At 37.0% G+C, this 72,089-nt stretch overlaps 1 protein-coding gene across 3 annotated transcripts; it reads right to left on the bottom strand.

Annotated features, from left to right (window-relative positions):
- Window positions 1–48,223: 48,223 nt before the first annotated feature.
- On the bottom strand, window positions 48,224–71,408 carry ZDHHC21 (zinc finger DHHC-type palmitoyltransferase 21). Of its 3 annotated transcripts, XM_032214472.1 has the most exons (10): window positions 71,239–71,408; window positions 69,355–69,474; window positions 67,863–67,954; window positions 65,703–65,907; window positions 65,354–65,452; window positions 62,473–62,584; window positions 61,297–61,435; window positions 59,319–59,435; window positions 50,632–50,675; window positions 48,224–50,187 (listed from the first exon to the last, which is right to left on the bottom strand). In XM_032214472.1, the coding sequence occupies exons 4-10, from the start codon at window positions 65,854–65,856 to the stop codon at window positions 50,055–50,057; spliced, it is 798 nt and encodes a 265-aa protein (XP_032070363.1). In that variant the 5' UTR covers window positions 65,857–65,907; window positions 67,863–67,954; window positions 69,355–69,474; window positions 71,239–71,408; the 3' UTR covers window positions 48,224–50,054. The 3 variants fall into 3 exon arrangements, with proteins under 3 accessions (XP_032070363.1, XP_032070362.1, XP_032070364.1); XM_032214471.1 differs by lacking the exon at window positions 69,355–69,474; XM_032214473.1 differs by lacking the exon at window positions 71,239–71,408 and having other exon boundaries at window positions 69,355–70,193.
- Window positions 71,409–72,089: the final 681 nt, after the last annotated feature.

Genomic DNA, 72,089 nt, shown 5'->3' with positions numbered 1-72,089 from the left:
ATTCCCAAGGCAGAATAAATAGAATAAATGTGTAGGACTAGAAACTAGGTCTGTCAGAAAAACATTCTGATCGGATGAACTAGGCTAATTAATCCATTTTGCGTATGTGACCAGAGGTGAACTCTTATCTAGCATCTTGAAAGTGCAGGAGAATATCTTGTTTAAACTCTGATCTAAACTATAATATCATAAGGAGCTGTCCGCTACTAAATTCCTGTTTGGAATTAAAATCCCCGTTTTCCCCTTGCAGCCATTCTGTAGTCTCTGGGAGAATACCCCAAAGAGCAGAAGATTTTTTGGGATGTCATCTTTTTCAATCATGTACGTACTATGGATTTAAAAATGAGACTGGTTAAGACTTTTTATGCTTTTTAAATTAGATTTTAATAAATAATTTGAAAAATTAATATCTTAAAATTTGATAAATGATAAGTAAACTCATCAGCCTAACCTTAGGCAAAAGAAACCAGAAAAAAAATAGGGTACAAGAAATGCCTTTAAAGGTAACTCTAAAGAGGGGTGTCTTTTTTTCTGCATTCTGATTTGGTTCCCACCAATTGCTGTAATCCAGAATTTCATCTAAATGTATCAAAATAAACAGAACAACATTTATTAAAAAATGCCAAGGAAGTTTCTAAAGTGGCATCACGAATGTTGTAACTGCAAGCTAAATCAACCAAAGATGAGAATTCAGTATTTAACTTCATCGCAGAAAATATCTTTTGCTTTATAAATACAGAAAATACTTCAGAGACAAATACTAGTTTCAAATTCTTGTTTGCTATGACTCATATCTTCCTAGTTGTTAGGAAACTAACTATAAATGCTTAGAATTATGAAAGACAGTGTGAGAAGCCCCACCTCCCCTCCTAAAATAATGAAATATTTTGGGGGATAGTAAAAGAGGCAGAATATTATATTTTGCCAAAGGAGAAATAGAGAAAGGGATTAACAAAGGCAGAAAGCAGCCCCAGCAGCCTCCAGCAGATGCCTGAAGTCTTTAGAAATGGATATTTTGTGCCCATTAAGAAATCCAGGCCAGACTATTCACAAACAAAACAAAAACACTTTCAGGTTCAGATGATGGCATTAAGAATTTACATCCCCCCCCCCCCAAAAAAATTCTAAGAATAGGATATGACCTTTAGGACATAATAGGATTAACCCAACCCCCCATTAGACACAAGGCTCACTACATTGCACAATCCCCTGCAGTATCTCAGAATCCTATAAAAATCCATGTATTCATCAAACCAATTTCTCAGCTGTCCCATAACTGCATGCTGTGGTTGGCTCTGCTCATCAGTAAACAGCGTCCTTCTTTCCAATCAGCCTCCATTTTATTTCCAACGCCTTTCTCCCGGCTTGGAACAGGACTGGATTTTTCTTCTAACAACAGATTATATGGAAAGATGATAGATGACAGAAGGTAGATAGGTAGATAGAAAGGTGATAGATTATGATATGAGAGAGATAAATGATAGGATCAAAATTAATGAAAGAAACAATAAAAATCTGTGTGCAAACTTTATGGTGCAAAAGAAATTCTGCCTCATTCAAGATATCATAGCTGCATACGTCTTCCCTTCTGCAGGAATTAGAAAGAGACACTATTGCATCCCCCAAAATGCAGAGGTTAAATGCTCTTTTCCATAAATTCAGGTTTAGCTGGCCAACATTACAAATCCATGGAGGGTAAGCTTATCCACTTCCTGTTATAAGAACAGGTCACAATTTACACTTATATTTTAGTTTAGAAAATGAACATATATTCACACAGTGACTACACATTTGCTCTGTTGTATTTATAAAGAAGGGACAAGATAATTACATGCCGTCTAGTATGTTGATAAGAAAGCATTATGGCAAATAATAAGAACCTCTTTCAATTTTTTATCACAGAACAACTTGCTTAAGAAATCGACCTATATCTGAACTAGCAGGCATGTGACATATCAGCAGTAATGACTAATACCTTTGTTTCTTGCAGTTCCTTTTCTCTTGTTGCATGAATAGATTTTTCTCAAGGGAGATGATAGCGATCTCTGAAAAAAGCCTTAAATTGCTTTCTTGCGATTTAACAATGAATGCTAGTAATTTCAGAAAGGATGAGATGGTTTAAGTTTCCAAAGCAGAGATACTTGTTCTCTGTTTAATGTCTCTGATGAAGATTATTTTTACTCTTATGATGCCCTAAACTTTTCTAAATATGATACTCTTGAGGAAGGAGGGAGGGCACAGAGAACTTTTGCTTCTAGGCAGGATCATGATAGAAGGCAACAGGACAGAATACAACAGTTGTGTAGCTTTATTGTATCACATTTTGACTATAGTTGTCTGTTTAGTACATTTCTCGGTTCCCACACAACTAATTAAAAGTACACCTCACTGATTAATATGATTTTCCCAACTAAAATGAAAGCAGGGTTAACTAAATTAGTAATGAGATAGTTACCAAAAGTTATCTGGTAGCTCCTTGATTCCAGAAAGATTTCCCAGTGTAAAAAGACAACAAATAGAATAGCAAGCTATAGAATAGTTTTTATATTCAACACACATACACATATTCCCACTTGCACAGAGTGCAAAATCCACAAATGCATTCATTATGGTTACAACATTATTATAATATTTTGTATAAAGTTTTTATTTTTCATTTTCATAACTTATAACCACATGTATACTATTACCTAACCAACATCATATTATATTATTAAATGTTTCTATCAATTCATCTTACCATCAACACCCAAAAACAATTATTGGCTCTTCTGCTCTCCATACACCATATTTGTACCTTATCCATCACTTTCTTCTCCCTCTCTCCTCCTCTTCCCTACCTTCTTTCTTCCCTCTGTCGTCCTTCTCTTCTCTACTTCCCCTTCCTCTCTCCTTTCCCTCTCTCCCTTTTCTACTCCTTTCTCTCCTCTTCCTCCCCCTGCCCTCTCTCCTACCCTCTCTTCTTTCCTCTCTTTCCTCTACTTCACACTCTTCATCTCATTTACTTGGTGTATTTCAGCCTCTGAGTGAGTTTCATTTTATGTTGATGGTATTTATAATTCCTTTTCAATATACATATTTAATTTTAACATATATCTTCCTCTTTCTTTTTTAAAAAAAGAAAAAAAGTATACATATATAATAATTATATTTTTGGAGAAAAAGCCCAGCCTATTTTTGGTCGAGATGTGGACCTGGTTATAATTCCCAGTTATTCTCATCATTATATTTATAGAATAATCATCCTTATACATCCCGAATTTGTGCTTCTATCTTTATAATCTCAATAATTTCCCATTGTAAGTATATTTCATGTTCCCTTTCTATTCTTCCATATATTGGCTTAGGTTACCCTTAATTGTCTTTAAATAACAATCCTCACTATTCAATGTTCATTGCAATTCCCTTAATCTACTATATAGAATAACAAGTAGTACACATCTCACTTTGTTCTATATGTGTCCATATTTCATATATTTTAACCCATACTTAATAGTCCTTCCATTGTCATATTCAATCAGTTGGCAACTAAATTTAATTATCATGTATAAAAGTGAATCACATACCTCTGCTTTACATTCTCCCCATATCAGTTTCATATTTGTCCATATTCCATATATTTTAACCTGTATTTAATTGTCTTTCCATTATCATATTCAATCAGTTAGCAACTGTTATTATCACGTATAGGAGTAAATCACATATCTCAGCTTCATATTTCCTCATATAACAGTTTCTAATTGTCTGATTTTTTCCCTAGTAAGTCTTTTATCCTACTTTTCTATTCCTGTCTTCTCCCTTTTCTTTGTTTTGACATGTCCACCCTCTTTAATTTTTCCCAAGCCACTGTCAAACCCAGTGAAATCTTTTGTATTTTCCTTTGTTGGGTCGTAACCCCACTCTTCAGTTTTCCCTATGCCACTGTCAAAGTCAGTGAGATCTTTTATCTCCTTTTTATTTCCTTTTGTTGGGACACACACACCCTTTTCAATTTTTCCTGTACCACTGTTAAACCCAATGAAGTTTTTTATCTGCTTTTTATTTTCCACCATTTCTACCCCTTAATTTTGAATTATTGTTTTATTCTCTGAAGCATTCACCAATCTCCCTAGCTTGGTTTCAGATTTGCAGATCTGATACGATCGTTAACTAGATCATATAAAGATGATGAATCATTCTAGAAGTATAGAATCCTGTGGGAGTTTGCTTGATACTTATTGCTGGATGTTGCAGAAGGATAGATTAAAACTCTCTTCATGCAGCTGTCCTTTCAGCTGCAAATCCAAAGATTATGTTACTGTCCATGTACCTCCATCTTGTTGACAAAGATATAATGAGAACTCTACTGAGTGTTTTACATCAGCTCAAAATATTATGTATTCAAAATCATTTTCTTGATCTATCAAACCAATCACTCAGTCGTAAAAAGAGATGTGATTAGTCTGACACATTATTCTTAAAATGCATCTGAGTCTTAATAATGGCAGAATCTTTAGTAATTGCTTGCAAACATGATGTCCTCTGTTTGAACATTTTTTTGATGGAGACATTAAACTAATTGGTCTGTAGTTTCCCGGACCTATCATCAGTTCCTTTTTTAATATTGGGATATATTTGCTCTCCAGAAGCCTTCTGTCACCTCCTCAGTTCTCTAGGAGTCTTCAAAGATTTATGATGAATAATTCTGAGATTACATCTACCAAATCTTCAACCCCATGGGATGTATTATGTTTGGTCCTAATTCACTTAAGTTGGTAATATTTTAACTCTTAATAAGCATATATTTCCTCCTATTTTTGAATTATGGAAGCGTATATGTATTATGTATATAATTAATTGTTTATATTTCTGTATGCAAATACTATCTGGAATGTTCATTATCAAACTCCCCAATAACTTGCCAATAAAAATCTATTGAACTTCTTTGATGAGTTTTCACAGTGTTGCAGCGGTGGGTTCTGGGACCCATTGCAACTGGTATAGTTGCAACGGGCCCCAGTGTCCTCCACATGAACGCGTCCACTGTGCGCATGCGTCTTTTCATCCAGCGACACCTCCGCGAGCCTCTGCAACACTCCAGCTGCTCAGCGGAGCATCGCACAGGCACTGTACACTCCATGTGCATGTGCGGAAGCGCCGAAGAGCTTAAAGACAGGTAAGGAGTGCAGGCAGGCGGGTGGGCCCTTCAGAGCACCGTACCGGAACGGTACCTGTTTCTCCAGGCAGGCTCCGATACGTCCGTACCGGGGCGTACCGCCTGCAACCCACCACTGAAGTATTTCATAAGAGTGGATCTATATCTGAAGTATTTGACAACAAACGTTTTCAATCATTTTTGATAGATTTGTTTCATCAAGTTGTTCAGTAACTGCATAAAACAATGGTTGAATTCATATTATAAGTGAGAAACTAGATTTAATCTATATCTGCTTTTGCAAATCCAGACCAGCACTCTTTACAGCATAATCCTAAACAGATTTCTCTGAAAGGCAATCCCTCTGTGTCCAATTATTAGTTTCTTCCCTAAATAATCATATTTAGGATTTCTTATTTGACATTTATTTCACTGGCCCCTTGTATATTCTTGTATTTTTCTTCTGCACACATATTTTCTTCTTATTAAAAATGCTGAATACACAGAACTGCAATTCTGTGCTTTATTCCTGAAAAACTATTTTATTTTGCTAACGGTAAAATGATCAGACAGTGGGGAAATCTTAAGATGAAAAAATATAGTTCTTGCCAATTGTCCTCTTGTTAAAACTCACTGTGCAAAATCTTTCTCAAGAACTTCTCAGTTTAAATACGAGGTTTTGGTGTAAAGAGTTATACCAAAACGAGTAGTGTATTTTCAAAATGTATTTATCCTGTCGATGACTTTCTATGTATTTATTTTCAAACTCAATTAATGATCCAACTGTAATTTGTGTGTTTATCAAAAAGAAGATAAATATTTTAAAAATCTGTAGTTCACACATCATGTTTAATATTTAAGGATTATGAACAACATTAAGCATCATCAATTGCATTTTAAAGAGAACAGAAGAGTAGACTATACTGTAGTATATGATTACTGTGACTGACCTCTATATGAATTGGAATCTGAGAAGAATTGTCTGGGCAGGTTATTACTCTGCTTACCTGATGCTAGTTCATGTTTCATATTAATTAGAGGAGTAATTACATTGGGCTTCCACTAAAAGTATTTTAGCAGAAGCTAAAAGGAAAAACCAAGGAGAAAACCATATTGGCAAGGCAAGATACTGAATATAAACAGGAAGCAAACCCCACACTCACTTGCACTGATGATGTTATCTAGTTGGGTAGTAAAAGGTCTGCAAGCAAACAACCAAAGAACAGCAAGGATGCCATAAAAAAAATTCTACTTGGAAAGATGGTTATGCTAACATTTATAGAAAAGTAAAAGGCCAGAGGTGGAACAACATAACATCAATTTAGGTTTTCAAATTATTTTTTAATTTTTTTAAAAGAATTTTAAAATGAGTTTTTTAAATCCTGTTGTCATTTATCACCATCAATAATAATAATTCATTTCTAGTCTTGGAAATTTTGCCTGCTTTAAAGATCCAAGTAAATATTTTGTAATATTTAAATAATATATATATATATATATATATATATATATATATATATATATATATATATATATATATATATATATATATATATATAGATTTTTTTTTCTACAAAAGGCATTGAAAAACTGAAATCAAAATATTTAAAAAAAACCTTTAAATTGAACACTAGAAAAAAAAGTGGGGAAAGGAAGAAAGAGAAGGAGAACAGATGCAAAACTTTTAAGGCTACGCAAACCTTGCTTCTGTCATTCAGATGAAAACAATGGCTCTTGAGGACAACTGAGGCTACAGCAAAAAAAAAGCTACGAAATGAAATTGCTTCTCAGCTTAACTCACTTTTGATGCTTTCCTAGAACTTTCCCTCCCTCGGCAATCTGCCTGGCGGTGGGTTTCTGTCCCGGTGACCTCTGGAGATTAGGCCACCTTGCTTTTGTGGAAATGCTAAACGGATCTCTGCAAGACCTATGACATGTAACCAAGGCTGGCATGCAAAACATTTATTTTAAAAGATATTTATGTTAAAATAATGAAATAGAAAAGTGTTGTGGTTGAGATCACCAAATGTCTTCTACAACATCTGTGCCGTTTGTTTATTTATTTGTTCATCAGATTTCTATATTCAACCATCTCACTAAAAGCGACTCTGGGTGGTACAAAATGAACAGTTAAAAGCAATAGATATAAAATACATATCATAAAAGCCAAAAGTAGGAATATGATGGAGGTATTATCTGTTTCTGTCCCACAGAGTGGGAAGGGACCTTGGAAGTCTTCTAGTCCAACCCACTGCTCAAGCAGGAGACCCTATATCATTCCAGACAAGTGGCTGTCCAGTCTCTCCTTAAAAGCCTCCAGTGATGAAGTACTCACAACTTCTGAAGGCAAGCTGTTCCACTGACTCATTGTTCTCACTGTTAGGAAATTTCTCCTTAGTTCTATGTTGCTTCTCTCCTTGGTTAGTTTCCATCCATTATTTCTTGTTTTGACTTCTGGTGCCTTGGAAAATAGGTGACCCCCTTCTTCTTTGTGACAACTGCTCAAATATTGGAACACAGCTATCATGTCACCCCAGTCCTTCTTTTCACTAGACAAGACATACCCAATTCCTGCAACCGTTCTTCATATGTTTCAGCCTCCAGCCTCTAATCATTTTTGTTGCTCTTTTCTGCACTCATTCAAGAGTCTCAACATCTTTTTTTTTTAAATAATATGGTGAATACTGGATGCAGTATTCTAAGTGTGGTCTTACTAACGCTTTATAAAGCCGTGGTAATACTTCATGTGATCTTGATTCTATTCCTCTATTAATGCAACCTACGATTGCATTGGCTTTTTGGTTGCTGCCTCTCACGGCTGGCTCATATTTAAATGATTGTCCATAGATGCCCAAGATGCCCCTCAAAGTTACTGCCATTGAGCCAGATTTTGCCAGGAGTAAGAGAGAGGTGATCCCCCAGTCGGTTTCAGAAGCAAATTGAAAACAAGGAAAGCTCAGAAAGATGCCAGAGCCCATGGTAGTTCACAATTAAAAAATACAACTGTTGAAATGTATGTTTTTTTCTGCAACTGTCTCAGTCTCTGTTAGCAATGAGTACAATTCCCAATAGCCAGATTTTCCAAGATTCAGCTATGCTTTAATTCCCAGGGAATAAAATTTATAATCACGTACTTTTGCAATCAACAATCTGTCAAGGACAGTAGGATGATGTCAGTATGAGAAAGTGTGAATCAGGCTCACAAACCACCAAGTTTGTGACTATGATAAAAGTTAGCTCTGTTACAATCTCTGCTCCTGCGATGGATATAATCAAACTAAGAATCCTAGGCTGTAGACCCAGGTATCCTGATATCTCCCTTTTACTTACCTAAGGAGGGTTCCTGGCCAGACATGACATCTGCTAAACTGTTTTGTAGCAACAGAGAGTGCTTTTGTGGAAGACAAACAGAGATTGCCCCAATCCCCACCTTGGCCAATCCATCTTCTGTTGGGGAATGCTAGGCAAAGTAAAGCAAGAACCATCTAGTCCCATGATGGCGAACCTATGGCATGCATGCCTCACGTGGCACACAGAGCCCTCTCGGCTGGCACCTATGGCATGCAGTGCCGTCTCCCCAGATCTCCATGGTGTTTCTTTCGTGAGCTTCTGTTTCCCTGCAAATGACGAAAGAGAAGCTCATGTAAGAAAAAGATCTTACCTCTTGCCATGCTACCGGTGTTGGGATGCCCCGCCTCTTGCCGGCTAGTTGGTCTTCGGGTCTCTGCTGAGCATGTCTGCATGTCCGCTCATTCACACGTGCCTGTGCATGCACCTTTCAGTTTGGGTGTGTCTAAAAGGTTCGCCGTCACTGCTCTAGTCTGTACATTTTTGCAATACAGGCACCACTTTTCATATGGTCCACAGTGGTAAAACATTTCTTATTAACCAAGAATGCCCACATTGCAGCTCAGAATACCTCTGAAGTTTCCCACCGAGTCGTTAACAGGACAGAAGAAAAATATTAAATGTGTGAGTTGCAAACCTATTTATTTCCCACTATTTAAATATACTTATTTATTTATAAATTTATTAAACTATTATTTGACTTGGCCTGATTTCTTCTCTGTCTTTCTCCCACTCATCTGATCCTATTATATCAGCAGAAATAAAATTATTTTCATGTGCTGCCCTTTCCTCATCATACAACTTTCATATTCTTTTCCTAGATCGACATCAACAACGGTACATCCATGCCCTGTACTCTTTAAACCCTAAACCTGATTCATCATAAAGGATCCATGACTTATTTGGAGATTAGATCATTTTTGGAGATTCTGATGATGGGAGACATTTTAAGTGGGTGGGGGGTTGCTAGTGAAGTTGGTAACAAAGCAGGTGGGGGGAAGGCTGTATGTGTGCCTAGCAGGAGCATCTCTGCATATAGCAAGTCTTACAGCTGGACAACTGGGAATAAATTAAAATATAAGAGGCTTTTTTCGGGATATGTTGATTTGAAGAATGGAACTAATGGGTACACAAACATTGTGGATCTCCTGATCCTGTTATAGAAGTGGATGGATAAAACCTCCCATACAATGCTGTGTTTGAAGCTTATAAATTAAGCTCACTAATAAGGCAAAAAAAGGGACACAGTGGCTCAGTGGATAAGACACTGAGCTTGTCGATCATAAGGTCGGCAGTTCAGTGGTTCAAATCCCTAGTGCTGCTTAACAGAGTGAGCTCCTATTACTTGTCCCAGCATCTGCCAACCTAGAAGTTTGAAAGCACGTAAAAATGCAAGTAAAAAAATAGGGACCACCTTTGGTGGGAAGGTAACAACATTCCGTGCCCCTTCGGCATTTAGTCATGCCAGCCGCATGACCATGGAGACGTCTTCAGACAGCGCTGGCTCTTTGGCTTTGAAACAGAGATGAGTAACACCTCCTAGAGTCGGGAATGACTAGACATATGTGTGAGGGGAACCTTTACCTTTACCTTAATAAGGCAAAGAATGGTAGCATATATTTACACAGAGATTGGTGAGATGACTGTAAATGAAACAAATACGCACATGCCTTTTCTCATCCCAACATCAGCAGTCTGCTAATTTAATAAATATTAGAGGGGAGAGAATTTTGAAGACTTTTTTTTCACTCTTGAGAGTTAATATCCATCTTAGATTCACAAGATGGTTAAAATGAAAGACAGCTTTGATTCATGGCAAGCAGAATAAAGATTTCCCCCTTCCCATTTGTGTTGTCAAGCTACTATAAGTGAACAGGTGATACATTCTCTCTGCCTCAATAATTAATTCTGCAAAGGAATTTAGGAAAGCAGCCAAGAATTCTCAGAGGGAGTAATGGGAGATGGACATGGAGATCACAGCCATCATTGGGACCAATTCAATTTTTCCTGGTTTTCCTAAGTGTATTTTTGAGCAGTATCAACATGTCTTTTCAATCAGCTATTGTGCAATTTTTCAGACCCACCGAAATTCTTGAAAATGGGTTATTATTAGATATTTTCATTCAGAAAATTAGATTTATGAACTTGTATCCTTAATCTTTCTTTCAATTTTCTTCAATTTGAAAAGCAATTTTGCTTCAATACTCTAATTAATAGCAATATCACATAGAATTATATACCACTTCACAGTCCTCTCTAAGCAGTTTACAGAGGCAGCCTCTTGCCTCTAACAATCTGGGTCCTCATTTTATGGACTTCAGAAGGATGGAAGGCTGAGTCAACCTTGAGCCAGTCAGGATCGAACTCCTTGCAGAAAACAGAGTTAGCCTGTAGTACTCTATTGTAACCACTGCACCAGCACGGCAAATGATAATGCAAATGGTATTCATGATCAGTTAATACTAATCTGACTTATGAATGTACCCAAATCTGCCTGAGATTCAGATCTCTTATTAGGCCACAGCTACACAAAACTCCATGACAGAGTATGGAAACAAATAAGATTACGTTAGTTTTGTTTCTTAATGAATGATGGCTTGCGTTAGGGATTTCAAACACATTATGCATTTTTTCCCCTTACTAAGTCATCAGTCATCTGCTAATAGGCTTCTTGTTCTTCTTATAACTTCCACAAATAGATTGAAGTGGGCTAAGGCAATGCGGAGAGGGTATAATATTTCATGTAGTTGAATTTTGTTCCGTTTACAAAGTAATAATCAATGCTAGTCCACTACTAAATCTTAAATTTCTTCCTACAACTGTTCTGTGGAAGGCAGAAGTTATAGTAGTGAGCATTTTAGGAAAGGAATATTCATTTCCTCTTATTGCATGGAAAGAAATCACACAGCTTAGTCTACAGCATTGACCATTCCACCCATACCCATGAGATTCAGTAATTTGTCAGTAATGGATGCCATCAATATAATTATATAGGAATAGAATACATTCTACTCCCAATAAGCATCTATTCTTATGTATTTTATTTATTTATTTGTATCTGGTCTTTGTTATTTTTATAAATAACTCAAGGTGGAGAACACATCTGGTGGGCAAAACCAGTTTTGCACTGGTTCGGCTTCTTTCTCTAAAGCTACTCCCAATCAGTGTTAATAGGACCCACCCCACAACCGCTATTATGTGGCATGCCACAGGGCTTGGTATTCTCTCCACTCCTGCTTAACATCTGCATGAAACTGCAAGGTGAGATCATCCATCATGATGGGTTGAAGTATCTGTGTTACACAGATACAAAACTCAACTCTATATTTCCACTCCTGGTGACCCAAGTGATGCTGTGGCTGTCCTCTCATGGTTCCTGGAGGCTGTGAGGGCCTGGATGGGACAATACACTTTTGACTAAACTCTGACAAGGCCAAATGGCTTTGGGTAAATGGAGATCCTATGATCTGGGACTTTTGACTTTTTTTGTTCTGGATGGGGTGGCACTACCCCAGACAGATGTGGTCCCAACTTGAGGGTTCTCCTGGACTCACAACTCCTGCTTAAAAAGCAGGTGGCAGTTGTGGCTAAGAGAGCCTTTCCACAACTTCAGGTCGTGTACCAGTTGCAATCTCCTAAAGTCCCTGCACTGAGTCATTCAAGTCCAATCTCATGTTTGGGTGAGGTCATCTCTAACTCTCCTGACCTTCCACAGGATCTCTGCCAGTTAGCTTGGGGCTCCAAAGGGGGGGGGCTTCACATTGGAGGTGATTGATAGATTAATAACGGATTCCATTTCCCTCCCTGTTTACCCTACTCTTTCCCCATTTTTTATCTAGGCTTATGTATTGCATTTTTGTAACATTTTATTTGTATAATTTTATCCTTTTAATATTATAAGCTGCCCAGAATTATCCTACGATAAGATGGACGGCCAATAAATTCAACAAAAACATAAGAATAAATAAAATATTCAACACACCTTTCTCCTCCTCCTCTTTTCCTCACAACAACAGCAACCCTGTGAGGTTGGTTGGGCTGAGAGAGAGTGATGGGCCAAAGTCACTCAGCTGGCTTTCATGGCTAAGGAGAACCAGATCTCACAGCCTCTGGCTTTCTAGCCTGTTGCTTTAACCACTAGACCAAACTGCCTCTTTGAAAAGCTTCTTGTATAAAACCGCATTAGATAAAATATTATTTCTCCTCCGTACTACTTAAACTGTGAGAAGTGTGTGTGTGTATATATATATCCATGTGTGAGTATAATTCTTTAGCTAATCTCAGTGAATAGTCATTTTTAATGTCTGACAATCTATTTAATATAATTTCACATGCTGTTTGCCAGTGCAACAGCTTGGTTGAATCCTGACCTGGTTTCATGTTAAATGCTCATTAACATACTTGTTAATATTTTTCTGCTTGATTTAATTATTTTTCTTCTGGACAGGTTTATTTATTCATCTACACGCTAATCTCATCTCCAGAATGTGCTCTGTGACAACTCATTATTCTGAGGGAAAATGTAGGACACTAATAGCACATGAAATGCTCCCCCTACCCAATAGGCTGGCATTGTGCATCTAGGTACATCTGAATTGTATGTCTAGGTCCATGTGAAAACTGAAATTGCAAATCAGTCTCTACTGATTATCATAAAAGGCTGCTAAATTATCAACTGCATATTAAAACAGTAAGGAAAATGAGAATGGAATATTAGAACATTTTTATGTGCCAACTTCTGTTTTAAAAAAGCAATCCCATTGCTCTTACAAGTGCTCTTACAAAATTCTCCAATGAAACAGGGGTCTTGCCTGCTGTGGATAGAAAGAAATATAAGTCCTGCAAAATTTAATAACAAAGACAGTGTAAAAAAATGCAATAGGTCAAGCGTATTTGGTTATATGCAACTTCCGAGGAGTGGTTACAATTCAATCAACTGGGGGAAAAGTATAATCTCACTCTCACACACACATACATATACCGGTATGTGCACAGGTTTTTACAAGCATTTTTGCAATATTGTTCATGAAGGAAGAAAACAGAAGTTTGCTGCTACTTCACAGTTGGTCAGTCTCAATTAAACAACAGTTTATTTCTGATTTCTTTCCAATTTTTAGTCTGCATTCTGCATGCTGAGAACAAAGGTAGTGCTATTTAAAAGGCAAGCATCTATTTATTTGCTGAACTCATAATGTTATATTAATCTACTTTTTTGTTATTAAGCCAACACAAAGAAGGATTATATCCCTCATGTCTAATCTGGAGTTCAAAAATCAGTGGAATAAATAAATTCCCTTGGGAGTTTACATACAAGAACAATTAACATATGTCCTTGTCATTTATATCATTGATATTCCTAGCAGATATAATTTAATTGACAACACAAAGTTAACCTGTGGTTTTAATTCATGTATGGATATGTATTCAGAATAATTTGTAACTAGTGTGCTAGCATGGCTGTTAGTAGCATGTATAAATGGTCTAGAAGTACATAAATATTCCAGCAGTTATTTTCTATCTGATTATTATGCTAATAATCTAAGCAATCAATTTCAGGTAAAAGGTTTCCTTGGCTATTATATATGTATGGATATATTCAAATCAGAGGTGGGTTGCTAATTTTTAAACTACCGGTTCGGGAACACTCCCACGCATGCTTGTGCATGCCACTTCAGCACATGCGCAGAAGCATCCTGGTGGGTAGCTGGAGCCTTCCGCTGCCGCTATTACTGGTTCAGCCAGGCCAAACCGGCAGCAACCCACTTCTGGTTCAAATATAAGAAATATCTCAAGTTCTAGGCACATTCAAGTTTTCTTGTACAAAGTCTTTTCTGTTGAACCTCTTTGAAAGTTTCAGAAGGAAAAAATGAAGGCTGCAAAATCAAAAATAAAATGCTATTTATATTTTAAAGTTAAAACTGTTGTGGATAAAAATGATACAATTACAAATGCAAGGCATCTGACCAAATTTTTCTATCAAATGACGAAACAACTAAAATATTAGAGAAAAAATGTAGTAGAATTTGTTCTAATGATTCTACTGCAATATATTCTATAATTAGTACATCAAGCCATTAACATGTAATACACTTTGTCAGATTCCATTACACATGTATGTATTGGGGGTACCTCACTATACGGGCAAAATCTGACAGCAAATTCAGAGAACTGGTAGCCTTCCTAATGATTGCAAAATCAAAATGTGAAATAACAAAAAAATGGATGCCAACTTCTTATTGATGTTGCCTCTCTCAATTCCCTTTGGTATCAAAATCACTACTGTAGCAGAAATATATCTTTGGACATTATAAATTATATATTAATTTAAAAATTATTCACCATAGCAATGTGGCTAATGAGTTCCAGTCATTATTCTTTTCTTATAAACAAAATACATTTTTGAAAAAGAATATTCCTTGATGCTCTGCTTGTTCCACAAAACCTTGATTTTTGAAATTACATAGACACATTCTATAAATAGAACATCCTCCACATTCCAAAAATGGTTTTGCATGAAAAAAAAGTAGCAAAATCAGAGACAACAGCAAATCCAATATGCTTATTCTCAACTTTCATTCTTCTGGGTGATAGTTTTAGAATTCACCAATAGAGTTAAAATTAACAATGTCATCTGAATCAGTTCTAAGGTCCATACAGTACAGCAGATATTAGTAAATGAAATTTATAACCCAAATAATAAAAATATTTAGGATATAAAAAGTTTCCTTGCAAATAAGAGGTATCTAAACAGTGCAGTGAAAGGTTAGTGCAGATCAGATTTAAATGGAGGAAAATTGTTGACTTTTGTTGGCACTGTATTAGTAACTGTTACTGTGTATTAGTAACTTCAGGAAGTGCCGGAGATTGTTCTCATCACAAAATTGCAATAAATGCATTTTTAGAAGGACAACTTAATTTAGTCATTAGATTTCATGAATATTTTAATCTAATATTTTTCATTCAGGTGAAATTACTATGAAAAATCTAGATTTTAGAGCACTATTGCACTCTACACTGTATAGAAATCTACATTGCCTAAAATTGGTCATGTTTGCTGATATTTGGGGCATTCTCTCAAATGGTTCATAACACCACAACTTAGAATAAAAATGTTTTCTATTTGAGAAGAGTGAATTCCAATTTTTCCACAGTGCATCCTTCCACCAACTCTGTTACAAGTATCTGTGCAGAAAGAATTCTCAGAAGCAAGCCACTGAGATGACATTTGAAGCCATCATGAGAAAAAGACCACAAAATGCACATGGAAAGCCACATGCAACCTTTTTTGTAGTGACAGGAGTACTTGAGTGAAAATATCTCATTAACAAAGATGGTGAGTGTTGTGTAGTGATGGCACTGGAGCCTTTTGAAAGCAATGCAAAGTTCAAAATATGAAGTCACTCACTGGATTGTGTAAGTTATGTTGTCTCTAATAAGAGTGAATTACTATTATCTTATTAATTACATTTAGAAGGTTCATTATTAAGATATTTTCATTCGGGCCTGGAAAAATATAGTCATTGCTCTGAAAAACTTTGCAAACATTTAATATGCAACTATATAGCGTGTCTGTCAAATTTTTTTCATTGTAAAATGTTCACAAGGAGCATTACCATTACACATTTCACCATGAATAGACTGTAGCTATTTGTTTAAATCATTGGTCTACATGATAATATTTAATCTCTCAGTCATTTTTCTAGAGCATATCCTCTATAAAGAAAAGTTTAGAGTATTTGCACACCAACACAATCTTCTGCTTTTTTTCACAGCCGTTCAATTCAAAGTCATAGTGTCATATTACCCTTACAATGAACATCAAGGGCATTTCATTTCACCCAATGCTAGTATGCTAACATCTTCATCAACACTATTCATTCAACATATACCTGCTGCACAACAAAGCACAAAAGTGCACAGCATTTTAATGAAACCAATCCCAACTATCTCAGTTTAACAGTCCCTAGTGTGAATCTAAATGTACTAGCAAGTACAAAGTTGTGTTTAAAGTCCATGCAATACTTTCTAGCAGTAACAGAGCAGACCTCTCTAAGCCTCCAATAGGCACCCAGATCTGTCCAAAAAGAATTTGTTTAAAATCATTTTCATTTAAAAACAAAATGAACTAGATACTGAGATACTGCAAAAACCAACCAATTGTCAATATGTCCTTTATCAACAAGGATACTTCTGGACCTCACCTAAACCCCACTATTTTTGTTAAAAGATAAAAATGGTCTGTGACCACAATTCACTATGGGTTTACAAGTGTACTTACCTGGGCATTGGAAATATAAGTTGAAGTGAGTGGTGGCCTTCCTGAAGCTGGAGATGGCTGCAGGAAGTAACACCAACATCAACTTGCCTTTGAAAGAATTGGTGTTTTGGACTGACCAGGAATAGAAAAACTATCTTTCGGTGTTCCCCCTTCTCTGCACATTCCATGATCTTGAAAGTCCAACTTAGTTATTATACCCCAAATTTTGATCTATTTTTACTTTGATGATAGAGTTCAAATGTAGTACAGCTATAGTGCAGTGATCTTAAAGGGAGGAATTGTTTCCTTTGTGACACAATATTTTGCTTACAACGTGAGGATGCCTAAGAAAACGTGTTCAAAGAGTTTATAAGCATATTTATACATGTACTCTTCATGCTTTGCATTACCTTTTGAATGGAGAGTTTGTGCTCAACCTCAAGACAACCCAATACAGGAATTCTTCAGTAATTAATGTAAGGAAAAATCATATTCAATTTTATTAGCAGTAAATTATACTGCTAGAGTCGCACGCTATATGTCCTGTAGCTGTATTTGAAGTACCATGGCAACTAATAATGCTGGCCGGAATCTTGAATTTGGGTCTCATGGCAGTAATATTTCCCAAGAAATTCTGGCAACAATTTATAATTTTCTGCAGAAAGGAATGTGTAAATTTTTGTTTTCTTGTCGGCAGCATTATTTTTGCATCCCCCCCGCAATGCTTTGAAACTGAAAGGAAGTAATGCTGCCGAAGAACAGGGAAATAAGTAAAAATCAACTTCTGATTAGAATCACAGAAGTATTTTCTTTTGACATAAAAGCTGAAGGCAAATTTGTGTCCAATGACTTTAAAAATCTACTTCAGTGGGTTTCGGATTACTGCCTTTTTAATTCCTTTTTAGCAGTCCTTGCCAATGCTATAGCCCAAGTTTCTCTAGAAGTATGTCTTTCTATTAACATTGTTATAACACAAGATCAGCGCAATCCTATGCATATCTACGCAGATAAGATTCATTGTAATTAATAAGCTGGGTTGTGGCCTCGAGAATTTCAATTCATTTAAATTTTTAAAATTAAGAATAATATTTTATATCAAATAGCCACATATAACTTGAAGACAAAGTAATGGATATATTTAATAATCAGGGTGATCAACAAACAATTAAAAAAACAAATTTTTGTTATAGTTGCAAAAAATAGCATCATAAATTTATCTTCTCTGTTAAAGAAGAGAAGGTTTACCTACCATTTTTGAAACCATGATTTAGGCATTTGCAATGACCACTTGTATGTGTTATTACTTTCTGCTTCTCTCGACCATACTGCTGACCAACAAGAATGATCTTTGGAAGGATTATACCCATATTTTTAAGATTTGGAATACAATATTAAGGTTAGACAAATGTCACAACATGAATTTTATACTCCGTTACTTGAAGCAAAACAGAAATAAAGGCAAAACAAAAGTTACGCTAGAGCAATTTAGAAAACATGGGCAAAGGCAAGTCTATTGTTTATTTTTTATTGATTAGTCAAACAACTATATTAAATCATAACATAGCATTAGCATATGACTATAAAATTGAAAAGTTGACCAATTTCATCCAAAGGCTATGTATTCAAAGACTATAATTATCAAGCATAAAGACTATAATTATCACATTATTTAAGGGAGCAATGACTTCAAAATATCCTGGTATGACATTTTACAATGTACATCAACCCAATCGCTACCATACAACATGGGATAACAAATCATCTGCCCCAACCTTCATGCTTTAATTTCAATGGTTTGAAAATACAATTGTAATGGCATCAATTCTGTGTATGAAGAAAGCATGACCAAAAAAAATTATTCAGCCTGTCTATTGTTATACACATACACTTGTTTCTTACTTCTGTAATTATCATAAGTAAATTTTGTTTGATTAATAATTATAAAATTATTGTAAACAAAGTTTAGTAAAAATGTTTAGTAGAACTGGAATTATGAAAATAAAATTTGCTCTTTTTAATTTTTAAATAAACTTTTTAAATTAAGACTAATATGAGAAATAAAACTGCTGGGAAAAGACAGAAACAGGAAATCTATATTTCCAAATAACACAGTTCTTATCTAAAAATTCTAGTAATCTTTACAAGTCTTGGAAAATACGTAAATGTTCATAACGTCTTAGAACGAAAACATTAAAAATCTTAAATGCAAATCAAGTGCAATTAGTATACAACAAACCTGACTAAAACATCTATTGATACAATATTCCAAAATATACATAACATATCTTTCAAGATTTAAATTATAATTTTAATTTACAATTTGCCATTACATCTAATTGTAATCTAAATTACAATTAGATTACATCAACTAAACAGCAAATCTCTTCCATCATCTTATTTTAAACATTTAAAATTTCTAAATATCTAACATAAGTTAAAATGGAATGGAACTTAATTAAAATTACATTACAGTTTTACAATCAAATTTTCACTATGCTCAGAAGTAGCAAATGAGGTTTACTTTCAACATAGTATGCTTAATATTTCCATTTTTATAAAAGTGTTAATTACCTGAAAGGTACATTACCAAATTATCAAACATACTAAACAAAATTAGGGTAATTTAGAGTTCATTATGAAAAAATCTACAGCATTAATTTATATTCCCCAAACAGTAAATATTTAGTATCTAAAATATAGTACTTTAATAATAGCTCTTGAAAGAAGAACTCAACATACACATATTGTTTCTGAAATTAACAAATAGCTTTCTGAAATATATTTATTACTTATTTATTATGTATTTTAACCACTATCTTTTACCAAAAAAAGATACAAGCTGTAGCTGTCAGATACACTTTTGTCAAACATCATTTTAATATGGTAGTATGATTACATTAATTGCCTGTAATTTAAAGAATGCTTCTCAATAAAACACTCATGAGTGAAAGTATTGATTTTCTTTTAACAACGGCAGCTTACTGGAAAGCTGTCCTTAAAAACCTTTGTTAAAACTCAGGCATGTTTCTTCAAAAAGAAAAAAAAACACCTATACATATGCAATAATTTAATTAAACCTGTCACAACATACATTTTCTAAACCAGCCTCTGTACAATGTTTCCTTACTTTAACAGCTCATTTAACTAGCAGCCACGCATATCCCAAGTACCAAATTTTGTTGCAAGCGTTAAACAGCAATCTGTTCTCACCAAACACTAATGCCAAATTGAAAACCCAGATTCAACCAAGCCACTTTTTAATCACCGACTCTCTTTGTGTAACTCGACTAATGAGATCACTCAGCCAACAAGTGTTCAACAAGTAGAAATAGTTTCTCTCCCTGCATGAAAGATTCACAACACAAATTCCCGCACGGAGCATCCTTTGTAGGAAAATTCTCCTTTAAGAAATGATCTCCTCAGAGTTACATCCACTTTGGGAAGAAAAGTAAATGAAACAAGAATAAAGTCCTTGAAAAGTGAGGTGGCGTAGGACGAGCACAAAAATTAGGGAGCTCCCTCCCGTACCAGCACTGGGACGAGCTATCCAGTGGTGTTCCTCATACCCACCGGCCACAAATAAAGTCCCTATTGTCTCTGCCCTGTGCTAATTCTGAGGGGGGAAAAACAGCCTGTGCACCAAGCATAATAATTATCCAGACAAACAAGCAAAGGCAATCAAGGAACAAATGAAAGGAGTTAAAAATAAATGAACAGAGAAAGCAAACCAAAAATGAAATTAATATTCGCAATGGGAGAGTTGCAAGCCAAATGTCCTCATTCAAAGGAAAAATTATTTCATACGAGGGGCTATTGTCTAGACAATAAAATGAACGCATGAATAAAATTTAACAAAAACCCTGGAGAAACGGACAAGCTTGTCTTCTTCAGCAGCCGGTTCTTATCAAAATCATAGGATTTTGTTATAAACTTGCACTCTCTTCTCAACAACACTATAAATGTCCTGCCTATCTGGGTTCAACCTTGTCACTGTTTTTGTTTTCAGTTTTCAGCTGTAGATACACATATACACACACACATATTAAAAATTCATGCTTGCCTAAACAAAGAGGAATTGGACTTAACAGGCACAGCTTCATTAACTAAATTTAATTATGCCAAGCAGCATATTAATCAGTAGTTGCTCCAGTTACTGTATTCATTGAAAAGAAGAATGGGTCCAAATTAAAAGAGAATGAAAAAGTGATTAAGAGGCTGTTGGCAATGTGATGCAATAGATATATAGATGTATAGATATATTTAGAGAAAATTGAAATAAATAGATTGTTTTAAGATGAATTCAAGAACAATCAGTCAAAATTATTATGACAATGCCGTTACTTTCCATGATTGCTTCTAGGTCTAACTTCTCAAAACCTATGGTCTGCGCATCGGGTAAAACCGACAATTGATGCTAATTTGTTTAAATAAAACAAAAAGGGTCTAAATCAAGTCATTGCAGTAGGTCTAAAATGGCTGTCTGTGACCCCTCTACCCTACAAGAGAAACCTTATCTAACATGCTGCGATGCTTAATGAGCCACAGAGTCACTGAACTGCTACTTCAAAGTTTTTGCCCGACTCTGAACTTCATAGCACGTGCACTTCAGCAGCGAAGGAGGAGTTAAAAAAAATCTTTGGAGAAAGAAAGAGGGGAAAAAAACCCTGTTATTGCGCCAACTTACCATCCACCACGTCCTGGCTGACATGTCATAACATAGCTGCCATTTTATGGAGCTGTCCGACGCTTTCCCTGCCATTACGCTGTCAGCGACCTTCATCTGATGCAGCTCAATGCAAGATAAGACACCTAATCAAGAAAACATCCTGGTAGCTTGCTGGCCTACCAATCCTTATTACACAGCATCATGGGAAAAGCTCCTTTATTAGTAAGAACTCCATCCTCACAGCTACAGAGACAAGGCTCAGGTTGTGTGTGTTGACGGTGGAGGATGCATACGAAGCCGAAGGGACTGGTACAATTCCCTAGCATTCTTTCAGTATCATGTGTACAAGAGTTAAGCATTTTTCAAGTGGGTGGCTAAATGCTTTGCAGCCCTTCTTTTCCTTTGTATATTGTTTGACGTGCTCTGCAATCGAAGTTCGGAGAGCAGAAGAAACAGGGAGAGGGCATTATAAAATGATCCGAATTAAGTTCTACTCCAGAATCAGTGCAAATGTTTAATTTACACGATTTTAGACCGCCACAGTTCAAATGACACTCGGTGTGCATCTCTCACACATACACCCACAGGCAGACATAAAAATATATGGACAGACAGGAACATATAGGTAGCAGCTGTAGATAAAGATGCCAAGGATTACAAGCCTTACTAACACACCGGACATATGGGAATAATTTAACACATACTGTCTGACAGGAAAAATAGCAGGATGGAATGAAATAAATTGGCATGAACAATGGAGGTGTGGTTGGTACATTGAGGTAAAGAAGGAACAAGGCAGAAAACGACTGTAGGTAATTTGTGTTCATTTTTTCCAATGAGGTTTCCCAAATTCATTCTTATTTTGGTGGAAGATGTAATAAGAGGAAATTATATAATCTCCCTCTTCTAACATGCATGAATTATTTCCAAGATTTATTATGATTTGCCTTGTTATATTCAATGATAGTAAATTAAATGGAAAGTAAGCACGTACTGATTACATCACATTACCCCATGTACCCATTCAAGGACTGTTTTCCAAACAGAAATAAAAACAGACTCAAGGAAGTTTACAATACATAATACTTAAATTATTGTAAATTAGTCAGCACTATTCACTATAGACAGACAGACAGACAGACAGACAGACACACACACACAGACATCAGAGGTGAGTTGTTAATTTTTTAACCACTAGACCAAATTGACTCTTTTTGCCTAAATAATGGCATGTTGTTCCCCCTTTTGTGCTTATTTTCTCTTTTTCTAGATATTGATATTGGTTTTTCATTGTATACAGGCAGCCCTCAATTTATAATCATAATTGAGCCTGGAATTACAGTCATAAGTTTTTGACTTTTTTGCACTGGTTGTTAAACAAACACCACAATTAAGCAAGCATTCTGGTCATTAAGGGAACACCGGTGTTGTTAAGACAGGGAACTCATTGTATCCAATGGGACCTAGAAGCAAACACCAGTTTCTAGCAAAAACATTGTAAGACATGGTCATGTGACTGTTGGACACTGCAAACAGTCATGCTGGTTGCCAAGTGCTTAAAATGTGATCACATGATTGGCGGGGTGACTGTCAGAACTACACTTCTGGGGGGGTCCATTATGACTTCAAATGGTCGCTAAGTGATTGGACATAAGTGATGGATTACTGTACCACCCAGAGCAGGGGTCTCCAACCTTGGCAATTTTAAGCCTGTAGGACTTCAACTCCCAGAATCCCCTAGCCAGCAAAGCTGGCGGGGAAATTCTGGGAGTTGAAATCCTCCAGGCTTAAAGTAGCCAACGTTGGAGACCCCTGACCCAGAGGTAGTTGAATGGTCTTCTAAATTATAAATATAATAATTAACAGAACTGTTCAGTCTTACTCATTATCCTTTATAAGACCATAAATCATACTACATAAGGGGTTCTCTAGTCTTCAAATATGGTGACCAGTTAATCAGTCAATTGTTTTAGCATATTAGGATTCTCAGAAATTGAAAAAGTGCAGAATTTTTTACACTAAGCATGTTAATACAGGTAAGTCCTTGACTTAGGACCACAGCTGAGCCCAAAATTTCTGCTATTAAGCAAGACATTTGTTAAGTGAATTTTGTTCCATTTTACCACCTTTCTTGCCTCAGTTGTTCAGTGAATCACTGCAGTTGATAAGTAGTAACCCTGTTGTTAAGTGAATCTGGTTTCCCCGTTGACTTTGCTTGTCAGAAGGTCACAAAAGGTGATCACGACAGAGAGGGGGGGGAGGGAGGGAGGGAGGTTGCAACTGTCGTAAATAAGAATCAATTGCCAAGCGCCTGAATTTTGATTGCACGACTGTGGGGATGCTGAAAAAGTCATAAGTGTGAAAAGCAGTCATACGCCACTTTTGTCAGTGCCGTTGTAACCATGGATGATCACTAAATGAACTGTTGTAAGTTGAGCACTACCTGCAATTTAAAAATACTTATAGAATAATGGGGAAAAGAATAAACCTAGATGCTTTTTCTCAATACACTTATAGATACAGTACAACTGCCACCAGTTACCCTCTTAAACATGTATTGGGGCATTGCTGAAAGCCTGTAGATGAGCACTTGGTATGGCGAGTTTAACCATTTAATTATCAAGTTGCACAATTAATACATTAACACAGCTGTGGGAGAGAGATCTCCAGAGAAATAGGACTCTTGACAGAGCGCTAAACTGGTATCCTGAAACTGGGCGGCTGGCATGTTGAGAGGATGAGCACAAGGTGAGACACTACACGGGGGGGGGGAGGGGGGAGCAGGATGCTCCTCTTAGGACAGTGATGGCGAAGTCCCAAACTGTGCGCGCATGCCCAAATGGAAAGGTGTGGGCAAAAGTGTGGCCATGCACTAACGCACACAAGTGCAGACATGCATGAACGCACACATGTGCGGGTATGGGCATAGCAGAGACCTGAAGACCAGCTGGCCGGTTGGAGGCGAGGCATCCCAACATCGGCAGCGTGGCAAGTGGTAAGATCTTTTTCTTTCCTGAGCTTCCTGTTTCGTCATTTGCAGGGAAACTGAAGCTCATGAAAGAAACATCATAGAGATCTGACCTGGGATGATGGCGCATGTGCCAGCAGAGAGGGCTCTGCGTGCCATAGGTTCACCATCACCGTCTTAGGATATCAATTGCAGAGAGCCTCATTGCACTTTCTTCCACTTATCCACTCCAAGAGGGATGGAGAAGAGAGATGGGATAAAGTAGGAGGGAACCACTTGGAATACGGGAGTCCAATCACAACAGAATGCAAGGCTGACAATGAGCGGCTTTGCCGAGCAACACCCAGAGATAGCCTATGCAGTAGGCAAAACAATGCAACATCTTCCCAAAGAATAAAAATAGTAAAAAAAAAAAAACAACTAGGTGAAGCTCCTTTTCCTTTGGAAAGCTTAGAATCCCCTCATTGGTAACAGAGGAAGCAACCTACAGCTGATCAGGGTTGGGTTTCTTTACCTGAGGAACAAGACTCTTCCAGTTTAAACTAAACTTCTGTACAACACAGAAGGATTAAGGTTCTTTTGGAAGAAGACTAAAGCTATGCTTAAAACCCAGGTCTATTGCTCTTTCAAAGAGCGCTAAAATCCATGTTCCATTTACAACCGTTCATTTAGTGACTGTTCAAATTTACAACGGCACTGTAAAAAGTGACTTATGACCCTGATGAACCCTTACGATTGCTGGAGCATCTCTCTGGATCATGTGATCAAAATTCAGGTGCTCGGCAATGGATTCATAGTTATGCTGGGGTCATGTGATCAACTTTGGCAACTTTCTGACAAGCAAAGTCAGTTGGGAAAGCCAGACTCACTAAATAACCGTGTCACTAAGCTACCAATTACAGTGATTCACTTAACAACTTTGCCAAGAAAGATTGTAAAATGGGGCAAAATTCAATTAAATGTGATCAAATAGCAACAGAAATTTTGGGCTCAATTGTGGTGGTAAGTTGAGGACTACCTGTATATAAGAAATATATACATAACATATACAGAATATATATACAGAATATGAAATATGAATAAAATCTGAGAAGTGGTTTGGAAGATGCCAGTGCAGTGGTGGGATTCAGCCAGTTCGCGCCTATTCGGGAGAACCGGTTGGTAACTTTCTAAGTAGTTCAGGGAACCAATTGTTGGAAGAAATCTCCTTTTGTTTTTTTCCACTCTACAGGGCTAATCCTGTAAGGAAAGCAGGAAGGAAACATTCTAGTGTTGTTTCTAGCCTAATGTTTATTGATCTGCTTACAGAAACTGCCTCTCCGTTAACCCTTATTACATTGTAATAGCTAAGGTGAAGCGTCCATCGACCTGAGTGACCTTGAGTTGGCTACGCCCACCCAGTCACATGACCACCGAGCCCCACCTTCCCAGAGGGTCATTAGGGCAGAGAACCAGTTGTTAAATTATTTGAATCCCACCACTGTGCCAGTGAGACATCCCACAATATGTGTCTCCCGCAATCAAAGGCAGAATAGCCACAGAAGACAGTGCTCAATAAACCAAAGAGAGGTGTCTCCCTAGATCAGCCTGAAGTGGCAGATCCCAGCTACTGTTATTAACCATACCACCAGCGAAATATACGAGATCACGTCCATCACCAAAACTGCCAGGAAGTGAGAAGGCAATATAGGTAGTCCTCAACTAAGGACCAGAACTGAGCACAACATTTCTCTTGTTAAGTGAAAAACTTATTAAGTGAGCTTTGCCTCATTTTACGACTTTTCTTGCCATAGTTGTTAAGTGAATCACTGAAATTGTTAAGTTAACAACACGGTTGTGAAGTGAATCGGGCTTCCCCATTGACTTTGCTTGTCAGGAGGTTGCAAACGGGGATCACAGGACCCCGGGACACTGCAACCATCATAAATATGAGTCAGTTGCCAAGCATCTGAATTTTGATCACGTGACCATGGGGATCGGGCAACTGTCATAAGTGTGAAAAATGGTCATAAGTCACTTTTTTCAATCCTGTTGTAACTTTGAGTGGTCACTAAATGAATAGTTGTAAGTCGAGGATTACCTGCACTTCATAAGTGGAATAGCTAGAAACAAGTTGTCTTAGATATTTCTAAATCTTTTTCTAGACAGATGTGTATTTATATTAAGTATACAAACTGCCTAAAGTATGAATATTTTTTCATCCTCTGTCATTTAGGAAGCTGAAGTATTTAAATATTTATATATGTAATAATAAAATAAGGGAACTTTGCCACATTGATAATGGAACAGTTAATATAATTAAATTGTGGTGTCATTTAATTATACTCTCTTTTCCATTATTGGCCACTTACAAAAATGTCTGATACCTTCATATGGCAAATCTTTAATTAGAATCAGAGAAAGAAGAATATGTAAGATAATTATAATTAACACTGAAAATTTAATGTCGTTAGAGATAATAATGTGCCAGTTCAGTCATGATTTATCCGAGTTTCCATCCAACGCATAGAGTTGCGTGTTTCTTTCCTCCTGAAGAACTGAGATTCAATTATCTCATGGCTCAAGCATACCATATCCCATCACTATATGAACTAATCTTCCAAATCAATTTGAACCTAATCGTGACTCCTGTTTACATATTACAAGTAGCAAGAAACAATGGTTGGGCGGAGTCCTAAATAAGTAATAGAAAAAAAAGAATGTGGGCAGAAATTTTTCTTTTCTTTTTCTTTTCATCCCTTCATGTCTGCATTGAGTCCTGGCAACTACCTGGACAAAGTCCCTGCAATTTTCTTGGCAAGATTTCAGAAATGGTTTGCCATTACTTGCTTCCTGGGGCTGAGAGATTGTGCCTGGCCAAGGTTGGCCAACTGGCTGTGTGCCTAAGCCAGGACTTCAACTCATAGCCTCTTTGTTTCCAGCCTCAATTTTAATGATAGAATCATGGGTCAATCACAATAGTACAGAGGTGGTATTCAGCCAGTTCTGACAGGTTCTGGAGAACCAGTAGCGGAAATTTTGAGTAGTTCAGAGAATCGGAAAATAGGCTGGCCCCGCCCCCACTGCCTCCCAGCTGATCTTCTTTTGTTGCCCTGAACAAGAGAACGGAGCTGGAAAGCAGGTTAGTGAGGTGGGGAGGGAATGGGGATTTTGCAGATACAAATTGCAGATTTTCCACACATAAAGCCACACTCACAGAACCGGTAGTAAAAAAAAATTGAATCCCACCACTGCAATAGTGGCCTGTTTTTTTTTACTCCAAATGCAGTGAATTAATGTATTGCTGTCCTTAGATAAATTTTCAAAGCTGTTTACTATAATGTGCAGTCATTCAAATTTAGTAAAAATAAAAAAAATATTAAAACAAAAATATTAAAGAATGTTAATACCTCAAGAAAATCAACATAAAAGGGTAGTTTTTTTTAAAGACACATGTGACAACCTTCTGTTTATTAGTAAGACTCCACAGCACCCCTACAAATGGATGTTAACTTCAATAAGCCATGTAATCCATTTTATAAAATGAAGTAATTGGTTTATCATTTAAGCAAATGATTGTTAGGACAAGAGGTGCAGTTGTTAATTAATGTTCTAATTTGCTGGCTAGACTGATGATGTTAGAGATGGATATTTTCTTTGATCTGGAAAACAACAGTTTCTCTTCCCCCAAAGTCCAGATAATCTTTTTCAAACTACCTCACGGTAATTTACTCTACCAAGGCAGATTATGTGTAATAAATTTAATATGTGAACTTCTCCTTTTATATCTCAAAATTTGGCTTCACTAATTTAAAAATGGAAATTCTCTTTAACAATTTTCCCACCATCAGAATTACATGGCTATATGCTTCTTTGTATCTCTGGGGTGTTCATAACATTTTATTAACTTTTAAACTTGGGTAGGAAGATGCATAAAAACTTCCTATTGAATATTCCCTAGACGTTAACAGCTAAACAGATTAGTCTGTTAGGAAATTGTCAGACAGATTGCAGCCTATTGTAACTAATGTATTTCAAAAATTATCTATTAGAAATTATTGGAAGGAGTCTTTTAATATTTCCAGACCTCCTAGCTAATAACAGCGCCTAAAATACATTAGTCGTGGGGCTTCATTAGCATGTGGGAGATGTTTTTCCTCAATACATGCCGCCAAATGGAAAATCCATTGATGTAAGCATCAGTTGTAAGTACAGAGCAGAACTCCCTCAAAGATCATTGATGTTTGGCAGGTTGATGCCACTGGATACCATCTTTAGAGGAATTTAACCCAATAGACAGTGGAGATCTTTTACCATATATCTAAGGTGACTTTACAAGGGACGTGGTGGCTCAGTGGCTAAGACGTTGAGCTTGTCGATTAGAAAGGTCGGCAGATCAGTGGTTCTAATCCTTAGCACCACGTAACAGAATGAGTTCCCATTACTTGTCCCAGCTTCTGCCAACCTAGCAGTTCGAAACCATGTAAAAAAGCAAGTAGAAAAATAGGGACCACCTTTGGGGAGAAGGTAACAGCGCTCCATGTACCTTCGGCGTTTAGTCATCTCGGCCAGGGACGTGCAGTCACTAGAGGCAGGGGAGGCGGGGCCTCACCAGTCTCCTGAGGGAAAGAAAGAATTTTAAATATTTTTTTTTAAATAATTAAAGCCAGGGTGGTTGCTACCAGATTCAAAGTCACAGTGGCTTGGTGTCTGCTCTCCGTGTTAACTATGGGAGGAGGCCAGAGAACTCGTGGCCTCTTTTGCCTAAGGAATTGTTCGCCTTTTAAAAGTTAAGGCGGAGTTAACAAGCGAAAACTTTCATATGCAAAAGAGGCACTGATTCTCCCGCCTCCTGATCGGGGAGCAGTGAATCATGCCTTAGGAGCTTACGTTGAGCACGCTTACGTTGGGCGGAAAAGAGGAGAGTTGAGAGAGTTTCCACAGCTGGAAAAGGTGGATCGGACCGAGGGAGGGGGGGATTCTATTGTAATTTAATTTGTAATTTTTTTATTGTGAGGTTTGTGTGCGTGTGTTTTTTTTTTCTTTCTTCACAGCGGTGGGGTTGGAGGAGGCAGGGGGGGCGAGGCGGTGGAGCACGGAGGCGGCAGGGACGTTCTCACCGCTGTGTCCCAACAGGCCAGGTGTCTTGCGTTTATGTCCGCCATAAACGTGAGACACTTGGCCTGTTGGACACAGTGGTGGCGGGGGAGGAATGGGCTGGGTGGGCTGGCTGGCTGGCTGGGGAGGGGGGAGCCCTTTAAAGCCCTGCTGCCGCACCTTCCCAGCAAGATTTCCTTTCGGCTCATGGTTTCCCTTGCCTGCCTTAACCAAAGCTTGGCGCCCTGCCTCGGCTTTCGCGCTCTCCCTCCCTCAGCTGTGCAGCAGCTTCGGCGGCAGCTCTCGGCCTACGGCAGCAACATCGCACAGGCTGTGGAAGGAGAAGGAGGAGGAGGAGGAGGGGGGAACTAAGAGAGGCGTTTAACGGGCGTGCACCCCACAGCCAGGACCGTCATTGTGCCTCAAGCCGCGTTTCTTCCTGCAAAGCCCTTCGGGCATCAGGCGGAGATGTCGGGTTGCCCGAAGGGCTTTGCAGGAAGAAACGCGGCTTGAGGCGCAATGACGGTCCTGGCTGTGGGGTGCACGCCCGGTAAACGCCTCTCTTGGTTCCCTCCTCCTCCTCCTTCTCCTTCCACAGCCTGCGCGATGTTGCTGCTATAGGCCGAGAGCTGCTGCCGACGCTGCTGCACAGCTGAGGGAGGGAAAGCGCGAAAGCCGAGGCAGGGCGCCAAGCTTTGGTTAAGGCAGGCAAGGGAAACCGCGAGCCGAAAGGAAATCTTGCTGGGAAGGCACGGCAGCAGGGCTTTAAAGGGCTCCCCCCTCCCAAGCCAGCCAGCCCACCCAGCCCATTCCTCCCCCGTCACCACTGTGTCCAACAGGCCAGGTTGCTGGGAGAAGAAAGTTTGGGCTGCAGAGCAGAGTTTGAACTGCCGAGTGATATACGGTGAGCTTCATGGCCGGTGAGGGTCCCGCTCTATGGCGGACGCGGCACCGGGGCTTCGGTGGGGCTTTCACGCTTGTCTCACCGGCCATGAAGGTCACCGCACGTCACTGATCTCGGCCACATGACCATGGAAACGTCTTTGGAGGGGGAACCAACCAACTTAAAATCCAGATCGTAAGTAGCCCCAAGTCCATTGTAACTTTGAATGATCATTGGAAAGTCAAGGACTACCCTCACCTTGAGAGACGTGATGGCTCAGTGGCGAAGATGCTGAGCTTGTCAATCAGAAAGATCAGCTGTTCAAATCCCTAGCGCTGTGTAACTCCCGTTACTCCCGTTACTTGTCCCAGTTTTTGCCAACCCAGCGGTTCGAAAGCATATAAAAAATGCAAGTAGAAAAATAGGGACCACATTTGGTGGGAAAGTAACAGCGTTCTGTGTGCCTTCGGCATTTAGTCATGACAGCCACATGACCACGGAGACGTCTTCGGAAAGCGCTGGCTCTTTGGCTTTGAAACGGAGATGAGCACCGCCCCCTAGAGTCGGGAACAATTTGCACATATGTGCGAGGGGAACCTTTACCTTTACCCTCACCTTATATATATAAAGTACACGAATTATGTTCCAGTGTGAGTTTACTATGCTTTCTATTCTGCTCTGCTTCAACCAAGGCTGAGATTTGCATATTAACATCACAGTCCATTCAACTGAATGGCAATAAACTCTGTTGGAAACTATGACATGAAATGAGTTATAAATGCTGTTCTTTTTGGCATGTTATTTGAATTAGAATTTATTTGTTTTCTTGGTTAAAAAAAAAGCACATGCTAAATGGAAGCAGTACAAAGCTCAGCTTATTTTGCAAGCCTCATTTCATAAATATTTCTAAGCAGTTATGTCGGGGGACGGGGGAAGGAAGCGGGACTAAATGAATGCCACTTTGTTCTCTCTCTCTTTTTTAATGGTAACCCTTCTGAGTACAAAATGACAATTATGTAGTTTTTCAACGCTGCTGACAAGCAATATAGAAAGAACTTTTCTCAAGCCTTCCAGTATTACTGCATGTAAAATCCCTCAGATTATGCCAACACACCAACAAAGGTCATCACAACACAGGGGCTGAAATGCCAAAACATCCTACAAACTGAAATATGATTTCCGTAACCGGAAACCCTGGATATAGAAACCACGCATGGTGTCTATGCACTGCAAGATTGAATATCGCAGGTGCTTTATAATTTTTGGCATCCTACCAGATTAATCAAATGATAGACAACCCTTTAAAGTATTACTTTATTAAGACAGTGGCAATGATAGAAATGTAATGAAATATACAATCCTCCCACTTGTCATAAAATTAAAATCTCTAAACCAAACGGAGGGCCAAATTTTTTTTTTTTACATTCATAAATAAGAATCTTTAGGGAATAGATACCCAGAAGTAGATTGCATTACCGGAGCTAGATGGGTTTCTAATTCGGCTACTGGGATATATTTTTCAAAAGTTCACCCTAGGTGTATATCTCTGAATGACACTCCCAAGTTTTTCTGATAGTTTCTCTTCTTCTTTTCCAACCAATTGGCTGAAGTGTAACACCTTTCCATCTTTTTCAAGAGCCTGTCACCATGGCTGCTCTCAAAAAGGCTAAACTGAGCCTTGCCTAGTTCCTACTTGGATGTCAATCTCAGGGCTATGAACAAGAATGGGAAGATAAAAAAAATTGCTAAAAAGAGGACAATGGTAAACTATTTCTAAGTTGTTATGAAGTCAGTAACAGCAGTGTACCCATATATCACCAGGAGTCAAGATCAACAGGAGAGATTTTATATATATATATATATATATATATATATATATATATATATATATATATATATATATATATATACATACACCCATCACAATAGGGAGATGATGGCTCAGTGGTTAAGACACTGAGCTTATCGATCAGAAAAGTCGGCAGTTCAGCGGTTTGAATCTCTAGTGCCGCATAATGGAGTGAGCTCCCATTACTTGTCCCAGCTTCTGCCAACCTAGCAGTTCGAAAGCATGTAAAAATGCAAGTAGAAAAATAGGAACCACTTTTGGTGAGAAGGTAACAGCGTTCCATGCGCCTTTAGCGTTTAGTCATGCCGGCCACATGACCAGAGACATCTTCAGACAGTGCTGGCTCTTCGGCTTTGAAACTGAAATGAGCACCACCACCCCTAGAGTCGGGAACAACTAAAAAATATGTGAGAGGGGAACCTTTATCTTTACCTTACCCATCACAACATATCTAGGTATCTAAACGTGTGCGCGTGCGCATGCACACACTCTCACACACACTTCGGTTTAGGATTACAGTAGGACCAGAATTTCCATTGCTAATCTCCGGCAGTTGATTGAATCACACAACTGATCAGCAAATCCAGCTTTCTCCAATATCTTGGCTTGTCAGAAGCCAGCTGGAAAGGTTGCAAATGGCAATCACATTAACCTGGGATTATAAATACATGCCAGTTGCCTGAGTTTTGATCATGTGACTATGGAGATGTTACGACGCTTGTTAATGCAAGGACCATTTGTTAAATCTCTTTTTTCAGTGCTGTTGTAACTTTGTAACTAACCCTCAACAAATGATTGTAAGTCAAGGACTAATTGTATATATATACATACAAACACATGTGTACATATAAACACATACACAAACATTTTTATAGTGTTTGATCCACATGCTATCATGAAACATTTTAAATTCTATGTTCTTCAGTTACACAGAGAGCCTTCTAAATAGTTTTGGGGAATATAACCTGTTCAGCTTGTTTTATTTTTTTATAAGCAGTGTTGAAGAGATACAGGTAGTACCCAACTTACAATCACAATTGAGCCCAAAATTTCTGTTACTAAGCAAGACAGTTATTAAGTGAGTTTTTATGACCTTTCTTGCCACAGTTGTAAGTAAATCACTGCACTTGTTAAGTTAGCAACACAGTTGTTAAGTGAATCTGGGTTCCCCGTTGACTTATCAAAAGATCACAAAAGGTGATCACATGACCCTGGGACACTGCAACTGTCATAAATACATGCCAGTTGCCAAGTGTCTGAATTTTGATCACATGATCATGGGGATGTTATAAGTGTGAAAAATGGCCACAAGTCACTTTTTTCAGTGCTTTTGTAACTTCAGTCACTAAATGAACTATTGAAAGTTGAGGACTACCTGGTATTATTTTTTCCTTCTTAAAAATTGTTGGGCCCTTTATGGTTAGTTGCTAATAGAATGAGTTTACAATATTTTGTGAACTGGCTTTAGAGGACCTCAAAAAACCTAGACAGGAATGTTCTTGATATTATTTTGACAAGACCCCATCAGAAAATCTCAAGTTGTTGCCAGGAAAATAAAAATGAAAAATTTATGTTACTGTCATGTCCATGTACTTACCAAGAGTTGAGCTCAGTTTAAGGAAGATTTTATCTAAAATGTGTCATCATATTATTGTTCTTAGATATAGTTTTACATGTCTTCAATGTCTTGAAAAAGGATTTATTCAGAAATGTGTTGCACAAAATTAATCTTTTCCTGTGCATCTAGAAATCTATTATTTATTTTCACTGTTAGCTTTTAAGTCGCTGATTAGCATATGTATTGCTGTTGTCATGATTTTTTGACACAAGAGCTGTTGGCTTTTGCCTAGCCAAAAGATAAAGATATGTTGTGGATTCCTCTTTTTCTCAGCAGTCTGTGGCTCAACAGTAGTACCTGTGAGAAGGATTTAGGTGTCCTAGTAGACTGCTGCTTAAGTATGAATCAGCAATGTACTGCAGCTGCCAAAAAGACCAACACTGTCCTAGGCTGCATCAAAAAAAGGTATAGCATCAAGATCACACGGAATGAGAGCACTTCTTTATATTGCACTAATAAGGCTATGCTTGGAATAGTACAACCAGTTCTGGTCACTACAATCAGAGGTGGAATTCAATTTTTTTTACCACTGGCATGGCTTGGTGGGCGTGGTGTGACTTGTGGGTGTGGCTTGATGGGCATAGCAGGGGAAGGATACTGCAAAATCCCCATTCCCTCCACACCCTACTAACCTGCTTTCCAGCTCCATTCTCCTGTTCAAGGCAACAAAAGATCAGCTGGGAGGCAGTGAGGGCGGGCCCTATTTGCCGGTTCTTCCTGCTCAAAATTCCTGCTACCGGTTCTCCAGAACTGGTTGAATATCATCTCTGATCACAATACAGAAAAGATGCTGAGGCCCTAGAAAGAGTGCAGAGAAGAGCAACGAAGATGATAAAGGGAATGGGGGTTAAAACATATAATGCATGGCCAAGAGAACTAAGCATGTTTAGCCCAACAGGGGTGACATGATAGCCATCTTCCAATACTTGCAGGCTTGTCACAGGAAAGAGAGGGGCAATTTATTCTCCATAGTACCTAAAGGCAGCAATGGATAGAGGCTCATCAGAGGAAGATCCAACCTGGCACTAAAGAGAAATTTCCTGACATTAAGAACAGTTACTCAGTGGAACAGCTTGATTCCCAAAGTTGCGGGTGCTCCATCAAAGGAGGTTTTCAAGAAAAGATTGTCCAGGATGGAATAAACTCCTGCCCTGCCCAGGATGTTGAACTAGAAGACCTGCAAGGACCCTCCCACTCCTAGGATTCTGTGGTTGTTAAAAATTTGGTCCAGAGGATTACAAACGCTTCAGAATTGTAACAGAGATAATGTTGGAGAAACCCCCAGGAAGAAGCAACTAGAACAGTGATGGCTAACCTTTTCTGGACCGAGTGGCCAAAGTGCGTGCATGTGCACGCAAATGCATGCGCATACGCCCAAACTCCCAAAATGCAATGCACATGTGACCCCCGCATGCGTACCCCGCACATGTGTGGTAGAGACCCAAAGACCAGCTGGCCAACGGAAGGTGCACTCGCATGCGCAGCAGAACTCAACTGGGGCGACAGCTCACGTGCCATTGCATGTATGCCATAGGTTCGCCATCACAGAACTAGAAGAAATCATCTCTTCTTTTTCTTTGAATTACAGGAATATCTGCAAATGAAATGATTCTTTCATTCTGCAAAGAAGCAAGCCATCGTTCTTTGCTTTTCTCTCTCTTCGTTTTTCAATGCCTCTGCATTGAACTATTCTATGCATGGAACAACCTATCCTGCCTTAACTAATTATTTACTCATATCCCTTCTGCAAATTTAAGCAACCTTAGGCAACTATAGGCTGAAGTAAATCTGTGTACAGCACTACTTTCTGTAACTATTCTACATCAAAAGCCAACCCTAGTGCCTAATCACCTCCGATCCAACAGGTTGGATTTCTTTAAATGAAATGCAAATTCCACTCCACCAACAAATCTTCCCGTTCCCTGTGCTTATGAATTGTTCTTTATTTCTCCTGTACAAAAGCTCCCTTCCTCTACTCCTTTTACAGAACCTTTAGTGTTAGGGCAGTGCATGGGGTGAAGGGAATAAGGCTTCCATTGTTCCTGTGTTTGGAAGAACACAATGCCCCTTCTTAAGATAAAAGTCTTGTCTTTCTCTTCATCAAAGTAGCATTTATCTTTCCCCCTCATCACTATTTTCCTCCTTTCCTATGCAGTGGACCCATCATTCAGCATGTGCTATGTGTCTGCATGTGCTTTTCTTTTTTGAAAAAAAAAATCATTAATTCTTCAGTGACTGAGGACAGTAAATATGATTTATGTAACCATCTAAAAAGTAGAAAACACAAATGCTCCCATTTCTGTTTTTAAAGAATGTTTAAGGGTTCTAGACCTGACTGCAGAAAAAACAATTACTGCCAACCTGCCTTCCGTTAAGGACCTGTACACTGCATGAGTCAAAAAGAGGGCTGTGAAAATATTTAGACCCCTCACATTCTGGACATAGTTTCAATTCCTACCCTAAAAATGACCCTATAGGGCACTGCACACCAGAACAACTAAACGCAAGGACAGTTTCCCCCCAAACGCCATCACTCTGCTAAACAAATAATTCCCTCATCTGTCAAACCATTCACTAAGGCTGAATTACTATTACTATTAGTCATCTCGTAGTTTCTATCACCCATCTCCTCCCACTTATGACTGCAGGACTGTAACTTTGTTGCTTGTATTCTTACAATTTATATTGTTATTGTTTCCTGATTGCTTATTTGTATCCTATGACTTATCAAGTGCTGTACCTTGATTCTTGATGAATGTATCTTGTCTTTTATGTACACTGAGAGCATATGCACCAAGGACTAATTCCTTGTGTGTCCAATCACACTTGGCCAATAAAGAATTCTTTTTCTTTCTTTCTTTCTCTTTCTTTCTTTCCTTCTTTCCTACCTTCCTTTCTTGTATCTATTTATCTATTTATCTATTTATCTATTTATCTATTTATCTATTTATCTATCTATCTATCTATCTATCTATCTATCTATCTATCTATCTATCTATCATCTATGACAGGGAAAGGTGATATTTAATGGGAACAGACCTTACAACACCTCTCAGTCCACATCTCTTGAAGGTTTTATGACTTAAGCTTAGCAATCTTGTGCAAAACAGGGGATTGTGACATAGACTAAGAACTTGACAAAAAATAGTCATGTTCTCTTTTCTCAGTTTTCTAAAGGCTCTGACCAGAAAAAGAACATTAACATTTTGAAAAAGCTCCCTGTTGTCAATATTGCAGTGCCAATTGAGGCACATCTGAACAACCTAATCAGATCCAAAATGGGCTGGATATTGCTTTAAGGGAGAATGAGTGGATAATATCATTCTCTGTCCTGTCTGTCTATCGTATTTATCTGTGATTTTGGGAAGCTTACAAAGTACAAGTATCAAACAATTCCTGCAAAAAGTGAAAAACAGTAACTGATCAACAATCAGCAATTCGTATTTATTTTGCTCTTCTGGATGGAAATTCCAACCTTCCTGGCTCAAATACCTAAGCAAACAGCCAAGATCCTTTTGAGGGGCCACTATGTCAATAGTGGGGAAGGGTGGGACCCACAGCATGCCCACCTTATTGGAACATTCTAGAACCGGGATGGCGAACCTGTGGCACGCGAGGGGCTGGCCAGCTGAGTTCACCCTTTTTAAAAGCCATTTTTCGCCCTCCAGAGGCTTTATAGGAGCCTGGGGAGGTCAAAAGACTGGAAACAAACTTCTGGTTTGCTTGGAGGGTGGTTTTAAGTGCTCCGGATGCTTCAGGGAAGCCTCCTGAAGATCCCTGAAGCCTCTGGAGGGGCGCCAGGGGGGAGCCTTTTTTTGCCCTCCCCAGGCTTCTATAAAGCCTCTGGAGTGCGTGCATGTGCATGGTGGGGGTTGCACATTGCATTATGGGTGTGGTACACCCACACACGACCCTCTGCGCTCCCCCCACTTATGGCACGCGAGCCAAATAAGGTTTGCCATCGCTGTTCTAGAACAAGCAGATAGCATTGAAGAAAGGCAGCCCCACAGATTATCTTACCTGTGCCATGCAGGGCTTTATAGATGATAACAAGTACCTTGAATTGCACTCAGAAGCCTGTAGGAAACCAATGCAGCTCAGAGTAGAGAATAGAGATATATAGACATACCTGTAACTAGCAATGCTGCTGCTTTCCGGACCAGTTGTAGCTTTCAGATGATCTTCAAGGACAGTGGAGTATGCTGCAATAGTCCAATTAGGGTAGGAGGCCTGAGTGATAGCTACCAGGGCAGTGGTGGGTTTCATATTTTTTTACTATCGGTTCTGTGGGCGTGGCTTGGTGGGCATGGCATGCTTGGTGGGGGAGGCAGTAAAATCTCCATTCCCACCCACCCTACTCCAAGGGAAGGTTACTGCAGAATCCCCATTCTGAACAGCTGCGACTTGGGAGGCAGAGAATAGATGGGGACAGGGACAGTCAAAGGTGGTATTTACCGGTTCTCCGAACTATTCAAAGTTTCTGCTACCGGTTCTCCAGAACTGGTCAGAACCTGCTGAATACCACCTCTGAAGCAGGGCCTTCCAACCCAGGCACAGGTAGATTTAGCATTCGAGACAAATTTGTAGAAAGGCCTTCTGAACATAATTGTCACCTACTTTTCAAAAAGGGCTGCAACTCTAGGACTCACAAATTATACTTTGGCTGGTTGTGCACCAGCAGGTCCCTTCAGGGCTTGAAGCAGTTGATATGGTTAGTGTCTCCTTCCAGGCACTGGAATACAAGGAAAGCAATATGGCTGCTGTCCTCAAGGCTCTCTTGGCTTCAGAATGCTTACCACCTGCTCCTACTCCCACTCGTGGCTTATGCCAAAATCAACCATGCTAACCATCCAGAACATTAAAGACAGGTCGAAACAGACTGTCCATCTTACCCTCAAGACACCAAGGGTTGAGTGTGAAAGATTATTTATGATCATTACTAAAAAAGGAGATGATCTTCTATTTCTCTGCCATGATATACAGGGTACCAAACAGTGATGTTACCAACAGAAGCAAGTTGAAAAATGTGATGGTACTAATTAGTCGTTAGTATAAAGTTCTTTGAAACTTCTTTGAACACTAAAACTATTTTCTAATTTACAATGCAATGCTGTGTAATGTTATTTATTTCCACTACTTAGATTTATCACTTATTTTTATTTTTTTTCTTGCGTTGGTGAGTTTTCTTTAAATGTATAGCTAGTTCTAGTTTTATGCAGCTCAAAGGGATTTATTGTTTACTAAATATCAAGTTTGATAGCTACTTTTCTATCGAACATGTAAATCAGACCAAAACACCTCACAATTAGCAATTGTAATGTGTTCATATCCCATTGTGGTTGCTGAGACCTTTTGAGAAAGCTGAAACCTGATGTATGCAAGTTCAACAGTTTCTCAGTCAGTGGTGCTGATAAAAGATCTACTTTCCCAAAATGGTCATTTAAAAGATGTACAATAGTTGTACCCAGTTATGATTTAGAAGGTTGACATGCTCAGATATTATTACTTTTGTCTTTAATTCCTTGGGTCAAAGTTTGTCTTAACATCAAATTTGTGTCCATGACTGTATTTATCTTTGCACAATACACAAAATTCAGAGGGATATTGCTGGCAATTATGACATGTCATCATTCAATGTATGTGTTGGGACTAGTGATGGTGCTGTTGGGACAGATGTTTGTTGTAAGGTCTGTTCCCATTAAATATCATTGTCCCTGTTATTTTTTTGTTGCTTGTGAAAATCAGATTGGGTGTTATGTATATGCAGATATGGGTCTCACATACATGACCTGAGGAAATGCAGTGTCATTGTCTACTATGGGCTGCTACCACAGACAAGCATGGTTTTCCTCCTACAAGGTCTATTGTGAACAAATTTCTCATTGGTAATTTCAGAGGTAACAAACTTGGATCAAGACTTATTTACAACATTTCACTGATATATTGCAGAGACTTAACAATTGGTGTGTTTTGACTTCAATGAACCAAATTGGAAATTTTACTTCTTTGTTGTCTTACTGTTACATACTGAGTTGCTGTGAATCCAAAGCATGCAACTAACAAAATCAATAAAAATGCCCTAATGGTTTTCATGAGTTCTTCTTTATAAATACTTAAAGTTCTGCCAAGAGTGTTATATTATTACTATGGGTATATGTCAGTCTGTTAAATGATTTTTTACATTTGATGCAAAAATCTATTAAAAACTAATATTAGAAAACAATTTATGTTCATTTCAAAATCTATACAGAAGATTCCCTGAGAAGGGTTTCCATTAATAGACCAAGTTCTCACAATTTAACTCCAATATACATAGGATTGGAAATTTTTCACACAATTCTAAACATATTTTCTCAAGTCCATAGAAAAATAAATTGAACATGAGCTGGAATAAATGAAACGTATTGTGTGATTGCTATTTAAATTAAAAAGAGGGCGCTTCTGTTCATTATTTGCCAAATTCTATGCTTCTAATACAGAAAGTTTCGTAGGCTGCCATGCCAAAGATATTGAATTGACATGATTCTTCTCTGTGGGTATGGCTGAATACACAGATAATTAAAGAAAATGCTTTTTTATTTTCATTTCACAAATCTAAAAATCAAAGGATATTAGACAGTTGCCTCTGAAATTTTGTATCATCTCCTGACATATATGTATGGAAACTATATGTGTGACTTGAATCCAAGGTCAAATCCAATTACAGACCAAATTTTAGCAAAGGAGTTGTTTACAGAAAAAAGCTGAACTCAAGATCTCTGAAAATTGCTTCTATTATCATCAAAACTGTGTTTTATAATTTACCTTGTTGTATTTAATTCAAACCAACATATCCTCTATCTCTCCTCAAGCCTGTTTACTCAGCTGGATATCCACGGGGTTCAATTTTCTTCACATTGGTCCTTGAATGCTCATATAATTGCCATTCATATAAGTATGGCTAACCTACCATGCTGTTATCATGTATTTGCTCACATGTGGTATCAGGCAAGTTCTCAAAATTAATTTTCAGCCTCCCAATTCTGTTAACTACTGTATAGGAAAAGAAAGATAAGATGATCCTAAATGTGGTTCAGAAAGACAAATGGGAACACTGAATATATCCAGACTTGTTTAATACCTAAAAAATAGTAAAAATAAAATATGTTCATTAACAGAGATCAGACATTTTGACTTAATCTCTTCTATATGGGGAGCACTTTTCATTATTGATTGTGATGTGTACATTTCTTATGTACACATAGTGCTATTAGCCATCACACTTGATAATATACCACATATAGTAAATATACATATATATGAGCCTTGTTGGATCACAGCAAAGACTCTTCTATTTTAGTATTTGTTCTCAAAACCCATTAGTCACATATTATTGGGGGGGGGGGCACACACCTATATTAATCATCTGTGAAGTATCTATTACATCCAATAAAATTATAACAATAATGAAAAACGGAAGTGACAAAATACATTGTTCTAATGATTTATTTCATGATATTCTGCCTACAACTATGTTTAGAGGGTTTCCTCATTTAAACTATAAAAAACAATGTGCAACGTTTACTACAGATGGAAATTCTCTAATGAATTTAGGATTTGAATTCAAGTATTAGAAAACCGTTCAAATATACACATTTTTGTAAGCATTATATCTCTTAAAGGGAATACAAGCACACAATAATTTATTTATAAATAAGATTTCAAAAAATACAGTATAGAACATATTTAACAGAAGTAAATTAAATCATCCATATTTTTTTTAAAAAAAATCATAACCGTAACCCAAATATAATCACCAATATAAGTACAAAAATAAGGTCTACAAAGTAAACACATTTTTGTTCAGGATATTACTGTACAATAATAACAGTAACCTTATAATCTGACATTATCCCCAAATTCCCTTCTCTCAATCATATCTGCACACAATAGTCCAACAGTTAAATGAAAGCTGCAATGAATGCTGAATGTAAACAGTTTTGATGATTTTATAAATTTTCTAAATACAACAGGTGTGAATCAAGTAATAGAGGAGTTAGATTTGGAGTAAAAAACTTTAATTTCCTGTAACAAAATTTTATCCTTTATGAGTCATCATAGAATAAGTTATCATGGCATTTAGGCTGCAAATTGTTCAGAACCACCACTATGTTTTTTAGAATAGCAAATAGAAAAAAATTATTTCAAACTAATGTCCAACTAATGTCCCCCCATTTCTAAATATACAGCTATCAGTAGCTCGCCATATTCTAATCTTCAGAAGATATTAAATGGAAATCCATGGGATTGTGTAAAAATAAATATCCGGGAGTTGGACTTTAAAGACCTGAGATGTGATTGGAAGGATATCCTTATCTCAGTATTTTAGGCAGTTTTCTACTGTTATCTGATTTCTTTTGGTAAAACTACTCTATTTCATGTTTTTGGAAACCGTTCTTTAAAAAAAACCACATGCATTTATTAGGATTAAGTGAATGACTATTATAAAAAGTAATTTATTTTGTGGGTTACAATTGACTTGCAGAGATCATACAGGAAAATGTATATCTACATCTAAACGCGCCTAGAATTCAACCTACACATTGCCATATTCATTAACAGTGAAAAGTTGCTACTGTATATACTTCCATAGATGCAGCACATGCCAGTTGAAAGTTCTGGTAGTGGTGGTTTTTTATGTTTATATTTTAATATATAATTATTCTTACCTGATTTTAAAAAGATATTTTTTTTGAAAATAATCATTCATCATCTTAATTATTGCTACCCACATTTCCTTTAAACTATGACATTTCAGGAAACTCCTATACATTTGTCAGGCTGAAGGACACTATTCTTGTTTACTGTTACAAGTGATCAGCAAACTAAGGCAAAAGTCAGAAGTACAATGCAAATAAAGCATCCTGTTTAGAGCCCCTATTATCCACTTCTAATTATTGTGAGAAATAGGTGCACAACTGCATCAACTTTTCACTTCCAATATCATTACCCCCTCCCCCAAAAGATCCTTCTGGCAGGCTTAGGCAACAGTAATCAAGAGGCAAATTTCTAATGGTATAAATTGGCCTTATATAATTGTGGGATATTTTTAATCTCTCATGGAATTCATTAAGTTTCCATGAAATACAGTCCCTGGATGGAAGCTGTTTAAATGGGGTAGCAACCTAAAAATAAATATCTTTTATTGGTGGTACAGTATGCAATATAAACTTCCATGTTCAATAAATATGTCATCATTAGATGGTCAATAGTAGCTCACCATAAAGTTGATGATTTGGTTTTTGAACAGCCCAAACCAGATTGAAGACATTATTAAGGAAAGGAGCTGCAAGGTTGTGTGCTAACAGAATTCAAATCCTATCAGAAGAATTGATGGTAACCTATAAAGGCTTTGAAAGTTATACTGGCCCCTATGCAGGGATAAGAGAGGATCAGGATGTCCTGAAAAATAAGAGCACAGCTAAGCTGATTTTTGATAGCCACAGCATCAAGTCACCTAGAAGTTTTAAATATATTCCTGTAATAAACCAGACACACAAGCATTTCACTGGAAACACAGGTGATTTTTCTTCTTCTTGTGCCATATCCGTCATCGGATGTTGGTGGTCATGTTGGCCATCCTATTTTTATCAACAGCAGCACGAAAAAGTGTTGCTGAGTTTGTCCAAACTATCCTGTTGTTAAAAGTTATCCTTATACAAAGATCCAGTTGATTAAAAAAATAAATGGTTAATTTTCTGGTCAAAGTCAATTTGCAAAATTCTTAATTTTAGTAGGAAGGTGTCTATTAAATGGCAGGAATAAATATAGAAATATGTCCATAAACAAGTGATTTTTGTTTATAAGAATCACATTTGGCACAAAGCATTAAACCTTCAAGGTTAGAATAGGATTCTTTTATTTACAAATAGGGCCTATGACTTAAGAAAAATGACAACTGCATCAGCATAAATATTAAGTCTTAGCTTCTTGCACATTTCAGTCAAAACCATTTTTTCTATATTTTACTTTAATAATATTGTAGCTCAAGAGATACTTTTTGTCACTGAAATCTCAGGGGTGGGAAATCAAAGGATGGATTGCAATGGAACTATTTATCTCAAGAAGCTTTGCAGATGGCACAGTACGGAGGCTACACATGCATCCAAAGGACAATGGAATTCAGGCAGAAGCAGCGGTAGGCTAATTGAGCCAAGTCACTTGTACTACACAGATGGCTGCCAAAATGCACAGAAGGTTCAGCTAAGATGGGCTATGGACCCTGTTAAGGATTAGAATGCTTGGACCCCATTGTAAGCCATGTACCTGGGAAAGATGGAGGACAATGGTATGTTAGTCCTTAAAACCTCCATCAGTCAATAAAACCCAACCTATCACTTTGATCATTGGGAACTTTGTCATCAGCCTACCAATTTGCCTTTATAATAATTCAATTGTTATTAAAAAGCCCCCAGGCATTCTTTTAGTTGTGGATTATTCACTGACCTCTTGGTAGTGTACTCTAATTAGCACATACAAGGCAGAATTATAATTCATCTTTCTAAAGGGCAACACTGAATTAAGATTGCAATTTTAAACAACAGTTTTGGACAATGCATAATCTAACATACTGTTTATGCAGTAGATATTGATAGCTATATGGTTTATCCTATAAGAACACTGGTTAAGAACTTCTTATGAAGAGATGAATTGCAGTTACAAAATAGGTTTCTAGGAAACAAAACTATTGCTAATTATTCCAAACTATTTTAAAGATGCTAAATAAAGATGCTAAATAAAGATGCTAAAATACATAACTAAGCAAATAATGCAGTCTAAAATATCTGTAAATAATTTAGGTGCAAAATACATTTCCAAACATTGTATAATTTGCACCATATAATACTTAACATTTTGTGAACAATATCTACTCTGAACACTTGATTTATGCACCAAAATCAAGAGATTATGAATAAATATAACAGATGCAGAATAAAAAAGAAAATTAAGCAGCTGTCCTACTCATATTAAAACATATTTAGTCCCAACTAATCTCTTAATTTATTATCCAAATATTATCTTTTATATACACAGGCAAAACATTTTCCTAAATCTGGGTTTTAATGTTTATGAAAATCCACAGGACTATCAATATTAAAAAAGGTAATATCTCAAAACAGATATTCTCAATACTCTCTTTAAACCAACATTATTATATGCATTATATGACATTATATGTCAATATTTTAAAGAATATGGAGAATGTTTAGAATTAAAACATTTTACTGAACTTTTATCTTAATAGGCACAAAAATCTATTTCCCTGACACACCTTGGTTTATGTTGTGGTTTTTTTTGACAAAAACATAATTATCTTTTATGATCCATTTTAATATGATCACTGACCAGTCAAGCAGCTTACATTATTAACTGGCAGATCAAGAAATTATAGTATTATCTTTTCTTTTCCTTCATGGAAAAATTTTGGTGTATAATCTTGCTTCATCACTCACACAACATGATCTAATGACATTTTTTCTCCTACAAATTCATTGTGTGTGTAAGAAAAAATAAGGCATACAACTATCTACTTTTCTTAATAGTAATGAAATTGCACAAATCAACCAAGAGAGGGCACTTCAAGAACAAAATAAGGGTAGATATCTCAAGTACTGTATAAACAAGTATACTTTATGTAAATATATTCTAGTTAGCATTAATTTTTTGGAAAAGACATAATCATAACATGTTTTTGCCACATTTAAACAACAATCCAGTATGGAATGCATGAGAGACTACTAACAGTCTGTTTAATATATGTTTAGCTTTCAGTGCTTTCTCTATTCTCAATTTTATTTTTGAGCTAAATACTATCAGTTAACATTCTTCACAGACTAGCTGATTCAAAATCTATTAGCATTGTAGAAACGGTTTGTAAAAGAATGCATTCAAGAATCATTAAACCCTGTAAATTGATCCAGATGTCTAAGTGACTTTTAGGACATTTGGCAGACAATACAGATAACTCATTTTGGAATGAATCTGAAAGGTTCTATCTGCAAATTATTTAAGTTCAATCAATATCCTATGATATGCCAAAGTTCTCAAGGTGGAATTATCAAGGGCTACTCCAAAGTTTATGCAAAACATAAAGTGATATTTATTTATATCCCAATTATTTTTATAAATAATTCAAGGAACATAACTAATATTCCTTCCTCATCCTACTGTATTCTCCCCGTAACAACCTATGAGATGAGATGAAAATCTGGCCAAAGGTCACCCAGGCATCTTTTGTGCCTAAGGCAGGACTAGAACTCACAGTCTCCTGACAAAACTGATTGTCTAGACCAAACTACCTGTAATAGTATCATCAAAATAATTATACCAGTAATGTAATAAAAATTGCCAACACATACAGTATTTATAAGAGGACATGGATGTCAGATTAATGGTGAAATGCATATTCCATCTGTGAATTATTTGGTAATAAACATATTTCACAGCTATTAGAGTTCATAACATCCTCTGTATGTGTCACTACATAATATATGACTCCTATCTGACAGGGTGAAGCAACAGGATATTTGGCTCTAAGGAAGTCTCTATATTAGAGACTGAAACTTGGTGAGAATACATTTACAATACTTTGGTTGCACTTAGGTCTTGCTGGTCATGACCGGTACTGTTCTCTCCATTAGCAAGGAATGCTGCATGTGGCATAGGTTCTCTACAGCTAGTGAGATAGTTTAGACTTTAGACCTTCTCTTACTAAAAGGTGATAGGGGAAAGAATAGTTAAGCAAAGCTAAGTTGGACCACAGAGGTTTATTACTTATTAGGCCCATCAGGGAACAATCTTGACAAATAGAAGATGAGCAGCACAATGTGGAGCATTAAAGAAATAAAGGCCCAAATGCAAGGATTAACAGGTGAAATATAAGAAAGAAAAATAAATATGGTGTATGTCTGTGAAGCATTTAAGAAGACGTAATAGATGGGAAAGTAGGAGGTTTATGCTTGTTGAGTTAAAATATATGTTAAAAAAATTAAAATAAAGATGTCGTTCCAATAATGAATGGGTCAAAAAATATATGTCAGAAAATATTGAACTGTTATTATTTGAGTAGTTATGGGTGCATACAAAAGTATGAACCTATAAGTTGGTGATAGTTGCCTGTTTACATTCCAATGTATATAAATGGTGGAAGGAGCAGGAAAGAGATTTATGGAAAATGTGTAATGAATAAATGCAATCCAGGTGAAAACATTGGTCTTCTAGGCCATTTGAATGAAGTAAAAGAAAATACAGAAAAGGACTAGACTATTTAGACACCCCTAAATGAACAAGAATGGTGAATATCTGGTGAGTATCTGCTTAGAAAGATGCATTTTTTAAAAAATTCATAAGCATAATTCAGTTTATTTGTACATATGACAAGCACATAAATTTAATAGCCTGGTTGACTTGATTGTTTATGATGAAAGCTCGAAGGATAATGGCATGGTAAGAGTGTGGAACAAACCATTTTGGGGACTGTCAAGAATGGATCTTCAGGGGAAAAAATGACCATTGACAGAAAAGGAAAAGGAAAGAAAGCCAACTTCAGATGGCATAGCTATCTTTTATGAAAAAGTGTTAGAAGACAAGATAATCTCCAATCAGAATGAATGGAAAATAGACATAAGGAAAGAGGATATGGAAGCTGTTCAAAACAAGTGAACAGAATGTTATATTAACAGATGCATGTATAATCAGTGTGAACATCTGTCAGAAATGGTTTAGCATAATTTGTTGTTTTTGTATATCAACTGAACTAACATCTGTCATCAGTATTTATTCTGTGTACCATTACTCATAAAATGTTATTGATGATCTAGAGCAGGGGTTTCCAACCTAGGCAACTTTAAGACTTGTGGGTTTCAACTCCCAGAATTCCTCAGTCAGCAAAATCCACAAGTCTTAAAGTTGCTAAAGTTGGAAACCCCTGCTCTAGAACACAACTGTACACCAGTCTAGATCTGTAGAGAAAAGGTGATTTGAAGCATACCTGCATGCACTTTTTAGCAACTCAAAAGAAGCCACATCTGTTCCTGGGGCTGCCTCACTAGCTAGTATATATCTGCCCCCAAATACAGGTAGTCCTCAACTTACAACAGTTCATTTAGCGACAGTTCAATGTTACAATGGCACTGAAAAAAAGTGACTTATGATTATTTTTCACACTTATGACCATTGCAGCGTCCCCATGCTCATTTGATTTACATTTGGATGCTTGACAACTGATTCATATTTATGACGGTTGCAGTGTCCTGGGGTTTTGCAACCTTCTGACAAGCAAAGTCAATGGGGAAGCCAGATTCACTTAACAACCCTGTTACTAACTTAACGCTGCAGTGGTTCACTTAGCAAAAGTGACAAAAGTTGTAAAATGGAGCAAAACTCATTTAACAAATTTGTCGCTTAGCAACATAAATTTTGGGCTGTGTTGTGGTTGTAAGTTGAGGACTATCTGTAACTATGGGCCTCACAGTTAGATATGGCAGGCTTGCAGCTCTTATAAGCACAAAGGCTCAAAAGTACAGTAGAGATGCAAGAACTAAAGACACCTTTCACTTCTTGACTTATTTGGCAAACATAAGTGAGAAAGGATAGGATAAGGCCAAGTGAATGAAAAAATGCATTCTCAACAATGCACTTAGGTATGTCATGCCTGTTGTAAGCCTGATCTTGAGTCAACATGTCCTCCCATTTAGGCCTATTTATTTATTAGACGAATATCCTGTCCTTTATCCAGGAACTCAAGGCCACTTTCATATCCACATACTTCTTAATTACATAAATGGATGTTTCTTAAACAGTTTTCAAAACTGATCACTGATTTTATTTCTATATAAGCCTCGGATCAGCAAACATCTCTTTTAAAAGAATGATCTTCCTAAAATTTTACTATTAAAAAATAGCTGGGATGCAAACCAAAAGACTGATTTATCTACAACTCAAATTACCTATTTTTACCAATCGGAATCTCACTTTATAGGCATGCCTGCTTCACTTCATATCATCTATTTAGAATGTAATACAGAGTAGATAATGCTAAATGTAACATCTATATTTACTATATAAATACTATTGTTAAAATATCTCCAACACATATTACCCGATCTATGAACGCATGAAATTTAAATTTTAAATACTTCTAGTGGTGACAGTACAAAACAAGAAACATAGTACATAGAAACAACAACACAGTACTGTATATGTTTTCAGTCGATATGATATAGTAAATGTTGATAAATTTTATAGGCACAATCACACCAAAATTAGGCACTTAGTAGAATCCTATGCATATCAATACAAAATAAATAACTTATAGGTAAGTGTGTAGGATTGCAGCTTAAACCCAGAAAAACGTATCCGCCAGTATTCCATTTGCAGTGCAGCAGTTTGCCTGTTTTTTGGGGAGTGAATGAAAAAATACTATATGTATCACTAATATAAGTAGGATTTAAAAGGTGCTTAACTTTGGTTGGATCATGGCATAAGCTTTGTATTTTTTTTAACTCAGTATATACTTCTAAGACACATCTAGCACTTAAGGCTAATTATTGCATGTACAAAGAAGAGAAAAATGCACATTTTATAACCTATTTTTCTTTCAAAATAGTAATGGATTTTATGTTGTGTTTTTACATAACTTTTTTTTAAAACATGAGGAACAAACATCATTGTTACTTTTAAAAATCCACGGTTAAAATGCCAGTCTTCTCTAGAGATAAGCTACATTTTAATATCATGCATCATAAATAAAAAGGCATTGGAGGCATTAAAACTGATGAATAGGAAAACAGACATTTCTACATAATCCAGCTAGTATGACTGATAAAAAAAATAAGCAATTCAAACCAGTCAAGACACTTCCAAACCTGTTGGTCTGTGTAAATGACAGCATTTCTAGCAAAATCAATTGTATTATCCAGTATCAAAAGAAAAGTAATATTTGTACATCAATCTTTTTTTTATTATGAACCTGCAGTGATTTCTCTGCAATGCTAATCTGAATGTAAGTACACTTTGAACGTAAATAGAGAAGTGTGTCTTAATCCCTAAGCAGAATAAAGATCTTCATTATGAAAATAAAGCCTGGGGCACGTTGTGACGTCTAAGATTGGTGGGTAGATTTTAATTGACTTTAGAAGTGCCATAGTTCTATTATCACAAAACCTGCAACACACATCCAGCATGGAGAACCCATCTGTGCCTACCATCCATCTGTTTAGACGTGATTGGCAAAGTGGTAGGGAACGCGCAGTGGTTGCCTTTGCCTGAAAGGAATAAACCACAGGATCTTCCAGCGAGTGCCAAAAACTTCTGAGAAGGTCTGCTGCCATGGCTTTCGAGGTCTTGATCTACAGACGACAGCATTATTAGTGAAAGACAGCACTCCCATGGTGCACTTCAGTCAACTAGAACAATACAGGTTGGCTGGGGATCCATTACTTGACTCTGATGAATTACATCTGAGCCGCCATTAAGCAAAGCTTTCCTTTCACTTCAGCGACAGCTGAGACTTTAAGAAACACAAACTGCATTTGCACTTATAGAACTAAGATGTTCCTGATAATCAACTAACTGTTTGCCAACAAAAGAGAGGAAAGCAAAACAAATCCCCTTTCTGGACCATGTTTTGAAAGCATTGTTTTGATTGCGTCAGATAGAACTTTTATTAAAGCACCATGTGAATCATTGTGAAAAAGGTAAGCTAAGCTTTCATTAATGCCCTACATGTATCTCACACATGCATTTTATTGCCAAGCTTTATAAAGACTTTAACAAAACAAAATGATACTCACATTTCTTCACAACAGTTGGCCAGTTTTTCTATACTTGTAATGTCCTATTTTAAGAAAAAAAAAATCTTAAATATTTCTTCCTATTATGAAAATACAAAGAATGTTTTTTTTTCAAAAATATATACTAGCACATACGTAGAATGCTTACAAAAACAAAAAACAAAATATTTGGCAACGAGATATTCTATTTCTCTATGTGTGTATAAGCACATACAGATATAGGCAAAATATATAGAGAGACAAAAAACTTTCTAGAGTTGTACTGTAATCTTACCACCCAAGAGAAATACAGAGGTTTTCTGTTTCAGTGTGAGTTTTTTACTTGGTCAGATGATGAAATGCGGTGTTTCAATTGTCTGAATATAATAGATTTTTAGAGCTGTGGCCAAAATAATTTTTTTCATTTGTTATACATGATCAAACTAGTGTGTCACTTATTATTTTACCAAATATTATATTGAGAATAGTGAGCTGTTGACTGAAATAATTCAGCTATTTTCTGAAATTAAAACATATCCTTAATTTAAACTTTGAATTAAGAAGCAATTGCTTATTTAAAAAAAACAAATTGCATAGTATAGCATGTAGGCCTTTTGTGGGGTTGCAATTCAGACCTTGGTCAAACTGAAATAAGAGCAAACCCTTTTAGTTTCATCCTGTCTTCATTGAACTATTTGATCTGTACAATTAAATTAAATTAAAAATCTCTCCAATATGAAAGAATACATTTCAGCATCCTCAGCTTGAGCAATACAGCCACATCAATGAAACAAGACACTTGTCTTCGGATCTTAGGTAATGACTGGGCTGGCAGATGACCTCTCCCAAGTCAAGGTTAATTCAAAGTATCCTTCCAAGCAGAAGGGAAAGCTGACATTCATTTTGAACTGGGATTTGCTAGAGGTTCTGCTTACAAAATCACGAAAGTTACAGTATTATATTTCTTTCAAATAATAATTTAAATTCAAATAACCTAAGGCAAAAGGGAAAATAAATTAAAAACAATGCAAAAAAATGTCAAAGTAAAAAAAAATCCCCAAAAGTGCTGAATATGAATAAATTTACATTTTACAATACTTACTTTATTTACATGTTTATGTGCGGGTTTTTAAAGAAATAAAATTTAAAGCAGACAGGGCAGATATTGTTTGACACTATTTCACTATAAATATTCAGAATGTTATAACCATATTAATACAGTATTAATACCAAGGTTGTATTCTCTGTTTTCTATTTCAAGAATTTTCATTATCTGGATTAAAAAAAACTTTTAACCATGGCCATCTGGTTGACTTAACCTGGAAACTAAGCAGGATAGGATTACTTTGTATTTGAATGGGAACCACTATGATTATAATCCAGACTACCAAATTAAAAGACATGCACACCTCAGATTAAAACAATGGCAAAGCACTTCTCTAAACTGCTTGGTAGTGTCCACATAATCACAAGAAACATCATCACAAGGAATCTTTTATTGGGTTTATTTCAAACATGGACATATTCAAATTTTTGTATAAGAAACATAAATATCTTAGACATCTACCTTGAAGTCAGAGTTTTCAATATCAATGTTTAACATCCAAATTCACCCAGAGAACATCTCACGAAAACCAAAATACAAAAGTTATACTGGATTGTGAGAATTCTAGAATGAATATGTAACAGAATGCTAAGCATGAATGGTAAGAAAAAATTCTCAAAAAAATGATGTCTAGATACTTAAGAATAGCTTTTTTGACATGTATGAGATAACCTATGGGAAGAACATGGCATCAAGTGAATCAATTAAAAAAATAAGAACTTTAGGAAAGACTACAATTCTTCAATACTGTACAAAAATTCATTTGCATAGTAAGAAAACATTATTTAAAAATTGCCTTCAGACTAGATCTAGATGTAAAAATATTCTTGTAAAAAGAGAAAAACACATATATTTGCCACTCTGACCTGACCTCAGAAAGCAACAGCAGGCCTTATCGGGGCATTGATTAATTCAATAACACTTCAGAAGAAATGTTTCGCTTTCGGAATTGCCAACATTTCCTGTAGTGTTTAAACTTTCTCCCATAGCTGTACATCTAGCTACTGACCGGGAATGACCCTACTTAGCTCAGTACATCTGAGGAGCTCACAGCTGGAGGCACCATAGTTCAGTAGCATCTTAAATAACTCATAAAAATAGCTTATATGAAATAACAAGTGTGATAAGAATCTGTAGTATCTGCTGGACAAAGAGTAATAATAAGACATTTGAAAATTTTACCAACAGTTTCCAATTTATAACACAGACAGGCAGAAAAATCAGTCTAGGATCAACTTCCCTGTCCAATTTTAACCTATCTCATGTGTAGGAGAAGCTGTAGGAAAGGTGGATGAAGTCCCAACAATGCTTTTCTGTTGCAGGACCAATATTAGGGAATTCTTTGCCCTTTGAAATTCAATCAGTTCCTACTTTATTAGGTTTCAGAAAATTAGATGAAATAGAATTAAGAGATCTTTCATTCTTAAATGACTCCTTGTCTTTCCTCATTTCTATACTTACGGCTTTTTTTGATTGCTTACTTAACGCACTGTACCATGGCTGTTGAATGTCTTGACTGTCACCTGATGAAACGCTCAACTGCAGCAGGTAAAAAATAATCAACCAACCAATTCAGATGCAAGGATAGACTAAGTTTTTCCAATATTCCATATAGCTGCTGCTACAGATTGGGGAATGTTTTATTGGCCTAGACTACCATTTGTTCCTTATCAGCTGGAAAGCTCACTTATTCAGCCCAATTTGGGCTTATAGGGGTTGAGTTTAAGCAAGGAAATGGAAATGAAAGACTTCTGGGGGCTCCTCGCAAGTCGCTGAAATCTTAAGCCTGTTCAATCCTTCTCTCCCTAAACAGTAGGGAAACATGCTGCTACTATTTAGTAACAAAATAGTTTCCTATGAAGGCTAAAATAGTTGGCCTCCCAGAAGCCTCCTCTACCAAGTATTCCCTTATTCTTAGAAGATTAATAGAGCATAAATGAGGTTCGCTGATAGCCTCATAGAGCACGAATTGTATTTATTTTTAGGATATCTGAAAAATTATAGCCAGAGTGTAATCACAGTACAAATGACACATAATTGTAACCATTCAGAGATCGGCCACCTGTGGGCTGCAAATACAACCCGTCCCCAGCCCATACTTCAAATTTGCCTTGCCGAAATTCAGCTGTAAAATGGCTGGTATGAAGCAATACAATATTCTTTTCTTTTTTCCAAGGATAATAAGATATTGAATTCACTCATTACAACAAAGCCTGCAAATGTCCCATACGCAGATCTACTCTTCTTCATTGAAAGTATAACATTGGATAGAACACTCGTACAATTCACTATTATTTTAATTTTAAAATGTGTAAAAAAATCAATTTGCTTTGGTTGACCCATTCAAGAATTCCAAAAGACTTATTTGAAGGAACCCCAAAATAATACCAAAACTGTTATCACAATCTACATCTGAAATACAATGAGTTCCAGACTATCATTCTTTTTTTTTTAAAAAAAAAAACCTGTTAACTCTGTTAATCATTTGCAATAACATATGGAAAATATAAACAGATCCTGTTTAAGATTTTAAATAAAAATAATCAAAGATAATCCTTAAAATTAGGCTTCAGATTAATCTCTTCAAAGGATGCATTTTAGCTAAAAACATCTGGCAGTATTATATTGAGAGACAGATCTTTTCTAACTTTGGAAATGAGATTAGTACAGTAAATCATTCATTTGTAAGTGTCGAAGTAATTTCTAATTATTTTATCTGGGTCATGGATAATCCTCTTTTACTAACCTCCCACAATGACATCAGAGAATCACTGCTTAAGCGATTATCCTGTTATTTTCAGCAGTTACTGATAACCTGGATTTTTCATTTACACAAAACACTCCAGATAAGTGGCTAACCAAATAAAAATCCAATGTAAAATTTAGTTTTAAAAAAATCGATCCAAAATGTTTCTGCCTACCAGAAAATAAAAAAGGAAAGGAAAAATGCTAAATATTTTATTCATTTTAACTAAATACATATTTTGTATAAAACCAATTGATTACCCAATATATTAAATTCATGTTTATCATGCTAAATTTTCATTAACTTCAGATTAATTTATTATGGTTGACTTTAGATAACTCAAGCTCTGGAAAGTACGTGAAAGAACAATACAAAGCTAAAAATACTGATTTGTATTTTTTTTAAAAAAATCAGCAGCTAAGTGATTAGAATTAATTCAGCAGCTATGATTAGAACCATGCTGATAAGCTTTGTACAGGAATTGTGGAAATAAGTATACCAGGAAATTACCACTGCAATAACAGCTCTTTAAGTCACGTGCAACCAAAAGCAAATGAACTCATTTCAAATTTCTCACTGCTATGACAATTGAAAAATAATCTGCCACTCCTTCAATAAGAGACTGCATACATACAATATAGGTCACAGCAGGTTAACAATACCAACACCAATCATAGGAAATATACATATAGTATAGTTCAGATCACAACTAGGGATCACAAATAATGTCTTATGGGAAAATGATTACTGTTTTATAAACAAGGTGAGAACAGCTTACTACAAGTTACAGGTGAGTGTTTAACAGGGAAAGGCTGATTCCTTTCAAATACATCTAAACCTTCCAAAATATGTTTTCCTTCATACAAGTGTTTTAATATAAACTAGAAATAGGAGGGAGGGAGGGCGAGAGAGTCCTTGCGTGTAGCAATGTACATTATTTTCTCCATTAAAATATACATTATCTTCTCACTGGCAAATAGTGGAAAAAATTTTTTAGCAAAAATTATGGAGGCAAATAAGGAAGAGGAGCCTTTTTAGTTAATGCTTTAAAATGTTAAAAGCTGTAAGTTTCTTTCTAATACACCTAAAGAAATCAGGAATACAGCGCTTCTAAATTTTGGATTCAGGCTAAGGGTGGGTGGTATTAAGCCATAAGGCTACTTCAGCTGCAGACTTTGTCAGCCAAGGAATTCCAGCTGGTGGGGTCAAGAAGAGCATTTTCCACTGTGACCCCAGACCTATGGATCATTCTACCACCAGAAACCAGAACTGCTGCCAAATTCAAAACCTGATTTTGCTGGTTGGTTTGTAGCTCCGAGAGAGGCATTCGTCACTGGAAGTGATTGACAGGGTAAGAAGATCTCATCCTATGCCATTTGTCTCCTTGGTTCTAGTTTTTATATAATGTAATTCTAATTGCTTCTATAATTATCACTGTTATCTGCCCAGAGTCACCTTATCAGTAAGAGAGGTGGATGACATAGTCTAAATTCTCTTCGTTCCTTCTTAAAAGTGCATCTAGAAGAACAGCAAAGTGTCCCCATAATAAGATCATGATTTCTTTGCTCCTTGCTAAACTTCCTTTATCCTCTAAGGCTTCTACTGTATGTGTCTATGAAGTACTGTTAGCAACATCTTCAACCAAAATGTCTTTTCTTCGAAATCTTTGCAATTGCCAAGGGCAGCTGTATGGTCCTGGGAAGGACCAAGTTCATTTAAGGAGATGATGTCTGAATGCCTCTGCGCAGTTTATTCCACCGACCTATGCCTCTTTCAATTTGAAATATTGCCCGGTCATAACAATCATGAGTGATGTAGATACTTCATCTTCCATCTATTCATTGATTCTGGCCACTTTCCAAACAAGATTTCTTTGGAAAGGATCAGGACATGAAATTCAGATTACATACTGCAGATTCTTTTACTTTTTTTCAACAACTCTTGATGAACTAGGCAATCTTTAGACAGCCAATTATAATTCTCTCTATTAGGGAACAAGTTTCATTTTAAACAGAACTTCATAGGTTTGGAGCTATCATAGGCCAAAAACCTTGCACAAATACTTCTTTATTAGGACTCAAAATGATTAAAGAGATTAAGGAACCTGAATACATACGACATAATAATTAAAAGTTCAAGCAAACACAAAGACATAAGATCAATAAATAGTTGTTTTTTCTGAAATAAAATTACTGGCATTGGTATTACAAATACTGGTATTGGTATTAGTTTGACTACCCTGTTCTGTAACTAGAAAAAAGAAAAAGCTGCAGTGCTTAGGCTATCTGGAGATCAGCCTCTGGGCCATGATGTAGTTTGGCAGCTCCTCCAAAAGAAATCCAAATCAGCCATAATATCCTGGGGTAACACAGAATATTAACCTAGACAAGATAGCCTTATCTTAGTCCTGATTAAGTCACTTGGGTGACATTTCAAGAACAGGTTGAAGATATTTCAGGAACAGCTGCCGTAAGTATAAAAGTGTTAGAACCACAAGTTAGGTCAGAATCCCAGACACTACTTGTAGAAACAATCCAGTTTTGGGTACATTAGTCTGGCTTGAGAAAGATAGCTGGAATACTTCCAGACCACACTCCCATTCTGACTAGATAAAGAGAAGGAGAACCGTATCAGAGCACAGTGAAAAAGTTTTATTTGGAGAGAGGGCAGTGGTGGGAGTCAAGTTTTTACTACTGGTTCAGTGGGCGTGGCATGACTTGGTGGCGTGACAGGGGAAGGTTACTGCAAAATCCTCATTTCCCCCCGATCTGCTGAGACTCGGGAGGCAGGGATAGATGTGGGCATTCTGAACTACACAAAATTTCTACTACTGGTTCTCCAGAACTAGTTAGAATCTGCTGAATACCACCTCTGAGAGAGGGTGCATACAAGTTAATGGCCACCAAAGTTGATATCTTCTGGTCTAGGAAGTTAAGGTTATGCCTTCATCATCGCCAACTATTTATCCTCTGTATCAATCTCCTAAAAAGCACTGGTTAACCAACGCTGGTTCTTTCTCACATATACTATACTAGATAATACTAATAAACCAATTTCGTTGTATTCAAGTACAATGACAATAAAGATTATACTTATACTTATAGAGAAATGCTATTAAATTGAAACTAAATTATGACAAGACAGTATTACTAGCTAGTTAATTCTGAATTGAGCTGGTCCATCCTGCCCTTCAAGGAAACACAGTCTTCAAATCATGGGTTCTTAATTTAAAAGTGTTCATGATCCATAATTATCATTAGGAGCACAAATGCCCCTATAGGTTATGATGGCTACTTCTAGCATAAGCTTCTGTGCCACCTACAATCTTAATTAGATGGGGATCAGCCTGCTTCAATAATGCATCCTCTGGGAAACTCTCATTTGAATTACTATTAAAGCAGGGCTGCCTCTGAAATTGGTCCAGAAACTTCAGTCAAATTATAATAAAGTTCTGAGACTGGTAGCTGGAACTTAGCACTACGAACATATTATTGCCAACAAAATGGCTGTTATTTGGTTTCCAACTCTGTTTTGACCCTTTAACATCAAACTGATTTGGCCCCAAGGTACTAACAGATGAAATCTTCAAACGTGTATTTACAAAAAGCTCTGAGTTTTTCTTTTGGTGCTTGGATCAAGAGAAGTATGATAGCTGCAAGCAAAGAGAGATTTTTAATGCTACCACCCAGCTATGCAGTATGAGCTGAGAGATATGGCCTTCAACTAGTTTCAGCAATCTTTTTCTTTTTTTTCTTTTTATAAGCATTTGTTCTAAGACTTCAAATCTGCATCTTTCCCCTCTGCTTTTATTATTTTATATTCTTTTAGCTCATTCCTGGCAAATACTTTTTGATTATAACTTTTAGTAAAATTCTAACGGGACAGTACAAATTTTAGAAAATAAATAAATAAAATAAGGAAAAATAAAGATCAGATAAGAAAGGAAAAAGAAGGCAATGTTATCTTAAGAATGGTTATAAATGTATTTATATCTTACCCTCTCTCTCTTAAAATTACATGCTAAGATTACAATTCCCTTCTTTTCATAATGGCCACCAAAGTTGGTGGTCTACCCTTTCTAATCATCAATCCTATAAATCACATAAATCATTTTTTCTTCAATAAAAAATAGTGACTAATAAATGTGGCTATTGTCCTTTCCCTAATCAGGCAAGTCCATTTTGCTATCTTCTTCATCAACTATTAATCTGTTGGAGTATTTCAGACTCTGTTTTTATTCATATAATAGTTATGCATTAGTTATCAAATACAAAAACAATATTCCAGGATTCTTTTCTAATTGTCTCTCCGTTAGTCCCAGAATTCTTTGCAAATAATTGTAGAATGTTATTCATTTAACAGTATGGTTTTCCCAGTTGTAACAAATAGTTGTGAAAATTGGACCATCAGAAAGGCTGAATGAATAAAGACTGAAACCTATAGATCTGGGGGTGAAATGCTGAGAATACTTTTGATGGCAAGTACAAATTGCTCAGTACTAGATTAAATACAATTAGACTGTTTCTGGGAAGCATTTATAATGAAGCAAAAACTTAAATATTATAGATAAGTAACGTGAAAGCAGGATTTATTAGAGAAGACCCTGTTGCTTAGAAAAGTTAAAGGCCAGAACAAGACAACATGTTTAGATAATACTGTTGCGTAATACAACACAAGTAGGAGCATACAAGAACACAAAAATAGCCGCTATTGACAGATAAATCTGGTAAATTGATACGCTTTGGGTCACAAAGTGTTGGAAACAACTGAACAGCTGAAGAACAACAACAGATATATATCCTTTTAGCACTGCATAAATATATTCATAAAAATATTTCAAAGGAATTAAATACTTACATTAAATATACCAATTAGCTGAGTATAAAAGAGTCCAGTAATTCCAACTAACATAATTATACCCATGAATGTTGATATTCTTGTTAGGGCAAGCTCATGTCTAAACACAAAAACATCCTGTGAAAGAAAATATAACAGTTTAATGTCGTTATTCTGATAAGCAGGAAATGCAAAAAGGTACTCCAAAATTCAAAATTGGAGGTTCTTTGGTCAAAATATGAGTAGCAAAAAAAAGTGTTCCCTCACTGTTGCTCCTGCAGCAGTCAGCAATGCATATCCTGATCCTCTCCTGTACAATAACCAGTGACACACTTTAGAAATACAAATTCAGCTAAAACTATTGCGAAAACTAAGTCTTGCAACAACTCTTGTGTTTCCCTATGACAGCTTATGAATTTTTGATATTTGCAATGACTCCCGATAATTACCAAAGTATCTGCATGTTGTATATAATTTCTTTCTAGAGATCTTGCAAAATTACTCCTCCTACTGGACAAACAACTGCAGTATTTACAGACTTTCCAACAAAATGTCTATTATTTTAGTCCTTTATCAAATACTTCTATGCTGCAGTCATTCCAGCAGTAAGTGTAAATTATAGTCAATTCTACTACACTAATATCTGTTAGTTCATAAATATAAGAAAAGCTTTTATAGTCCACAAGCTATTTAATGTAATGTGGACATATTGAAGTTCATTTTTAATATTTATACATTAAAAACATTAAATATTTTTATGGGTTGGATCTTGCTGAAGTTTGTTATAAACAAAGTTTTTGACTCAACAGTAGATATTACTTTTATTTAGATTTTAAAATCGGGGGGGGGGAACCCCAAGAAATTGATAATTGGATTCTATCTGCAGTGCAGCCTAACGAACAGAGTTATGACAATTGTTGCATGATAGAAATGCTGTGGCTATGATGCATCATAGAAAAGCTGAACTAGTCCCGTAATCAATCAGGAAGGTAATAATGCTTCAGACTACTTAATATAAAGAGAATGAGAAAGAATGAAATATGACAATTACATGGCATTAATTGTTGCAGTTGACACTGTATAAGATAAAATATTGACTATACTGAATTTTTGTCTTGATAAAAGAATGCGATGAGGAGGTTAGGCAGAACATCAAGATCTCAACTTTATTCATTAATAATCATCCCAAAATTGAGCTGACATTACAGCTGATCTTGTTTAGTACATGAACTGGGACTGGGAACTTGATCATTAAGTAAAGTGGTCACTAAACGAGACATCATGATTGTATGATCAGCTTTCCTTTGATTCCCAGACCTATATCAGTCATGAATGCCAGGTCTGATTGCAAAGTTACTTTTTCATCACTGTTATAATTGCAAACAGTTGCTAAATGAAGCAGTCGTTAAATGAGGACTACCTAACATTTTTTAAGCTAAAATAAAATAAACAAATTGTTTTCTCTTTTCTTCTACTCTTTCACCACCTCCCTTGCTGTCTTGCAGCTTTCCCAAGGCATCCTTTCTTCTCCACTCAATCACTTTTTTCTCTCTTGGCTTGGTCCCTCCCCATTTCCTTCTACCATCTTCTGTGCAAGCTTTCCAGGGGTCAGCAGGGGATTATTTTTGAAAAGGGTCAGATGCTGCCCCACGTCTCTGGATGATGTTGGAAGATCTGCAGACCAAGGAACCCAATCTGAAGCTCAGCTGACACACATCTGGCAATCTACCACCTACCACCTACACATTCTTGTTTTATACAGATGGCAAGCAGGGTGTGGTTTAAAGGCCATAAATTGACAGGGCCTGCTGTAGATCATCCTATAATACTCATGGATTCTTATTCTGTTCTCCCAAATGCCCACTAGGGGTGTAATAGCAGTGTTCAATTTGTGAAAGTAAGATAGTGGATTCCCTGCTCCAAAAGCAACTATTTCAAGGACCAAAATACATTAACGCACACTTTTTATCCTATTCTGACAAACAGAAGTTTCTCTTACCGCATTAACTTTTCTTAGTGGTTCAAAGTAATAATAGTGGCAGAAATCAAGTAGGAGTGTGTAAGAACTCAGGAGTTCTGTGTAAAAGCACAACTGCAGAAACAGCCAATGATTATCTTCACCAACACAATTATTAATCCTGCAGAAAACAGGGTAAACAGGGTAAACACAAAGACAGAAATGTCAAAGGTTCTTAAATTCAATGATAAAGCAGGTATGTCAAAAAACCTGGCCGCCTCTGTTTCCCTTAGTGGCTGAAAGAATTGGGGCAACAGAAAATCATTTACCGTTACTTTACTTTGCATTTCTCCTCCTCATCTTGCCTTCGTCAGCTAAATGTGTAGTGGTTCAGTTCTACCAGCTATAACCTTTTACAATGATAAAAGTACTTTAGCTATACAGGGAATTTTTTAAAAAGTTGCTCTTGAATGAATATCTTCCTTATAATAAGGTCGTAGGATGATTATATAGCATATGCCAGTAGTCCTCGACTTAAAATCACAATGCAGTCGTCAAGTAAGTCATGCCTGATTTTCCAATCTTTTTTGCCAGGACTTTTAAGCAAATCACAGTTGTGAAGCGAATGCAGCTTCCCCAATTGAGTTAATATTTCATGTTTTAAAAAACAAAATTAGTACAGATAGTCCTCAACCTACAACCACTATTGAGCCCAAAATTTACGTTAATAAGTGTCAAATTTGTTGTGTGTTTTGCCCCATTCTACGACTTTTCTTGCCACATTTGTTAAGTGAATCACTTCAGCTGTTAATAACTTCGTTGTTAAGTGAATCTAGTTTCCTCATTGACTGCTCGCCAGAAGGGTGGAAAAAGTGATCACGTGACCCTGAGACACTGCAACCGTCATGAATATGACTCAATTGTCAAGCATCCCAATATAAATCACATGATCATGGGGATGCTGCAACATCACAAGTATGAAAAATGGTTGTCACTTTTTTTCTTTTTCAGTGGTGTTGTAACTTCAAACTGTCACTAAGGGAACTGCTGTAAGAAGAGGACTACCTGTATTTCAATTTAATATCATTCTGGTTCCTGAAACATTATAATGCTGTAGAATGAAAAAGTATGTAATTATTAGAAAACCTTATTGAGTCACTGTAATTAAATTAGAAGTTAAAAAAGATGAAATTAGATGACATACTAGGATTCTCTTACCATGGACAGTGATGATCCATTCTCCTAACACAGTGCCCACATCTACTGCAGTGATGGGAACGCTTTGGTCTCATCATATTACACTTGTTACATAATTCCCAAGAGTCTTTTTCTAAAGAGAGAAATAAAGATAACATTAACAGAAATGCAGAGTTGTTGCTAAGTTCTTGCTTCTCTTCAAGAATAACCACAGACTTGTACTTGTGGGGACCAATGTTGAGGATTTTAGAAAAAAAAAGCACTTAAAATTACCGTATTTTTCAGAGTATAAAACGCACCAAGGTTTTGAAGAGGCAATAAAAAAAGTTTTTGCACTCTGCAAACCTCTCCAAAAAATTTTCCCCTCCAAAAGGGCATAAATAACCCCGAGGAGGCTTGTAGAGTGTTCCTGGGAGGTGGGGGCCCAAAAACGAGCAAACAACAGCCCATTGTTTGCTCTTTTCTGCCCTCCCCAGCTCCCAGGAGCTCTCTGAAAGCCTCCTACAAGCTATGCTCGGCCATTTTGGTGAAGGGGCGGGGTTTCAGGAGGCAAAAAATGCTATATTCAGTGTATAAGACACACCCAGATTTTCAGCCTGTTTTTGGAGGGGAAAGGGTGCATCTTATACTCCGAAAAATACGGTATGTTCCTTATTGCAATCAATCAAAACTATTGGATTTTCTCATGTAGAGAGTGAAACTGGAATCACAGGTCATAATAAAAGCACACTGAAAATAATAGCCAGATAAACCTCAGAATTTAAATTAAATCTTAGAACTTATATATAGTTCATTCAAATTCAAATATATTTAGCACATCTAGCTGCTCCCAATATTTATCTGTGTAGATATTTTAAAATGAAATTTATTTTTAAGGATGCATTTAATTCAGCACAAAAATACATTAGATGCAAGCTATGATATCCATATTTGCTTTATGAAACAAGCAGCATGGTTTTATTTTTACATCTGAGCACACTAAAATAATGTTAAAGCTATTTTGAAGCAGAAACTTAAATAGAATGACATTAACATGACCAAACGTTTCTTGTGTGTATGTATATTAAACCTAATACTTCCATAAAATTACGCTTATAGTGAATAATCCATTTTTTTAAAAAAAAGTGTTTATAAAGATTGATTTTAAGTTTTTTTGTGAGTTGCCATATTTTTCAACTTGGTGAAAAATGACATACTTGCACATTGGCAGTTTGGAAATCTAACACTCAAGATCATTAAACTAGCAATAATGCCAGATGGGAAACTGATTTTCAGTCTGTTCTCATAAAGCCAAAGTCACAAAGGTGTTACTCTTTAATAAGAGAGCTACCATTAACAGAAGGCAAGCTCCTCAATGTAATTTAAAAGCAGGAAATAAATGCATCTGACCATACAAGTATGATCTCTTTACTTCTGAAATATTGGGTAAATTTGCACGCACATACACCCACACACCCACGGAGAACCTTCCCCAGATTATTTTAATATAATTCAACAAAATCAAGAATATAATCTAAGCTTCTTCTATTTGCATGCAATAAATGCATGGAACGTCTGTAGGCACTTATCTTAATTATAACATACTGCCTCTTCTGTTTAATGTTGCTTCAATACTTGATTCAAAGATCTCTAGGGATCTGTCCTAATTCTCTCTCTCTCTCCCTCCTTCCCTCCCATCAAATATATTGTCCATAGTTAAGAGTGTCCACTGTTGGCAATAGAAGCCTTTTCACAGAGGAAAGAAATAACCACCCTTTCCTAATTTTCTTTCCCTACATTCCAATCGTCCAGCAGCGAAACTTCCACTACATGGAAAAGGCAAGAAGGAACGGTCAGCTTTCTCATTTCCTTGTGCTGGGACATCTAGTCAATTTTACAACATAGCACAGTGATTATGTTTTAAAGACATCTTCTTCTCTTTGTGCTTGGAAGGTGGTTCTTGCCTTGACAGGAGGCCATTGTCCCTTAAGATGGTTGTTCTCTAGGCCAACTGCTTTGAAACCATTAGGACGTTCTAATTGTTTTTTAAAAAAACCCTCCTTTTTAAAAACTATTTCATAAGGCTATCTTATTTTCTTGAATATTAACGTGAACCGAAAAACTAGGAGACAGATAAACAAAGGAAATTATCATTACAGTTACATTGCTCCAAATCTTTTGACAATCCCCTGAATAGGAATCAAGGCTAGGGAATTCTTGGCTGGCATGCAATTGTCCTGCCCATCCTGCTACCCCCAGCCTCATTAGAAAGCTCCAATTTCAGCAATATCAGTTCAAGGTATTTTCCAGCTCTTCCCTTTAGCTCTTTCTTGAAAGCAGCCAGTAATTCGCTGGATAATGTGTATAGTAGTCCTTGACTTATGACCACAATTGAGCCCCAAATTTCTGTTGCTAAGCAAGGCAGTTCTTTAAGCGGGTTTTGCCCCAGTTTACAACCTTTTTTGCCAGAATTGTTAAGCAAATCACTGCAGTTGTCATGCCATAATTTAGCGAATCTGGCTTCCCCCACTGATTTTACTTGTCAGAAGCCTGCTAGGAAGGTAACAAATAGTGATCACATGACTCCAGGACACTTCACCTATTATAAATACATGCAGTTGCCAGGGTGCCGGAATTTTGATCATGTGACAGTCAATTTTTTCTCATGCTGTTATAACTTTGAACAGTCACTATAGGAATGGTTGTAAATCAAGGACTACCTGCATATAAGTCCAAATGTATACAATGACCGAGAATACGAAAAGGTGCTGAGAGATTCAGAGGATCAAGGGTATCAATTCCTTACAGACTTTAGGCAACCAAGACAGCTTCCACCGTGAGGCAGATCAAAACATGGATCAATATTTTGAGCATGTGACTAATTTAAAGCACACAACTTCAGTCATGTTGATATAAGCTGTACCTGTAATTGGTATCTTTGGGCTTTCAGGTAATCTCCCTGGATCTGCTACCGAAGCTCTTAACAATGAGGCAATACAGAACAATGAAAATAGATAGTAGCCTGAAAAACAGATACATTTCCATTCAGAAAGCTTTAATTAGTAGGATTTTGGAATTTACAGAGAAGAATTGTATCTACATTTCTGAGAGTTCAAAGGCACTCTACCTCGTGCTTGTCATATAAAAGACGAATATTAAAGAAGAAGCAATACCAAACCATCAAGCAGAATCTCATGAAGAGTATCTAGACCCCTACTGTATCTGCACACAAGAATGTGATAGAATGAAGAAAAATGACAAACTTGACTTACATAGTATAGCAGCTGCAGATATATGCCCTTCTTCGTAGTGTGGAAAGAGGATAATTTTTGGAATGAAGAGAATATTGTAAAGCCAGACAAAGATTATCAGGCCCATACAGAACCAGCCCTGAGGGTCAACAACAAAATGAATTCGTAGTCCCATTGTACATAATCTGATCACAGTTTGTCCCACACTGAAAGGGGAAAAATCAACCTAAAGCAGAAAAGAATTGTAATTAGAATTAGATTAGCAATGTAAATAATTAAAAAAACCTGATCATAATATCTGCAAATTTATGAATTTTTTGAAGTGCCTCCAACCTGAAGTTATGTTGGACTGAAATACAGGTAGTCCTCAACTTCCAATCACAACTAACACTGGAATTCTGGTTATAGGTAATTTGGTTGTTTTAGAGCGACTCACCATACGACTGGGCTTGATTTTACAATTGTTTTTATAATGGCTGTAAAACAAGTCACCACTGTCATTAAGCAAATCATGTGGTCTTAAGTCCAATTCCAGCTTATCCAATGGGCATTTTTGACATTTGTTGCCAAGCATATGAAGTACAATCATGTGGTGCAGCAGTTGTAGCACTGAGAACAGGTTATAACTTTTTTTTCAAATCTGTCATAACTTCAACCGGTTGTTAAGCAACCAGTTGTAAGTTGAGGACTATCTATAAATAATCACAGACCGAGACCACATTGTAATTCTTATTCTTTGTTTAAATGATTTTCAAGTCTCCACCTCTAGTTTACCCTCTCTGGCTTTATGCGTCTTTGATTTTTCTTTTTATATTTAGAGGAGTCTATACAACCTTTCAACTTAAGATTTGTTTCCACATAAATAAAACAATACACCGGTAGTTGTAGAAAATAATTTTAAAAGCAACTTATAGCAATTGGGAAGACTGATGTCTTGTTCCCAAAAAGATAATAAGGTAAGCCTTCCTCAGAAAACAATTTCAAAGATGGGGCATTTCTATCAAGAAGACCAAGTGTTTAAAATCCCCATTTTTGCTATTAATGGTGTAGCTTCCTCCAAGATGACTTCAGAATTACAGAATAACAGAGCTGGAAGAGACCTTGGAAGTCTTCAACTCCCTGCTCAAGCAGGAGACCCTCTACCATTTCAAACAAATGGCTGTCCAGTCTCTTGTTAAAAACCTTCAGCGATGGAGCATCTACAACTTCTGGAGGCAAGCCGTTTCTCTGATCATTCTCCCTGACAGGAAATTTCTCAATTCTAAATTGGATCTCTCTTTGATAATGTTAGGAATATAATTCTAACGGCTGGGTTGGCAATATATAAATCATGTAACAATGTTGTATCTGTTTCTTTAAACCATACTGTAAAATGTGATTGGGTGCTGTTTTCCTCAATCGGCCATAAGAGGGAGCCAGAATGACTGTTAGTTCTCTCTCTGTTTCGTTAGATGCTGGGCTGATCTGGAAGTGCCGTGAGCTATTGTAAGTTTTGCAACTGTTAGCAAACCTTGATTACTGGACTGATTTTATGTTACTGGACTATGTTATTTGGATTATCCCTTAACTGAAAGACATTGATGACTGACTGATTTATCCGTGTATGACTTGGACTGTTTGATGGACTCTGATACCTCTATTTCCACGAAAGTAAAAGTCTATTTAAACTGCAGTGTCTCTGTATGCTGGTTTGTGTGTTCTCCAACACGACTCTCACAACGCTTTGCTGAACGTACTCGCTCTCCCAACAGGGAGCTTACTTAACAGATAAGATTCTATCTGTTACTTCAATGCACATACCTTCAAATTAGCAACTTCAAAACCACACAAGGACTCTAAATTATATACAGAAATGGGCCAGAAATCAGGTTATGAATGTTCAGCATTTTAGTAGACAATGCAATATCTCAGCTATAAAGTGTAATTTCACAAAAATCTTCAAAGACGGCCTCACATACTGTATATGGTAACACTCATCCTGATTGTTTTAAAGCTGTAGCTAACCATAGCCAATCTATTTCCAGCCAAAGGACAATGTAATTTGTTTATTATCCTAAGAGGTACTCGATATGATGTCAACATTGGTCAAAACTGTAACAACGTGCCTCCCTGAAAACTATGAAATGGACCCTAACAAAGAATAGGTTAAATTTCAATTATCTGAATAGAGAAACCACATACCTACAGAATCTTCAATGTGTTGAAATTAAACTTTAATCTGGCTCTCATCCAGCCCATTACTGGTTCCAGGTATAGCACTTCTGTAGCCTCATCTAAATGACATGTAAAAGAGAAACAATTTTGAAAGAAAAAATAGTAATAATTAACCTTTGACAATTTTACTCAATGGTTTGATATAGATGCTGAATAACAACTGAAAAACATTCAAAACCTTAAGCTGGAATCCTTCCAAATATTGTTTTTCCTCTTCTGAATTCTTCCATTTTTCATCAAAAACTACAGAAAATATAGATTACAATTACTGTGTAGCTGTAATTCCAATCATTCTATAACAAAACTATTGTAGAGTTGTGTTTGTGCTGAACTGACTTTTCCCACAATTCTCAATCGGAAAAGTATTAATCCTGCTGGCTGGGAATTCTGGGTAATATAGAAATGAATTGTAGAGAATTTAGCTAATGTGACCACAATCTGTAGGAAAGTAACTATCTTGATTTTTATATAATTTGTCAAGGTAATCAGAACAAAATAATGTACGGATGTTTATAATTTCTTATTTGAATTGAAAGTATTTTCACAGTGATACTCTGCATGTCACAGGATTCACTGGTGTCAGCAACTTGTTCCATATTCTATTAAAAATTGAAATTATATGCAAATCTAAATATCAGTTATTTTTTTCCCTCTACTTCTTCCCCTTTTGCTTTTCAGTTCTTACATAAAATTTTTAGAAGTTCAGAAGCTTAGTTAAATTGCAAACATTAATTGTAGTGCAAAATACTTATTCTCAACAAGAAAAGAAAGATTACTTCACTGTGGGTGTATCTAGCCATATCTAATGGTCAAACAGCATTTTTCAACTTAATTATCAAAAGTTTCACTTTGCTATTTGAGAGGCAATAGCTAAGAATGGAGCAAGTTTTCTGCTATAAAAAGATCACCTAGAAAAGTTAAGCATGGGAATATTGATATATGTAACTACCATATCAGTCACTATCATCCTTGGCTCTTGGAAGCTACAGAATAAACTGGGCTGGAATTATCTGATCCATAATTCTAATCTATATCTATCTGAAAATTTATGTAATTAAACTTTGCAGAACAACTCTTATTACGTTCTATTAGAAGTGTCAAGCTCTGAAACAGCAGACAGAAAAAAACCCACCTATTATATATTAATACAGAAGGGATAATTTTATATAAAGTCAAGACAACACTTGACTGAAGAAGGATGTTGTTTTCAATAGTTTCCATATATTCAGTTAAAAGAAAGGTTTTATATTGATTAAAATAATTGGAATTGAAAAACTAAACAGAAATTGGCATTATGTACAAATAATAAAACTTTTGTTAAGATCTGAAACAGAATAAGTTAAATATTGCATGACAAAATTGGCTATTAAATTTAGCTTAATACATTTCCATATAAAGAGGATTCACTAACTCTTTCCAAACTAGAAATCTATAGGCCATTGCTTTTTTCTCCACTTACAAATGCGGCAGCCTGAAGACAGCTTTAGATGTTCTGCTCTGGAAGCTGTGTTTCCTCTCTTCCCTCCAGATATGGCATGTCAGAAATGCTGGTTATGTTGAAATACTTGGAGGAGGAGATCTGAAATGATGTGTAGGCAAGCTTGTGGCTCCAACTGATCCTGCCTATTTCCTGTTAGAACACCCCTTTTCATCCAGCTCCTGACCAATATATTATCTTGCCCTCTTGATCCTCTTTGGGCTGTGAAGGAGACCAGATCCTGACTTTCATAGTCACTTTTTAAAATCATGTCACAGATCCACCAGTTGACCTAAAGTGCAAAGCCCTTGAACTGAATAGCCATTGGTGAAGAGGAACATGGAGTTGCCATGGAAGAAAAAATTCAACAATAGCTAAGCAGACACTAGCTTAGCCCTCTGGAAGGAGTGAGGAAAAAAAAAACACCTCAAGATTGTCTCGCCTTGATTTACTTTATAATAAGAGCATGGAAAGAGAATCTCTTCATCAGGCTGTCAAGACTGTGTTATTATATTCTGCAACCATGAAGTAAGTTTCCAGTAGTCCTTGTGGAATCTGTTTCCTAAGCTGGGCTACCTTAAAGGGCTGATACTGGCTTTAGATATAAAACTGGAAGTAAAGCTGAAAGGATTTGTCCATTGTACATCCATACCCTGCTTAGCAGGGAATTTCTTTCCTAGTAAGCCACTGCTGGGAAGAACCATAGTTCCTCACTTAATGTTCTTGGGTAGTTTATGGCTTTCTGAGGCAAATCCTTTCTCAATCACCAACTCAAGACACTCTTTTTGCTTCTTCTTAAGTGGTTGGCGGGTTGAACAGGTTGTTTCATCATTTTAAGAAATAAAACTTTAATCACTCTACGGGGGGGGGACGACGACGACACAAAATTAAATGAATGGAATCAGCAGAACATTGTGTATGCCAATTTTGCAGAGGCTTTTTCATGTGGTGAATGATGTTCACCACTGGAATTCCAGTCAAGTCAAACAACCTATTTACAGCCCTAAAGAATGTATGCACTTAGGTTGCATTGAAAACAACACTGACCTGTTCTGGGTCCTTTTTTTGGGGGGGGGGGGGAAGCATAATTTAGAAAAGATTGATTTGAGAGTGGAGGGTCATTTTCCAAGCTTGTGGGTCAGACCACACCTCCACCCTCATCCTACACCTGAGCTAGATATTCTCCACTATCAAACCAACAGTTTGATTTCTTGCTTGGATCCAGGAGAGGAAGGAGTATGGAAATGTATGGGATGGGGACACTCTTATTAAAGCACCTATGGCGTTGGACAAGATCTCCCAGCTACTAAGGGCAAGGTTTGTGTCATATCACTGCGATTCTGGTCGGGGGGAGGGGGTTTAGGGGGTCCCAGGGAAATTGTGTGTGTGTGTGTGTGTTTTATTTAGTCATTCGTGCCCAAGATAACAGGAATAAGAATAAACATGAACAAGAACACAGGAAATGGGTACAGCACATCCATACACATTCACATCCCCACACACATTTTGCGAAAAACCTCTTCCAAACGAAGCACTGGCCGATCCTCTTGCATGTCCCACCTCCACCCACCCTTCCCTGGCTAATTTGTAAGCAGGCAAGACAGGCCAGGCAAGGGAGCCGCTGCTCCTGAAGTACGCCCCGACCCCAAGGTTTGCTCAAGGAGCAGAGCCGAAGCACCTCGGGACAAGGGAAGGTAGGCGGCGGAGGAACGGACAAGGCAAGGCAAGCACAGGCAAAGATCCTGGCTCATTCGGCTGTCTCTTTTTCCACACCATTCCCCACCACCACCCCGCTGCCCACCAGCCCCGTCCGAGCGACAGCGCTGCCTCCCGGCGCTTGGCGTCACTCTCGCGTCGTTTACTCACCGACGGGAGGCCCCGCGGACCCCACGCGCGATGTTCAGCGCCGCGCCGCCGGCTTCCGCTAACCGTCCTGCGCACGCGCGCCAAGAGGCCCGGGCCGAGCCTAGGGAAAGAAAAAAAAAAGGCCGTCTCGGCGCTTCCTACCGGCTTGCTTTTCCCTGTTGCATATATGTATATATAAATATATAAATAAAAACCCGGCGGCTTCCTGTTGCTCTCGCTTGACTTCCGCCCAAGCGAGAGCGAATTGGGTAGAAAACCTTGCTCCCTCCCGGCATGGAGAAGGAGGAAGCGCCGCTTCGTTTGAAAGGCATGTGAGCTTTGATGGTAGAGCCAAAGTCTCTGCAGCTGGTCCTCGACTTACGACCACAGCGGACCACAAAGGGATTCTCAGAAACTGAAAAAGTACAGAATTTTTTTTACACTAAGCATGTTAATACAGCTAGTCCTTGACTTAGGACCACAGCTGAGTCCAACATTTCTGTTCTTAAGTGAGACATTTGTGAAGTGAGTTTTGTCCCGTTTTGTGACCTTTCTTGCCACAGTTAAGTGAATAGCTGCAGTTGTTAAGATAGTAACCTGGTTGTTAAGTGAATCTGCCTTCTCCATTGACTTTGCTTGTGAGATGGTCACAAAAGGGAATCATATGACCCTGGGACACTCCCAATTGTTATAAATACATGCAGGTTGCCAAGCATCTGAATTTTGGTCCTGTGACCAAGGGGATGCTGCAATGGTCGTAAGTGTGAAAAACTAATAGTCACTTTTTTCAGTGCCGTTGTAACTTTGAATGGTCACTAAACAAACCGTTGTAAGTTGACTACCTGTACCACACAATCTTTCAAATAGCCTGA

The sequence above is a fragment of the Thamnophis elegans genome, chromosome 3, assembly GCF_009769535.1.
Source record: "Thamnophis elegans isolate rThaEle1 chromosome 3, rThaEle1.pri, whole genome shotgun sequence".
Taxonomy (NCBI): Eukaryota; Metazoa; Chordata; class Lepidosauria; order Squamata; family Colubridae; genus Thamnophis; species Thamnophis elegans.
This window is presented reverse-complemented; position numbering and strand designations above follow the sequence as displayed.

Coding starts and splice junctions, on each gene's coding strand:
- ZDHHC21 (XM_032214472.1), bottom strand. CDS start 65,856: ATGGGACTACGAATTCATTTTGTTGTTGACCCTCAGGGCTGGTTCTGT. Junction 62,585..65,353: donor CCCAAAGATACCAATTACAG/GTACAGCTTATA, acceptor TTCTCTCTTTAG/AAAAAGACTCTTGGGAATTA. Junction 61,436..62,472: donor ATGGATCATCACTGTCCATG/GTAAGAGAATCC, acceptor TGTTTTCTGCAG/GATTAATAATTGTGTTGGTG.